General features: G+C 40.2%; 2 protein-coding genes across 2 annotated transcripts in view; both read left to right on the plus strand.

The window, feature by feature from the left end:
• The first annotated feature begins 15,405 nt into the window (after nt 1-15,405).
• Nucleotides 15,406-52,605, plus strand: LOC107190142 (protein slit). The gene is made up of 30 exons (XM_015578896.1): nt 15,406-15,494; nt 24,897-24,968; nt 25,424-25,567; nt 33,450-33,521; nt 34,016-34,087; nt 34,395-34,608; nt 35,690-35,853; nt 36,314-36,385; nt 36,500-36,571; nt 36,645-36,716; nt 36,987-37,130; nt 38,229-38,392; nt 41,506-41,656; nt 42,221-42,367; nt 43,826-43,897; nt 43,974-44,045; nt 44,747-44,910; nt 45,557-45,758; nt 45,838-45,909; nt 46,510-46,581; nt 47,310-47,381; nt 47,465-47,628; nt 48,319-48,538; nt 49,488-49,797; nt 49,870-50,083; nt 50,426-50,887; nt 51,178-51,381; nt 51,591-51,740; nt 52,104-52,243; nt 52,519-52,605. Exons 1-30 carry the CDS (start codon nt 15,406-15,408, stop codon nt 52,603-52,605), a joined length of 4,326 nt encoding a protein of 1,441 aa, XP_015434382.1.
• Nucleotides 52,606-65,460: 12,855 nt separating this feature from the next.
• The window catches only part of LOC107190197, a 15,361-nt gene continuing 8,732 nt past the window's right edge, over nt 65,461-72,089 (plus strand). Inside the window, exons 1-13 of the mRNA XM_015578962.1 lie at nt 65,461-65,779; nt 66,165-66,322; nt 66,812-66,915; nt 67,452-67,804; nt 67,943-68,111; nt 68,193-68,308; nt 68,411-68,517; nt 68,793-69,138; nt 69,258-69,535; nt 69,908-70,148; nt 70,703-70,933; nt 71,028-71,435; nt 71,769-71,972. Coding sequence (XP_015434448.1) covers nt 65,461-65,779; nt 66,165-66,322; nt 66,812-66,915; nt 67,452-67,804; nt 67,943-68,111; nt 68,193-68,308; nt 68,411-68,517; nt 68,793-69,138; nt 69,258-69,535; nt 69,908-70,148; nt 70,703-70,933; nt 71,028-71,435; nt 71,769-71,972 — 3,034 coding nt within the window. The remainder of the gene's footprint in view (nt 65,780-66,164; nt 66,323-66,811; nt 66,916-67,451; nt 67,805-67,942; nt 68,112-68,192; nt 68,309-68,410; nt 68,518-68,792; nt 69,139-69,257; nt 69,536-69,907; nt 70,149-70,702; nt 70,934-71,027; nt 71,436-71,768; nt 71,973-72,089) is intronic.

Consider the following 72,089-nt stretch of genomic DNA (forward strand, 5'->3'; position numbering starts at 1 on the left):
TTTTTATGAGAGGGCAATTTAAAAAAACTATATTATAAATAGATGCAGCTGAAAAAAGAATTATTTCTTCCCCTGTTAATATTGAATTTATGCGAGCCCAGCTATTAATGGATTAAGAAGTATGCAGTTAACGTTTACAGAAAGTATAATCATATTGACAAAATCCACCCGCAGAACTAGTTAATGGGACAGTCTAATATCTTTACAGCTTCGTCATCTTAACCTATCCTTTGAACACTCTGCTCTAAATAATACCATGCCCCGCCCAAAAAAACATCATCACAGAAGTGTCAGTAATACCCCGTGCGTTATGAGAATAACAACCGCGTTTCTCTATAAATGAAGCCGCCATGAGGATTCCTATCACAAAGCCAGGCGACCGTGAAGGATGCCCGTGGCGTCGCCGATTCACGACGGATTCAATCGCCAGACGATCCCAGGGATCGCAATAACGATTACGCCCGACGTTGACAATTATTTATCGCGGCACGGTGAACCGTCTCGCCGTTCCGTGCAAATGACTAGAGAGAAGAGACGCCGCAATTTCAGCGTTCCTCTCTTTCGCCCGTTGCGGTGTCTCCGTGGCCGTCATTAATTAAAGCTTCAAAGTCACCGTCTACGGCACCCTCGCCGCGCGCACGTTCACGAATGCCGCGGATAGTCGAAAGATCAAGAAACAGGCCCGCCGCTGGACGTTATTAACGTGACATAATGCTATAACCGGGGGGGCCCCATCTCTCTCTTCCTTAGTCAGAAGACGCCCGCGAAACGGAAAAGCCACGGCCACGGAGGCGTCTTCTCCTATATTTAGAGCGAAGACACCCTCGCCTCGCCGTCACCGCGAAAAAGATTCCGTCGGTTTCGCACGTGCGGGACCGGGCTTCTGAGAAAATTGAATCGGTGACCGGCTAACGAGGCCAACCAGGCCCACGTCCAGACGCCTCGAGCACCCGCTTTTTACCCAGGTAATTGCCTGAAGATGGCCAAAATCGAAAGCTTAAAGGGGGGGGGGGACCCTTTTAACTGGAAAGTGAAACGTTGTTCGGGATGAGTTACTACTTCCCTCGGTGATACATTTCGGTGAACGGGCTACAATGACTTCACCGTACTGCCTCTTGAATTTATACTCCGGTGTATAATCATTTAACGAATACATTAAGATGTTGCGTGGGACAGTTTATCGAAGCTTTGCTGATTAACGCTGAATTAGCTGCTCGGATGTCGGATGCCCTAGGATCTATGGTTAGTGCCATTTCTGCCTATTTTCGTAACTATTTGAATTTAATTGCTTTATTTTTTTTTTTGTATGTAATGTGATATTTGTGGTTATATGGAACACCTGTGGCAGTAGTAGTCGATCACATTTCTATTCTTACAGAACGGTCCCCTTTTTTTGACAGATTCACAATAATTAAAATTAGTTTCTATATTCTTCACGATAATTGTAAAACCATTGGGAATAGCTCTGGTAATTCCTCTTGAAAATCACAGAGAAAGTACTCGTCGCAGATCTGCGAATATCACATGTCAATATGTCGAAATAACACATATTCTTTTTTCAATTTGGATACCAGGAATTAGTTTGACATAGCGGAATTGACACCAAATTGTTGTTTTAATTTCACTTCAGAAACTATCAGGACAGACCGTGTATGGTGTAGAATATGAAATACACCTGCAACATCATTACTATTTAGTATCCTATACTATCTAGGGCACAATGGAAACTTAATGCTGATATGAGATCATGAAAGCAATGCAAAGCGTGCAATTCATACGAAAGAGGTACAATTCTTCGCGATTAGAATAGGTGTCCTAATACTCGCCAACAATTCACCTTTCGTCGCCGCCACCGAAACGTTTCGAACTCGCAACAAACAGGTGCTAATCTCGATTTACAGAGATTATTCCCGCGTACGGTGCCGAGATTTCCATACAATGTAACGTCAGGTGTTCGACAGCTATCCGAGCGTGCACCGTGTCGGGAATATTAATTGGCCGCGAGGAAGCACCATAAAGACATTACGACGGTGCACCGCGAGCCTGCGGGTAATTATTGCCGGTTTAATGCCCCATCGACCGAGGACCCCATAGAACAACGGCAACACGACGCGAAAGCTTGTTGTTCCCCGCAGCAGGACGGGGTAACGGCGGAAGAATCGGCGGAGGAGACGGAACGGAACGGATGAGGTTTATGGTCGATTTTTATGCACTTTTTATCTCCTCTTCGTCGATGGATTCTTCTTCTCTTTTTTTTTTTTCGTGCACGTTTTAATTATAGCGGCGACGTATTACGATGAAAGCGGTCCATTCGAGGTACAGGGTTTACCGTTTATGAAGATATTTTATGGGGGTATGCGAACGAATGAGTTTGTAACTGCTTCATTTTTGATGGTTCGTGCTGTTAGTGGGATAATGTCATTAATAGATTTTGCCGCAGAAATTACTGTTGGGGGCTTTATTGTAGTGACAATGTGAGTCATCGTGACACACTGAAAACGCTGTAAAAAATATTTGTGATCTCTTTGGAGAAGTTGTTATGTTAATCCTGCCCTATGCTAAACTGTTAATCTTAAAAATTAATATTAAACAGAATTTCCTTTGTCCTATTAAAGATTCTATCAGTTCTCAATACAAAAACCTCATCAAACTTCATTAAACATTTTTACATACTCAGGTTTAAAATACGCTATAAATGCATAAAACCCTCAGTCAAGGTAATAATTGTTTAATGTTCGTCCATGTAGACTATTCAAATTATTTACAAGTGAATATACATGTATTGTACAAATTATACATGTACTCTAATTGAAAACCAGACCAGTTCCATGCTCTACTCTTTCCAAATATCGAGATTATCGATTCGATAACGTAAGCTATATATCTGAACCTCGGTTCAAGTTCCATTAGCAAACCTAAGCTATACCAACTCAAATCACTGGAACGTAATGTCCCCCAGCCATCGATTCGTCGACGATTTTCAGCGCGGCCAGCGAAATATTAATCCTCTCAGCCATAATTACATTTGCATCGAGCCGCGTCATACAAGTTTCACGCGGTCCGACCTGGCCCGATGTCCCTTTTCGCGAATCCACCGCTGGCCTTTTTATCATCGGAGCCGGTAATTGTAACAGACCCAGAGGGCAGTCCATTAGCCGTAATAATTCCATAAAATCCGGTTCGTCGTTCTGGCTGGTAAAACGTGCTCGTTTCGAGCTCTATCACCCTCTCCCGCCTGCTGTCCCCCAAAGCGACGAAAAATTCGCTTTTTACAACGTTGCTCGAGCGGTTATAGTGTCTGCAGCCTTTACCACGGGCGTGTTTGACACCGGCGATGATCCAGGATGATGATTTTACCGTCAATCTGGCGAAGATGGGACGTGTTCCGGGAACGACATTTCCAACCGGGTGCAATCTATCGGACATAAACGTTTAATTTCTTCTTTTGGGAAGAAAGATTGTAGGTAACTCTCCCACTTGTGAACAGTTCCCTTTATCTATCCCATTCTATTGCAAATACAAATTCCAGGGATGCACCATTACCGGCTTGCTGCACCGTAATAATTTACTGTTGGGAACTGGGTCAATACCGCAGAGACAGGTTGATTTTGTGTTCCTCCAGCTGATTGATTTGCATTTTGACGAAAATGATGGGAGATACTCGGGATTTACCCTATTGATCGCGTTTCGTTAAAAGTTTTTTCGGCTTTCATAAGATTCTTTCTTATGCGTCTAAATTAAATGAATTTTGATTGGGCATCGCAATTAGATTGCCCCAAAAAAGAACCGGGGAGCGTCTGAGCGAACTGGAGGTCCCGATTATTAGGCGTGGAAGCGGCGCGGCTACTTAGAATAATTTTCATCAGCAGTTCGGGAAGAATTTCAAGGAAGAAAAGCTTCTCGAGGGCCAGCGAGGGGTCGAAGTTAGAAGGGAATCGGGGCGAGGTGGAAGGTGGAAGTTACCATGATTATGCCAGGGCAATATTGAATCGAGTTCGGACACGCGAGGTCGGACATATTAAGATTATGAATCCATTAGCCAGAAACGAGTAGATGAGGTCGAAAATACTTCTCGGTGGTATTGCTCTCTAATGGAACTCTATTTTTTATTGCCCACCGGCCCGGCACGATTCCGGTATAAAGTTCCTCTGGGCCACTTAACCCCGTCTGAATAATTTCTGGTAGGTAATCGTAAAGAATGATTACAATTCTTGCACTTAGGGAACAATGGGCGCAGGGGTGGGAAGAAACGGGATTCGAGGAATAATGGGCGTCACTGTGGAAACTGTTAACCTGTAGTAGACTCGATATAAACGCGGGAAAGGCATCTGATCGTATTCCATTCTTCGATATACATACTAGAATTGGATATGATGGATCTTGTCATTTTTTATTTCTTCATCTCGTCATCGATTTGATTAACTCGATCTGAAGCTAAAGATTAATATTCTTCTAGAGAGATTGCTTTATTCGCTCTTCAACTACTTCTTGAAAAATTACGCTAGTATGCAATAATAAAAACGGCATTTATCGTAGTTCTATAAACACTCTACCATAACTAGACTGCGGGTGTTTATGCAAATATAAACTTTTATGGACCAAGTTGCAAAGGTTGAAATCGAATAGAAATTGCTTTGTCTAATTAAGGTTTCTATAAGGTTCAACTGAAAATAAAAACCTCGATAGACTTTACTAAAAATTTAACTATACAGAGTTTTACATGATCCTGTATACAATAAATACACAAATTCCAAAATCTAACTACAATACATATAAATTTGAATTGAACAGAGATAAATAATTCTAACATACAATAATTTCAAGGTAAAAGTCACAAATGATCAAGCATTCGCTGAAGGCGAATCGAGGAGCCAGTTTTAATAGAACGAATAATCTCATGCCTTTATCACTGAACCTGAAGCGTCTGGAACAATTAAGTTTGAAAACGGAAGAGATAGCCGCGATATACGAGCTCGTTGTTGCTTTGAGAAATCGCGCCGAGTACGCCTTCAATAAATATCAACGTTTTAATTAACATAATGCGCCGGTTTAATTGCGCCTGCATTTATCGTGAGGAGCTCGCGCGGTTTAATTGCGCCGCGTAATTATAAAAGCGACGCGGTGTAACGAACGGGTAGCATCGGTCGAAACCGTGGAACTGGTCGTCGATCGTAAAAGGGGGGGCCTTTATTTTTTTTTTCTTTTTTTTCGTCGGGGGCCGCCGCCGCACACTGCTTAAATCCGACTTGTTGGTTTAATTACGCGAACCGGCTACCGGGGAACGTTTCTGGAACGAACGGAGGCGTTCGTTTGGTCACATTAGCAGCTGCTCGCAATTATACGTGTAGAACTTGTTCAGGAATAATCCCCACGTAGGTGGCTGGTTGGCTTAACTTGTATTCAAAAGGTACTGGACCAAGGTAATAAAATGTTAACAAAGATGTTAGACTATACTGTGTGTTCTGTACTATCGTATATTTCGCATAAATGCTTCTTCGATCGAAATTGAAACGAAAGGCGGGTTCCAATAACCACAAGGAATCAGTCCTTTGGTCGAGGTTACCATCGCCATTGGATTTGTCTATTCAAAGAAAATTGTCCATACACTCCCACAAGTTTCCCGAAATGGAGAATACATTTCGAGACCACCCACAGTGTCGTGCTTGAATCCCTTTATTCCTCTTTGGATCATCTTTTCTGAATATTTTTTAGAACGTCTTTCTCTAATAACCGATAATCTTTCCAATTGAATGGTTAAATACGTGTAAATATATTCTGGGCATACTCGACTGGATTTAGCGGGCTGACATTTTCTTTATAATTATTGTCCCTAAAATTCTCAAGATTTTGTAGCTTCGAAGTTCTTTTAAATGAAGAAACATATTGCGCTCTTTAGCGATACAAATTTTTTTCCCTCACTTTTACGTCGAATCAACTACTATATACAGTGTGTCACAGAAGTATTTTATCAATTGTCGATTTCTAGCGACTGACATTTTTTTAAAACATTCATTTAAAAACTTTCGGTTGACATAAACTTTATTGTAAAACGGCAATTCATTAGGCAGGTCATTAGCAATGACATTCAGTCTACTACGATATTTTAAGGTAATTACGTTTTAGAGTAAAGGTTTGTGTCATACATATAGAAAATGAATTGTGTTTCTTAAGTGGTCCTGTGAAATGAGAGCTGTGTCCGGGTTTACGTCATTCTTTGGTAGCAGTAATTTCAGTAAAGTACCTGTTGGTAAAAGTCCTTTATGTTATAAATTTTGGTTCTTTCAATTGTAGTCCATATATTTTCTTCTATCCTTTTAAGATTGGGATTGCATACAAATTTTCCGGATAAAACTCTTCACGTTCCAGAAAGAGTTACCAATCCGAACGAAAGCTTCAGAAAATTTTTCCCGTCGACGCAACCAGGTGACAAGGCTACATGTCCGGGCATAAAACAGAGGGATCGTCGTGGCGAACAGCGAAAATATTCGCGTGGTTCATTAAACGCCGTCCTTCCTGGCCAGACGAATCCTTCGTTCATGTATTTGCATTTCATTGCGGCGAACCATTCGGTCCCGAACCTCCGCTGCGAAAAACACGGTCGCGATAACGTCGCTTCGGGTGAATTCGCTTTATTATTCGCTTGTTTTTGCTGGTGGAGAAGGGGGAGGGGGTGGCGATCGCCGCGGCCAGATAGTAAAAACCACCTAGATGAATAATATATTCGCGTGAATTGTCACCGGCCGCGTGCGTCCCATAACACGTTACCTGACGCCGAAACGAGGTCGCGGGATTTTCGACCGACACCAGGCCACCGTCGCCGGACTTTATCGACTGAATTTATCGTCGCTTTGACAACGCTGGGATTGCGGCTTCGCGTGAACTGCGAATTACACGCAAAATAACCGACATATAGAGGCTCTCCCATTAATTCAAGTGGAAGAAAATAGCGGGGGATTGAGTTCAGAACCTTGAATAATCAAATCTTTGTTGTTACTTGTATAATAAGGTAAAATTGATGTAGATCCGAGAGACAGACGAATTTAGTATTTCATTAAATCCTGTTGGCAGATTAATGATGAAAATATATAGTATTTATATTTATAAACAATTCCATAATGTATTGTCTGATTTAGAAAAAGGGGAATCAAACAGAAATATAATTGTTGTATTAAAGGTTCTATTAGGTTCCAGATAAGATAAAAATCTCATAAAATTGTATTATACACTGTAGTATACTACGTTAAATGGGCGTCTTGAAGGCGTCATGTGCTATCTGGGTTCACTTCCATCAAGGTGCACATAACATCAAAACGTGAAATACGACAATCAGTTGACTCGTGTTGTGTAAAATTTGCTTGTAGAACTCCATATGCTTTATTAAGAATCTTGTCACTATTTTGCAAGAGATTTTCTCAGTACCTTGGTACTTGCAACTTGTATAATTTCACTAATAATATTAATTTAATTGCACAGGAGAGTCCAGGAAAGAAATCAGAAATGAGTAGTTGCCTTGATCGGGAACGATGGTTCTCGCTGTAGAACGAAAAGACAGGAAAGAAAACGGGCCTTCAATCTGAAACGTATCGATTTACCACTTCGCTTGCGGCTCACCGAATGGCCGCATAATTTATCAATGACGGCGTTATCGGCCTGAAAGTGAGCCGCAGGCTTTTCCATTCCGCGTATCGCTCCGGTTTACCTGAAGCGTCACGTTGCCAAAACGCCCTAGGTACGCCGCAACACCTGACAAAACGGACGCGAAACCGCTCAGCTTTCCGGCAGATAGCACGATTCAATGCGCTGGATAGTCTGGGAATATCTTTGGAAACGTTCCCGGACTCGCTTTGGCCTTTAACTTTGCTGGAAAAAATGAGCGTTGCTGCTGATACCGGTATCTTAATCGATAAAGAAGGTGTTAAAAATCTTCAATGTTTGATAAGTTCGATATTCTTTACGTGAAGTTTTTGATGGGATAAGTCACAATTCTGAAAGCCTTTAACTATAATAATTACAGTTTACCTTACCAACAAGCAACTAATCGACTAAACATACAATTGGGTTTCTTTGTTAACTATCGTTTATAAACGTAATTTCAGTTCAAAACGTCATCAAACCTTCCGAACATTTCCGACTATACCTATTCGAACTCCTCGTCAGATGTTGGAACACTGATTATCCGCCACAACCACTTAAATTTCAATCACCAGAACGCCACGTACGAAAGCCAAGTATCATTTTTCACTCAGTTATCGGGAAATTACGACAAAGTAATACAAAGAGAGTGAGAAGATATTCACAGCGCATGAAATAGAGTCGTCGACAATAAAATATTATTTCCGCAGGGTCGCGGGCAGCATTTCTAACACGTCGTGGCTCGTTATCATCGCTTCGGAATATACAGCGTTATGAATAACGAGATACTTGAATAAAAGTCGAGCACGAGATCGCACGGGGCGTGAAATATAATTTTTCGGCCGGGACAGATTACGCTTCGCGGTGCCCCGCGTTTTTAACCCTGTGCTGCCGCGGCATCGTTAGCTGGCAATAAAGTGCCATAATGTGAAAAATATTTGTCTAAAGTATCTGACGCGGAATGGAGGGCCGTAATTACGTGGATACAAACAAAAAAAAAAATGGCTTTTAACTAAAACACATTACACCGCGTGGTGGTGTGCACTTTAACTCGTCCCGTTGCCGATGAATAACAGCCTCGATTAACGCGTTATTCACCGGCGGAAGTTCAGCCACGAAGGCCGCCCGGAGAAAATAAAACACAAGGTGATGGGGTGGTCGCGAGAAGAGCGCGAAATACGAAGAGAAGACGGAGAAACGGACGGTGTAATAACTCGCGAAAAGAAAAACCGTTGCCCTCGGTCTTAATCCGCTCGTTTTACGACGCGTAAGACGTTTTTAAGCTTGTATTCTCTCGTTACTCATTGCTGGCAAACGTAATTTATTACCGACGCGTCATTTATGACCACCGTATATTCCGCTGATACGCGTGTGCCGCGTGAACGTCGTAGAGGGGAGCTAGCGAGAACCGTAAATCCTCATTTAGATCATCTTCGAAAACGATTCCGAGATATCCGTCGAGGAGACCGAGCTTTGGATTTTCGTTTACGACATGTGCGTGAATTCTTCGATAATATTCCACATTGGATTTCCTTGGTATCCGTTGAAATTTTAACATTATTACACTATTTATCATTCTTGTGAATAACCAGAGAAGGACTGAAAGAAAATTCCAGTAAAAATCTATTTATATAAATTACTGGATTATGTAGATCATCAGCGAAATGTCTGTTTAGGTGACCGTATATATATTCAGATTACCACCTGTATTATGTTGCACAGCAGCTAGTTAATTAGATTGTATCTAGGCTCGTGCTTTTAGATCGAAACAGATATCTAGACCCTTATGTAGATTACTTTACAGACTTCCGTCTAGGTGGCGTTGTGTAGACACTTGTCGAGATGATTATCTAGATTAGTCTTTCATAGCAATTAACAAGGACGATCTAACAGCGCGAGCAAACACCGTGGACAGGGTGTAATCGACTCGACAAACTTCGCAGGAGTCGCCAGTGTGAACAGAATGACGTGGTACACAGTCGAGGAAAGGTGAATAGGGGAGGTCTGGTGAACGCAAAGAATCGTGTCACGTTTTCGTTCAATTTACCTGAAGGCCACGACGAAATATTAACAGTGACGTTAATTGAGATCACCGAGATCGCAATGTGGTCACGCCATCGGGCGACGAAATTTTATTCGTCACCCTCGCGACCGCCTCCAACCCCCCCTAGTGCGAAATGAATCGCTAATTTCGCTTATGAGAATATTTCTCCCGGGCAGTGTGCCTCCGTACGCGGAAGATTAGGATCGTCACACGAGAGAAGGATATAATTCCCCGTTCGTGTGGCCTAGCTTCTTTCCAGTGCAGTTTTATCGGGTTTTTACGAGAGCTCACTCTCGGAGTAGAATAATCATGTAATTATGGCCGTTTCATCGTACCAACCCCCTTATACGAGGCTATCGAAACAAGAATCTTGTTGCGAGGGGAGTGCTCATCAAAATGGACAAAAATGATCCAAAATGGCGTGCATTAACGCTGGTACTACCGACAATGAATGTCTCACCTATTTCCAGCGGATTGATTAGTTGAATAAATCTGAAAGTTTTGTATGGTATTAGGTTGTTGCATAATAAATGTTGTTTTGCAATGCGCTTCATTTCAGCCATTTTGAAATCGTTACACATGGGGCCAAAAAACTTCTGACCCACTGGCCAGAGTGTATCGGATCTGATAGACCTCATTTCAATCAGAAAAATCCGAATTGAAATATATTAGACTAGTCCCAGAAACTAATTTAAATTTTTCTTTCACTCTCATCACCTAGTAAAAAATTTCAAAAACTCCAGACGTTTAAGTACCTTGAATTATTCATGAATGGCACCCTATTTCCGAAACGATAACAAATATTCACTTTGTTATTAAAAGTTTGACAAGGAAGTGGTCGTTGTCAGATTGTTCATCTCCTAGACGAGACATCCATACTCAAGGATTAACGACGAGAGAACTCAGAGTGTCGGTCCATGTCACCAAATTAACCTCTGCTGACCGAAAATAAAGTTCCCGTCTCGGATCAAAGCGCAACCGCATGGATCGTTTTAAACCGCTGTATCGCCGTTGGCGGAAATCAGAAAGCGATACGTCTGGCTGCAAGACGGGCGCCACGAGGGGAGGTTGGTTTTGCGGCCGGGACATTAAAGTTGCCGTTAATTAAGCGGGTCGCGTTAACGGTAATTAGTCGACGCGCGGCAAGAGGCGTCGTGTCGCGGCGCCGTTTAGATTTAGACGCCTGATTTCCGAGCATGAAAGCACACAGTGTGCCGGTGTACAGCACGCACCCTTTCAACTTACCCGCTTGCCGGTTGCGCGCTTTGCTCGCCCGTTCGCCGCGTGTTCATCACGCGTCACGCGCGCCCCGAACCGTCGCCAGTGATTTATCAACCGCGACGCGGACACCCGCCCGCAAATCATAGCAGCCGTGACAACCGTGAAAAGTTTTGGCGGTAAAGAGGATGCATGGGTTCCTCGCCGGGTAAATTGCTCGATCTTGCTGGTTCGCAAATTTTCGAGCACTTTATGGTAACAATAACAACTGTGTTAAAAGGGTCTTGCTACTGTTAAGTCCTGAAAAAATCATTTTTTGGGATTTACTTTTTCAGTGAACGATGTGTGTAATATAAATGAAATGTTTTCTATTTATTTATACACTTATTGAGAGTATAAACAATATTTTTGGGAGTTTTATTTCAATATAGATTAAAGTTTTAGAAAAAAATTGATTTTGAATATTTGCTGGATACGTGTGCAATTGGGTAGGACTTACTTCCTACTTCTTTTTGTTTCACTTTTCTATTTTTTTACTGCTACTTAAACTTAGAAATTAGTATATTTTTTGTTTCAGCTTTTTCTAAAGACTCACGTGGTGCCTGTTTTTTACACATTATTCGGCCGGACCCTCTAGATCAGATTTACAAACAACACCCATCTGATCTTGAACAATTAATAACTTGGAAACGAAACCTCAAACTCAATTCCGTCATTCTTCATTTTCGTCTTATTGTTAATTTGATACATTGAATCTATCCTGTAAGAGTGTCGCATATTTTTGTTAACATCTCGTATAATGAAGCTATTATTACTGAGAAACTTAAATATTCAGATACTTAGAGATCCATGATAGGATAAGCTATAACTTGTACTCCTTTAGTATCGAATTATCGCCGTATCATTGAGATATTTGTACGTGAAAGTTGTTACGTCGAACACCAATAAGAATTATAGAACGGTTCGTGGCGCGCCGTAAGCTTGTACTCGATTCAGCATTATCGATAGATATACTCGCCGAGTCGCAGGAACTTTGCCCACTTCATAAGTTCACGAGTTAATAGCTCCATTACGGTTTCTAGCCACGCTTCCTTACTTCCTTCTTCTTCTGTATGATTTTCTGATACATTGAAACTCGACTATTTTCTCACAATGTACGCTAGAAACTTCTACTCCAATTTTCTTTGAACCTTCGATATGAATCAGTAAGCGAACGACGTACTTTTAATTAAAAACATTGACTTCTTTATTTTCGTACTCTGTCGGCCAACTTTAGTCACGATGATGTTCGAAACAACATTCGTAAAAGAATCAGAAAATGTTTAGAAGTCCGAACTCTTTGAAAGGTCCGACAATATTTTGAACATTTAGTAGAATGATTCTCAACCCAGAATACGTTTACTTAACTTATAACTTTGATACCTTTCGTTTCACAAGATTCAAGAAATTCTATTCACCTCGACAAATTCTCTTTTTTGAACAACCTCACCACCTCATCCCTCAAGACTAAGATTTAATTATTTCTTTCAGATTTCCTATAGTTCTTCCATTTCTCACATATCTGCATGAGATCAGGTCTGTAAGTTAAAGGGTTAAGCTCACGATCAGTATCTCACAACAACATCCCCAACGAAACCATATCTTCGAGCTAAGGACCGGTCGTCCTCGTCGCGCATTCCTTTCGAAAAGGAAACATCTTATATCCAATGGATACCTCTCTCTGTCCACCCAGCGTTGCGCGGCTAACAGATTCATAAACATTCGCGTCGATAGGTAATTTATACGAGGCTCACTTTATTACGACACGCCATTTCGCCGAGGGAACACTCGGATTCTACGCGTGGGCGTTCGAGCGACGGCATTTGCGCCTTCCACGCGGGCCCTATGCAAATCGGCCGGCTAACATTTATCGAATCGTGACCCCGGCACGAGGCGCGCCACCGACACCACACGTTCATAGAAACTCGACGCGTTGATTAACCAGGGAAAAAAATATATGGCCGACTGCCCGATAACATCGACGAAGCGACGCCTGAGAACACAGCCCGGGACACGCCGATCATTGTCGGCTGATTGTACCTTTCGAATCGCGTTAAACATCGATCTCACCTCCGCGACCTTTTTTCCCTCGACGGAGATTTACGAGCCGCACGAGCAGAATTTTTCCGCGAGCTCGATCGATGAGTGTACCCATACGTTTCGCGGGAACCAGTGAACCGGAAGTGGTCTGGGGTTCACTGTTGGTCACTTTCGTAAATCTACAGTGGAAGTTCGTTTTTTCTGTTATCTTTGGTGGTAAATGTTGCATTTTTTGCGGTGTTCCTGGGGGTGATCGTTCGTGGAAAGATAGATCGAAAGGATAGGATGACATTTGAAAAGCTGAGGCTTTGTTTTGGATATAGGGGACTTTGAGAATAGTTGATCATAGCCTGGGACGAAATTCGTAGTAGATCGGTAAGAACATTAATTGTTGCATGATGAACCGTGAAAGCAGATGGCTAGGTCACTCGTCAGCCACACAAGCGATGATTTATTTACAAGAATTTGTAAAACGTAATATGAAATTTGGATTTGTATAAAAATTGGTCCCTGTTGACCCAGCCACCGCCACGCGAAGATTAATTCCACACCTTAACTCATTGTCAATAGGCTACGAGAAATCTAATTTTCATAGACTGCAAACGAGAAATCTCGCTTTTAAGCGCGTGCATTATTTATTTATTATTTCCTGGAGCACAGTATTTTTCTATTCAAATATTCTTGGGCATTGTTACAGAAGACATGTTCAGTTCGACGTGACACTTCATTAAAAAAATAAGTGCAGCAAAATTGAATGAAATCCAACCGGTTGCCTATCCGTTAAAATTTGAAAGAATAGAAGAAAATATTTGCAAATAAACAAATTAAGGAATTTAATCATTCCGCATACATGGGTCAAGAACACGTAGACGGTAAAATCTGAAGCATTCTGTACTTCCTGGAAAGTGTAAGTACCAGAACACCGTGTGCTCATCCCGAATCAAAAGCAAATCATGGAAGCAACGACCGCACGAAACCGGTCCGCCGCCGATGATCGATTCGTGTCCCGGTCGCATTTTACGCTTTCGGATCCGCAAAGCGTTTGCCCGTTAACGTCTGCCGGCAGGATTGACACGGGGAATTGTTCCGCTGAGCGTATATCCGAAGCAGCGAACAGCATTGTTCCAGCGACAGGCGATTCGTTAGCCAAACGCGCAACCGCTCGAGCAAAGACAAATGCACGGTCGCTGGTTTAACGAGCGACGCACGGGCTCTGTCGAATACCGCGGAAATGATGAAAATACGACTGGAAGGCACCCTTTAGATATCAGATAAACAGCCGACCTCGTTCCGCCGAGCCGGGGGTCTATCAGAAAATTGCTTGTGTCGCGATCACAATTTTTACGCGACCCCTTTCTCGCGCCCGTTCCTACACAAGCAATCCCCTTTGCTATCATGCTCACGATTTTTCCACGTCGTTTCTGGGCTAATTGCTGCTCAAAGTTCACGTTATCCTCGTCCAGGCTGATCGTGGCCCTCATTGTCCAGTGAGATCAAGGAACATGTTTCATTTAACCCTCGGAGCTAACCCGGATCTAATTCAATGTTTAACCCAGATCGTCAAAGCTGGTGGCTGGGTCAATCGTAACCTATTATAACATCTCGCTAACCCAGAACTAGTTAGAGTTAGAATGTCTCGGCTTGCTCGGCAGAGAAGACTATCGGAATCTTCTTTAAGGTGCCAACCGGGTTATCTTAGCTCCCAAGTCTATCCTCGGAAATGTTAGGATGCAAATCTCATCGGGTGTACGTTACCCGAGGGTCAGGTTTCCCATGCGTTTCGGACCAATCCAATTTTATTAGTCCTGGACTGCTTGGATGCACGATCCTCATCTGCTTATAGGTCCCTGGAATTATTAGGCTTCGACCCATGTTCAACCTAACTGTGGAGCGCAACCCAGGCATAACCACAGGCCTAGCCCATACCGTCAAGCCCTATGGCTGAGTCAATCGTGATCCATAGTAACATCTCCTACTATTAGTTTCGTCGATGTATAAACGGTTGGGTGATCGTCGTTACAGGTGGATCGCTGGTGACCCGGCCATAAGAACGCAATGGTTAATTAACCGAAAATGCCGGGTGGCACATGTCAGCGATGTGTCCACGGGACCATTTTTCTCCGGAGAGTTTTTCACCGGTTCCGGATGTCACACGTCCCCGTGCTCTCTATCGCCACCGGCTATTTTTGCGGCATGACGCAAGGATAATACATCATGTGCGGCCGTGTCCTCGCGCGTGTTGTCGTGTTACACGGTGAAACAGCGGTGTCCCCCGAATCCCCGGCCGTCCTGTGGATCGTTAATATTTGATTTTACTGGGTCGACGGCGACTGCCGCGGAGGGAATGAAGAACAGCCGGACGGTTACGGGCGAAAAAGAAACTCTCCATCTGGAGGCGCGCCAGCTCGATAAATTCAGACGCTAGTTTCGCAATGGTGTGCTGCGCATTGCTCGAGCATTCCAGGAGTCACGGTATCCTTGTTGCAGCTGCGTCTTCGTCGCCGAGGCTGACAGGTGAAAGGTATTGCGAACACTCTACGAGCCGCCGCCCGGCCGTGCAATAAAATCCGAATGTTATGATACGGTGAGGAGGAAAGATCAATTTCGAGCCGTGACTACCAAGTCAGGCCTCATGCGATTCGGCTGAATCTCGGATCGCGAACCGGAGGGATCTTTGTAGCTTTGTCGCCGGGAAAGACTGTTTCGCCGTCTGGTATACACATCGCTCCAATGAATCTTGCCGTCGCTAGCCAGCCGCCTTATGGCCCGAGCGGAAGGAATCATTGGAGCGGGTCTTCCGTGGAGTAATAGGTCTCGCTGGGAACGATTTTAATGACTCGTTGGACGATCGTTTACTGTCAGAAGTAAATAGTCGCTCTAAAGGCCGCTTAGCAATCTGAATACTTGCAGGCTTATATAATTGGAGAATAAATTGTTCGACACTGATTTACTGGCTTTTATCCCGGTTCCATTTATTGGCTGGATACGGACGCAAGTAATTGAGCGATCAAGTGTTAAGATTCTAGAGTTGCTCGATCGTTGCGATGTATATTTAGTCGGATCATGGTTGATTGGCCTGTACAAAGTTATTTTCACACGCTGGTTTATTGAAACTTGGCTTCGAGGAAGCTTTCTGTCGTCTTTGTGAAGACTACCACGGTTTGTGGAGTTCTGTGATTATTTATCGAGGATATAATATTCAAGATAATACCGAAACACTCGACAGAGATCCTACTATGTAGGCTATATTCCGAACTCGTTAAAAGAATACTTGGGTCATCAGAGAAGTCCCTAGACAGACCGAAGAAAGAAAGAAGAGATTCAAATTGTCAGTAGCGATTAAATAAGGGCGGGAAGATCGCCCCCAAGTCGTTCATCCCCAAGGAACCCGCGATTCGGCCCGGTATACTTTTTCCCCAGCATTCCATTCGTCCGTTACAACATCCATCGGAAATCCAATCGCGTGCCCAGAGGCACATTTTCACCGTCGTGCCAGCTCTTGACAGGCGGCTCACGTTGCTGCTAACGGAATTACTTTTCGCGTCGTCGGGACATCCGCTTAAATACGTTTCTATGGGTTTCCACGGCCGGAACTGAGCACGGTGGATCCAACTTGTACTGGTCCGGAGAAGGAGGAACTCTGTAGAGGGAGAACGAAGATGAAGAGGGACGACGCTGGGGATGTCCAGGAATAAGGTGTTGGTACGCATCTATATTTGTGCTGGCGTCGCTTAGATAGACCGCTGGCAGATGTAATCAAAGTTTGCAGACAACCACTCCTGAGACTGCTCTTCCGGCAATGACCAACCCAATTCGATCTGCTCGTTTTTCCTACGTCGATATGCGAACACCCGCCATCCACCTATTTCCTCCGAAGCTATGGATAATACGACCGGATATATTGTGCAGGTGAACGAAGGAATTTCACCTATCACAAAGTTTCGTTGTTCCAATAATTGAAGTTAGCTTGATGTAGTCCAAAATAATTGTGTATACGGTATCTACATAAATATAACATAAGCTTTGATAGAGATCCCTATTGAGGGGTTGCGGAACACTGGATTGTTTTGAGAGTGGTTTCGAAATTGGAGATCTCTGACGAGAGATTTTGGGTTGTCGGGCCACGGAGTGCATGTAGGGTAATTGTATACTGTATGAATAATTATGAAACCTTTCTGATGATGACGTATCTTGAACCTTTAAATGTGGATTAATATTACGGACCGCGTGGGGAGTAATTGGAGTACACATGAATAGTCATGAGGCTTTCCTGATTATCTCTTATCTTGAGCATTAAATTTGGATTAAACGTTTAATGTTTGAACAGTCCATAGGCTAGGTCGAGATTATATGAAAAGTTTTAATTCTAGTTACGAATATTTGTGATACTTATGCGTATATTTGTTTAGCCAAGCAAAACCACTATTCCATCTCTTAATCTTTTAATACAGAGAAACTAATTTCACTTCAACGTCCACTACCTCAAAGTAAACGATAAAAGTGAAAGTTTGTATAAACATCCACGATCATGCGATTGCCACACGTTTTCCACCACTTCTTACGGGGGTTGAACGAGCCCCGAAATAAATTAAGCCAACCTCTCAAAGTCTCCACTTTCCTCGGATCAATGCTCACAAGTGGTCCAATTTGCCGTGAGCTAATCCACACGGAGGAATGCGTCCCAGACTTCCCAGGCGAAATTCCCGCGAGTTTGAGATAAAGATATACGGTAAGGTGAAAAGTAGTAAAAGTTTTCGCTCCCAGACGACGCGATGGGGTGTTCCATTTGCCGCGTAACTCGCGAAACAGGGTGTACGCGCGCGCCATCTCCGCTACGAAATGCAAATGGAATCTCTTGATTGAGTTTACCGGCAGGATGCAGTCGACAGTCCGCGTGTCTTCGGGGGTCGGATGGAGGGAAAGAAAAAGGGTGGCCCCGAGCCGATTTGACGTATCGACGGCTTTCCACTCCGCTTGCTACTCACGAATAATCGCGACGTGAGGGACGTAGGAAGGGCTGGAGGAAAGGTAAAGAATGCTAGGCGCGCCGTCCATTTTCCAGCGGGTCGCGTATATAGACGCGTCTCGCGTTCCGTCGCAAATGGAGACAAATTTATACGGGCACAGACCGAAAACCCCCCCCCGGGCACTTTTGATAAATTGAATCGATCGATTGTTTTTTTGCACCCTTCCGCGCGCCACGGACATTTTTCACGCATGAATTATCCGTTTCCCCACTGCTCGGGCCCGGTCGAGTATTTTTTTTGCTTTTTGTTTTATTGTAGTAAACAAAGTGCTGAGCGTGTTCATGAACGACGCTCGATGGTATCGGGAACCGACGCGGCGTTGTGCCGCAAACAACATAAATGACGGAAAAGGTGTTACAAATTGTGTGAATTTTATGGAGGGAAAAAATTGGATAGCACGAAATGTTTTTTTTTTTGCCGAATGGAAAATTCTCGTGGTTTACTGGGGACCTGATAACTCTTGTTCATGTTACTCTGTACACTGTGGATTTTCTTGGATGCTTTTTACATCGCGGTATCGATTACCTATATTTTGCTTGCTAGGGAATTTCGGTAACCCAAATAATCCGTTGCTGTTTTAAAAAGTGTAGGTTTCTAGGGGACCTGCATAGAAGTATTAGATTTTTTTTTTTCTCAGACATAGCCTGAACCAGAAAATTAATTACTCATCTCGCGACGTCAATAAAAGAAAAGTGGATCCCCCGTCTGTCGGGACGAAATCGCTGGTAGCTAGCACAGAAAGTCATTTCGGGTTCCTGTTCCGATTTAATAACCAAAGGAATTCCGCGGTGAGGACGATAACACCGGCCGATAGCGATTATCGCTTCGGCGAGAAGATGGCGAGCCGGTTTAATTGAACACAGCAGCCAGGGACCACCGCGGAAAGCCGCATTACCCGTTCCTGGAAGCACAAATCTGTCGGTGGAACGAAATGGTGTGTCCCGTTCCTACTCTCCGGGCTGATGGCCGGGAACTCGTGGACTCCTATATTTCATCGTGGACGATGCCATCGACGACTATGAATGGCGGCGTAACGACGGCGCGACCACGGATCGGCCTGGTCAGGCCGTTCACTTTACGGGGAATCGGTCCGTGTATCAGTTTTTAGGGATTGATAAATTTAACTGGGACTATCGGGGCTATTCCTGGCCGTGGGGGACGGACGTGACTGGGTTATTAGCGCTCGGTGGATTTATGGGACGCAGCCATCGCGTCCTTTGGTACGTGGAAGTTGAGTGATGGTGATGGACATTGGCTACGTCTTCCTCGTAGTTATTGGCAAGCCTTTGATGCAGCGTATGGATAGATACTGTTACTGATTACACTAGGAAATCATTCTCACTTTTTCTTCACTTTCCCCCTTTTTGTTTTCCTTCTTTTTTACATGTCATATCAGCTACTGTACAGGGTGTTAATCAAAATATGGGACTGTTTCACGGGGTGAATTCTATATGACGAACTAGGGTAAAATAAAGAATGATTTTTATTCCTAAGTAGGTACATATGATTCTTTAGGAACACATATTCCTACTTGGAGGATGAATTATTCATAATTGTATGTAAATATTAATCATTCCTTGTTACCAGTTTTAAAATGGTCAAAGAATTTTGCCATTCCATTAACTATTGAAGCTATTACAAGGTGTCAGTTAACGCCTAATAAGACCCAAACAGATTTTTTAAGGGTCCAGTTATAAGTACTACGAAAAAGTTGAAGCTTGTTAAAAAGTTCGGTCTTCAGTGTTGAAGTTAGTTAACCCGGCTGGGTATAAAAACCCTGTCGGAGAAATTGAATTAGCCTTTACTCTGATACTGTCATAGTATTAAACTAAAATTTTTATGTAAAAATTTCATACGATTCTTCTTTTTCTTCTTAGTGTATAAGTAGTAATATGAGATGTCTATGCGCAGGTACATAGACTCAAAAAATTCCTTTTTATCATTCTCAAAGCAGCGATTCCGCTTTATTAGAAAAGTAACGGGAGACTGAGCTGAAACTTTCAATGACATTAAAGAGCGTGAAAAAGGAGGGGGAATACGGGACTAAAATACGCGAAGCTTGAACGGGTCTGTATTACCACTTCCATAACAGAATTAAAAAACTTTTCTGAGTATATGAAAGAGAAATATGTGAAACACGGCGTTATTAGACGTTACTCGATAAAAGGATGAACAGACTCGAGTAACCTCGTGTGATGAAAAGAAAATAGGTCATCTTGAATGAAATTTCATCCAGAGACTGCTTCATAAAATTAAGAATTGAAGGTAGAAAATATAAAAAGAGTTCAGTGAATTTCTTTTAACCCAGAACAGTTCTTCAGAAGATACCTCAGTATCGTTGTCAGTTATTGCCACGATGTACGATCGTTCCTCTGATGTACAAGGGACACGAAACGATAATCGCTGCCTTCTTCGAAGCACCTGAATGGCGTCGAAGAGAAGGTGGAGGGAAGATAACGTGGTGTCGTCGTATTCTTCGTATTGGCTTCGTTAGCCGCTGCCAACCACGCTCGTTTCATCTTGTTCGACGTTAATCGAATCGACAATAAAGTGGATTATGTGACCAGGCTCGGCTGCCTTCGATTCAGTAACGCGATCGATCGTTCCTCGATCTCTGTATGACTCTGCTGACACTTTCGATGAATTCATTGACATAGACGAAGAAGATACACTCACTGGTTCGACGCATACAATATTTACGAATGGATAAAGAATTTTTCTAAACCTTGTGTATGATGAGATAATGAAAGTTTCCAGAAGTTGCCAACAAAATTTCTATTCTGTCAAAAAAATAACATGAAACAGTTTTTAAATGTTTTATGTTACATTCGAAGCATTTTCTATAGAAGAGAAGAACAATATAGTTACAGTCAAAAAACTTAAAATGTAACATTTAAAAACCATTTCTTGTTATTCTTCTACAGAATAGAAATGATCTATCGTTAAGTTCCATTTAATATTCAATTAGTTACCAGTCGACGTCAAGTATAACACCTAGATTAAACTCCAGAGTCATTACTTCTTCTCGCGAATGAACTATAGAATAATTCTGCAAAACAACAGCGAACGGTTAATTACTTCAACCTAGTATTTGAGAAGCATTAACATATTCATCCGAAAATTTTGTCATATAATGACGTGGTTCCATTTAACCTCTGCCTACTGAACAATCAAGTATGCAGTCTGTGCAATTGAATGAACCCAAACATCAATCTTTCAAATGAAGAGAATCAAATTTATTCTATCACATTAGCCCCGAATATTAATTATTGATTCTACAATCCCTAAAAATATCCTCGTCGCAATGACGTGAGCAACTAATTTATTTATTCCCATCGCGCGTTCCGTTTCAGTTGACTAAATTAAACGCGATATTCCTTCCGATTAATACGAGCGTACATTTCCATGAATACGAAACGTAAATCGAAGGTCGCGCGGTTGCAGCTATTTATTCACCGCGTAAAATCATTCGGAAAGGACTCGAAATTAATTTTACAACCCCTAATGGACACTATTTTTCGTTTGTGTCTCGATTAAGCAATAATTACTGAGTCGAAAGCAATAAAAAGCAAAAAATTCGCGCGAGAAACGACGATTTTTCGAGGTCGGAAAGCGTCCCGGGAAAACGAGAACGGTGGAAGTTTGCGTTGCCCTTTTCCACGTCGATTTTCATCCCACCGTGTTGTCGCGTACGCGATCCTCTTCATACGGAGGGACGAGCGAAAAGTCACGCAGGTTGCCAGGGAGGAACATGTGTTGATCGATGTCGCGTGACCGTGTGCCGGTTTTCACCGACTTTTCTATTTTTTTCTTTTTTTTTTTATGACGCGCTCGTGTTTACCTATCGTGAAAACACGTTTTTCCATTTAACGATTATCAAGAGGATTGGCTATCAGAGCGAGAGAGCCCCCATCGAGATGCTCCGAGGCTGCATTTTAAACACCCGGTCCTCCGGGTCACATTTTTTTTTTTTTGCCAGATTCGAACACCGAGTTCGGTCACTCGAACCGAGTATCCGTGATTCGATCTTTCAATTTGGTCAAGAGCTCCTGGAATATACTCCGCTCTCGATTTTTTTTGTCATTTGCTTTAGTGAACGGTGTTAGAGAAATTTAGTCGGATGCAGTTCCGAAAGGGTCCACCCTCCGATTTACAGAAAACTTGGTAAAATTGTCCCGAATACTCCCAAATGAATATATGTGCAATTGAAAATTTCCTGAGACAACGTTAATTAATGTTAATAAAGAAATGTGGTATAAATTATGTCATGTTTGGCTTCATTGCAATCGGAAAAATCTCACCAACATGTTAAAAATATTTACTGACATCTCAAGAACTGTTCACTTTAGACCCTATATGATAAATACTTTTTTATGCAGTATTTGATACCTTATCAAAATTCAGGATAAGATATTGAGTATTCCATTTTAAAGAACTGAAGGTGACTGTTATATCTTGATAAAAATATAACATAGTAAAAAACATATTATTGCATTACGTGCCCTTCCTGATAAGTACCATGCAACTTTTGCTTAAAACATTTTTTCATATAGCCAGTAATTTCCGAGTAATTGATGTGGTCATGTTAGGTGAACCACCCTGTACATCTCGTGTTCGAATACTTCTGTTACTCCCCATATATAATTAACCGATACTAGTTCACTAGAAATGCTGTCATAAAATCTAACCAATTAACATATCACATAATTAAATCGACTTACATATATTGCACTTATGTGCTTTTATTCCGTAATCATACAACTTTATCTGCAGTGCACAAGTATTGTTATCCAGTTTCAAAGTTTCATTCCAAGCCGACGGTCAAATAATAACATGTGCATATAAAATCACGAAGCATGGCGCAATGCCTCGTTGACCAACAGCAAAAATTGTCTCAAACAACGTTTTTCTTCCACTTCCCGAGTACGGCTTTGCCTTTCGCCGGTTCTCGTCGCGCAATTATTCCAGCACAGGCGGGAAAACGCAACGAACAATATCCAACGACGGGAAAAATAAGGGTGGGTAGGAATAGGAACGATCCAGAACACGGCCGCCACGGTGAAATTAAAATCTCACGCAAGGCTTAAAAGAGCCGCGTAAAAAAACACAGTTCTTTCCGTCTCTCGTTTCGTCGTTGGGCCCCGAGTGTGTGTACGTCAGGCGCCGAAAACGAGGAAATAATTTACGTTCCGCAGTCGTCGTCGGTCCATGAGGAACGCGAGAATCAGAAGAAGAAAAAAAATATGGAGAGAAAGGGGAGGAGCAAAAAAAAAAGAAGGAGAATGGAGAAAGAAGGCAGAGAAAGAATTCGTACGAAGAGGAGTTTGGCGAGTAGGCCTCTGCCTCGTTACTCGTTCCTACGTCTGGCGTTTTTTGTCAGGTGAAAAAAAGTTCCTCGGGAAAAAGGAACCAATTTAATAAGGCCTTAATAACTTGCCTGGACGAGGAGGGAAGTGGGGCAGCAGACGGCTGTGTTTGACGGCTACCCCGTCGCCGTCATCTTTTTCCACGGGAAGAGCAAATTCACGCTTCCTGGTTACCCCAGCCCGCTATTGGAACAATGATATTCGGTTGATGGTCGGCGCAGACTTCGTTCGATGGTTATAATACTCTCTGATATTTCACTGAGAACGTGCCTACTGACAATGGCTCGAAATGTCTTATCGATGGAATGGAATTCATTTTCTTTTGCGTTGATCTACGAATAATCAGTTTTATGAAACCTAGACAAGCGTTTGATGTATAATCAGTGGATTCAGGGAGTGTGAATGCTTCAATGCATTCACTTATTAAAGATACTGGTAATTCAGTATGATTGTTCACATTTAAGATCATTTAGAAAATATATACAGTAAATTCTGGATGAATGTTCGGAAGCTCCTCTGGTCTGAATATTAAATATTTCATAATCTAATAGTCATATGCAGCTGATATCGTAATTAAAAAGCCAGCGTTACACCTGGAGACCTTTCTTTGTCAGTGCCGAGGAGCCTTCGAACCCTCATCGAAATTTACTGTAAAATGTTGTGACCTGATTAATACGGTCGGCAAACTGTTTTTTTTACTGTTTAATTAGAAGGCAATTAAAGTACGACATACCACACTTCACCAGTCACGTAATTAAACTTCCATCTCACTAAGGGATGAAACAACCCTCCAGAAAGTATCCAAAGAATTATTCGATAAAATTTTCCAGTAGTATTCCGTATGAAATTTCATCGAAAACAACTGTACGTGTCGCAAATATTATTATCAGTCCAGCAGAAATAAAGAATTTCTCGTTATAAAAAGTGAAAAACATTCCCAGACATCAACGTGTCTCGTTCGAACCGTCCAGTGTACACGAGTCGCCTTCGAATGAAATACAGGGAATATAGCGCGACAAACCGTTCGATAAACCGTCGCCCGGCGAATTCCGATTCACGGGCCGATGGACTCATTACGCAGTCACGGGGGTTGTTCGGGGGACGCTTTGACCGGGCGCGTAAACGGCGACAACGTTTCGACGACGAGGGAAAAAGGACTCGCGATAAAAATTCTCGGGAGGTCGCTCTTTGTGTCGATGGTCCCATTGTCGGGGCGAGGGGAGGGGGACGAGACAAATATTTGCGCGACTGCGAAACAGAAATACTTATTCGTGGCAAATAAATACGAACTGCCACCGTTGTTGGGGTGGGGGATGGTGGTTGAAATGGAATTAGTTAAGCGTGGCGGACAGGGTTGTGCCTTTTGTGCCGTGAAAACGCCACCCCCCCTCGATAAGTACCTTTTTATGAAATTTTTCGAAAGAAAGAAATTATTACGGGTCTTCTCACTTTGTTTATGTCTTTTTGTCGCGACGCGGATAATATCGAGCCGCCAGAGGATTAATTTGCCTTCTCGCTTTTTTGTTTCAGGGAACTCCAGGAGAACAATATCTCGGTGATATTCAAGACGGACTTCGAGGACATGGCCACGCTTCACATTCTGTGAGTAGACGATCCGTTCTGTTCGTTAAGTAACGAAGCGAGTTACGGGCGAAACTCCGGGGATGGGTTTCGTCCGTCTGGTTCGCAAATACGAATTCAACGGAACTGCCGAGTCTTTTGGGAATGAAATGTTAACCAGTTCGTGGGAAATATTTGATTCTGAAAGCGAGACGAAAGGGACTCGAGTTTCAGCGCGAAATGGAAATTTAGTCGGGACGAATGTTTAATTGTCTGAAACTGGTAACAGTTTAAGAAGTTTGAAAGAATTCCCGATGGATAAGTTGCGTGTGATTTCAGTGGAATCATAATTATTTTCATGGCGCAAAATTTATTATATATCGTTTTTATTAATTGAATAGTACAATGATTGTTGAAGACAAATGCCATTCTTAATATTGTAATTTATTGTTGTTTATATTTTCATATCTGATTGCATGTTTATATCGTTTACGCAGCTGGCTGTCGAGTAATCAGATTCACACCATCGAGAGAGGCGCCTTCCAGGATTTAGTCGGAGTCGAGAAGCTGCGTCTTAACAATAATCAATTACGTCACATCCCCGACCTCCTATTCAGCAACATGATGAACTTGAAGCGCCTGTAAGTGTTACAAAATTGAATAATATTATAGTCCGGCTTCTTCTTTATAATTAAATTCACCGATTTACATTCTAACTATTTATTTTTATGACAGCCTTTTCGATTTAAACAAATTTATGTATCTATTATCTTCTACAGAATAATGATAAATATGAGAATTTTAGGCCAGAAATGAAAAAGTGAAAAAAGAGTTCGATTGATTGAACGAACAAACGATTTGATAAAGATATTACAGAAAAATAGGTATTAATAACAATAGTGTTGGTAACCATTCTGTCAGTAATTTTCAAGTTAAAGCTTTCTCACTTCGGTAGCTGTCGTATCGTATGGAAACCATGAAGAAAATTAATAAAAATTGTAGACAACCTTTTGTAACAAATGAAATGATAAAATAATCTATTGTTCCCATACGGCACCATAGCTCACAGAACGAAGAAAATTGAGTCTCTTTAATCGAAACAAGGAATTCTTTATAACTTTAAAAAATATTAATTTTTCGACCCACATTTATTTGAACCTTTTTTCCCCGTTTGACAAATACTATCTACCCTGGAAGTTCTGATCTCTCTTTTTAATGTCCCTGTATATCATGCAATATGTATAGACAAAGATATAGGGACAATATTTTCTTCGTAATTGTTAAATAATCTGGAAATGAAAGGGTAAAAAAAAAAACGAGAGATCCAAGGTACCATCGCAGCCCGAACCAATACCCCAAGACGACTAGCCTTCTCCCACTGCCCTCAGCCGCCGGGGCATCGACTTATCCACGGCAGATGAAGGATTATCAAGCGTCCGGATGCCCGTGAGAACCTTGCCGAAGCTCGCAACATAATACGTCCTTTTGTAAGCTGGCTGATCCCGGCCTTATCATCAGAAACTGTAGGTTACGTGTCCGAGGGCAGAGTGGAAGGCGGCCAGACTCGAGGAACTTTCGAGTCTCGTCCGGCCACTTCGCCGGATGATAGATGGCCCATCTCCATTTCCCGCCTCTCGTTTCATCTCCCTTTTGTTTCGCCTTTTCGTCTGCCTCTACGAGTCGTTCGCTGTCAGTTCCGTCGCGGGGCGGTAGGAGAAACGGACGTTTTTTACCCCGAGACCCGGCTTTTTGATTCGTCGACTGGCAGAATTATCGACCGAGTATCCTCGACTCGGAAGCCGCGTGTTGCCTCTCGATCGCGATTCAATCTCGATATGCCTTTTGCCTCTATTCGTTTGTTCTTTTTTTTTTTTTTTCTGTTCCTCGTTCTTTTCTACGCGTCCATGCAGACACGGCACTCATTACCGACTGGACGACTCGCTGTCGTGGCCGGACTGGTGATGGTCGGGATCGTTGCGGCCGATTCATATTCATTTTTGAGCATGACGGATTAAGTGTTGCGGGAAAAATGTGCCACCACGGAATTGTTCACATCTTTGATAGTGAACGATCGCAATGGGCGATGAATAGGAAAAATAATGGGATATTGTTTAGACTACAGGAGCTCTGATAACCAGGTGTGTACAAGTTTCGAGGAAATTGCTAGCAATAAAGTTGTCTAAAAAAAGCATAGCCATTCCGCATTTGACTTAGGTGCAAAACCGGAACAAGGTTTGTAGCCATAACTTTATGACAGGCATTGGACAAAATTTGGCTTCACAAGTTTGGCTGACTGGAAGTGTATATTACTTGTCACATTGATGAAACAGAAATATATGGAACTCCATTTTGACCATGGGCGTAGCCAGGGGGGGGGGCAAGTGCTGAACGGAAAAAAGTGGTTTCTACCCCACCCTACAAGAAAAAATTAGCTTTTGCCCCCCCCCCCTCCTTTTCCAGTGTTACAAAATTTTTGCGTGATATGTAATATTGCTGTATAATCTGAAACACGACCAACAGCCCCTATCAACAAAACGCATACAGTTTCAACGATTTATGACTTTAAAAGCAAAATAGAGTGTGTCTGGCTACGTACAGCCTTTTTCACTGTGGCACTCGATGTGTTAATATTTTTACCCCCCCACCCCGACTCATAATCTAGCTACGCCCATGATGTTGCCTAAAGAAAAAAGCTAAAGTTTTGATCTTATCAATGCCTGAGAACCAGGAATCAAAGTGTCGTCAAAGGAGGAACAGGAACACTAATAAACGTCCAGCGTTTCTACCCAGTCGCCATCTTGCCCATGTAAGGCCAACCTCTCTGGCATAATTTCCGCGAAACGAAACAACGCGCATAAATGCATAGCAAACACGATGTTTTTCCATCGGTGGAGTCACGATAATGGATCCTCCGCGGTTCATTTATACAGATGGCGTTGCCGGTCTCGCGCTACGAGATCCTCGGTTCCTCTTCCCGATGCACGAGTTGAACCAGACGTTCGCGATGATAGGTTAGAGGTCTCGGTGCACGGTTCACCGTTGACCATCCATTCGCTCGAGACCCGCAGTCTGTAATTATGCTCGCCAGGGAGACCACGGGCAGAGCATCTAGACGAGACGAAGACGAGAAACAAAAACAGGAAATGGAGGCTCGAGGTGGTTGAGGGACAGAAAGGAGGAAGAAACCCAGCCCTGCTATGATATTCCGAAGTTGCACACCGCGAATATACGAAAGGAATTGGGAAACTTGAGATTCAGTGTAGTTTTCTTTGTGTTAAGAGAATCTCCACACTTGTATTAAGATTATAATAATCTGTCAAAAAAGTTGTAGAAGTTGCATACCATGATAGACTCTTTAACCAGTTATAAGGTTCCTCAAAAGATAACACTTTTAACCCTCCAGAATCTAGTGTAATTTTAAAGTCAAAAAGCAGTTTTACCATTGTTAACCAAACGAAAATTCTTTTTTTGGTGTGCCCTTAAAGTCACGACCCTCTGTTGAAAAAAGGAACTAAAACCTCGAATATTGAAAATTTAAGTTCCATTTGTTCAACTGGTCAATACAGATAAAAAATGTTATTCTGGACACTAAAAATTAATTTCGTCAACACATGGTTATTGATCTTCGATCGCATCGCTATCATTCTCCGTGTATTTGCAAACTTTCTACAGTAAAGAAAGTCAAATGGGCCTAATGTCCCGTTTAAAAATTGGTCAATAATAAGCGCTATTATAACTTCTAATGACTGCATCTCGAAAAGGAAAAAAAAGTTGTTCACATCTGCGAGAAAAGAAGGAGCACGAAACCTGCCACGGTATTCCGAAGCCATGAGCCGTGAACATACGGCAAGAACTGGCAGATTTAGACTCCCTGCTTACCGGAGCCAATCCTGAAAGCAATTACCGAATTTCGACCACGTAGACACGCCAGGAGCAAAAGGAAGAGACGCGCTCTTAGCGCTGCCAGTTTCATTTGGTACTGCTGCTGCGGCTTGATCATGATAAGTTCCTAATTTGAACGGGCAATTTGGTACAACCGCGAGCGGAATGTTTCTATTGGTAGGGATGCAGGTATTGCGGGAGATTGAACCTACTTCTTTTTTTTTCCACAGCGAAAAAGTTTGCTGGAACGAAGCACCGAGCATCTAAATTCTAAGTCCTCCATTTACGGAAGAAATATTACCCTTCATTCGACCGTTCTTACTACTTTTATCTCATTTCCTTCACAATTCTTCTCTAACGTTCCGTCTACACACAAGTAGGACAGTTGAATACTTTCATCGAAAATAGTAGAAATTTCGTGTATTTTTCAAATATTTTACAATAGTAGAAGTTGTCTAGTTTGGAAAGAAAGTGATATTTACGCGAACCCCATTCACGAAACATTTATTAGCATAATCATTCGAGTAAAATGATACACGAAAGATTGAAAGTAATGAAAAACTGCTGTAGAAGAAAAATTGCACTTTATTCCACCGTTCTTACTGCCTTTATTTAATTTTCTGCACTTGACTTCGCGTTTTAATATAATAGTATGGCCATACTGGTTTTTTAATGTTACGAATATAAAGAAGTAACAAAGTTGCATTTTGTAATCCAAAAAAATATGAACTTTCTATGTTTGTGAATATCTTAATAAGTGTTAGATAGCCTGAAAAGGAATAGAATAGTGCGAATTTCATTCGCGAGACTTTTATGCGGATATTCGTTCCAGTAAAATCGTACACTTTTCAATTTTACGAATTCACGGGGATATGACAGATTGAGGGTAATGAAACACGATGCGAAATGGTTTCATTCACTCCTCCATTCGTAAATCTGCCCCCGCAGGGATGTTTTTCAACTTGTCAGACTGGAAGATTGCGGGGGAATAAATTATATTTTCTCGCCTCCTGTAATTCTCGCTTATAAGCGTGTGGCGTTTTTTCCAGAATAAATTCGGTCGAATTTCAATAATTTCGGGCCGCGTGAGACGGACAGATTAAACTCCCATCGCGCTCCAGCCAATCCAGAAAGCAATTACCGAATTTCGACGTAGCCGCTCCTTCGCCGGAACTAACAAAAGGACCTCCTGGACCTCGCCCCTCCCTCTGCTCCGTTCAATCCCGAATGTTGCTGCCGCTGTGCTTTGTGTGAGCGCGATAAGGGTCGGTCTGAAACGAAACCGGATTGATAGCGACGAAATCATAAGAGTTGTTCGTTTGTCGCAGAATTCTTCTGTCTTACCATTATACACGGTTTGTCCCAAAGGTTTCCGAATTGAGGTTGGAACAGTCATCTTTCGTATGATATTAACACTTTTTATCAGCAATTTACGAAAACAGTTTTCTTCTGAAGTGATACATTGTTGGTGATAATTATGAAGACACTTAGATAATTATAAAAATCATTTCGATGGAACATAATCAATTATTAAAATTACGTATCAATACCTAATCGACAATATAATATATTTCAATAATATATTTCACCATAAAGATATCTTACCGACCTTTGGCTCTATAAAAATGTTGTAAGATATTGAGCAACCATTCTAAATACAAATGAAACTCATTCTCGAGCTTCATAAAGACTAATACTAATATCGTCAGGTATTAATGGATTACTTATCGCTAGATGTAATACTATAATCTGGGCTGTCCGGCTTCGACACGGTATTTTCGTAGCCCTGATCACACGGAAATACCGTGTTCACGGGTGAACGGGCGTCGAACCCGCGACTTACGCGACGAAATAATACAGGGCCGTAAATATTCGTGTCCGCGAATCGCAAGACACTCGGCCCCCCGATCCGTTTCGTTGCTTAAATCACCGCGACGCCAGCCTGTCAAACCGACGGAGGGGAACGTTTGTCCCGGTTATTATCGGCTTAAGTGTACAGCGAACAAATGTTATTGCCTCGTAAATACAAGCTTGTACGTTCACCAACCCGGGCCTCTCGAGGTATCGCGTTTCAAACCGGGCGCAATATGCTTACACGGCGTAGTGATACTAATCAGCCCGAGTGTCCGCGCCCCCTTTCCATTGTGTCAAACCATTTATTACAGGCGAGTTTCATCCTCTTGCCACCACGAACGGCTTTCTACGTGTTCAGCCGCGATGGGTTAATCACACGTTTCGTCGGCCGCGACCCGTGCGCGATCGAAGACGGCTCACGAAAAAAGAACGAAACGGATTTCAATGAATCCTGATGGTTAGGCGCGGAGGAACGAACGAGGTGAAACCCACGCTTGGTCGTTTGTGCGTGAAACGAATAGATTCTGAGATATTAACACGTTGACTGTCGTGGAGGTCATCGATGAAACACTTTTGACTTGTCAGCGGCACTATGAGTCATTGGTAGACTGTGGATGTTTATGCTAATGTCGATCTTTAAGTAGTAAGTAGACTGCTATGAAGTATCAGGTGATTTCAAAAGATTTTTCCTATTTCGTAGGATGCAGTTGTGACGCAATTTTTCGCGTTTGTCTTTTACATATTCACACCAGTTCAGCCTTTGTCTTCTTTTTTGTGCAACAGTGTAGTGTCACTATTCTGTCAGGGAACCGTGTTTCGAGCGATTGATTGATAGTTCTGGTTCCATTCGGGAACACTGATAAAATGCACGTATGGCCCAACTACTCCCGAAGTTTTGACACTTAAATTGAGGACACCACGTATACTGTGTATGGCAAAAATTTTGTTTCAGTATTCTGAACAAAAGAGGTAAAATTCACCTGATATTGCACCTTTCTAGTCTTTCTAGTCAGTTTGTAATCACCCTTCGAATTTTTCGAAGTTTTTTAACTGGAATGTTCCATTGAAATTGTACTGTATCATAACATACTCTCTGAAGCTAAATCCATTTTGAATTATACGTACAATAAATTCTCAATGAGTGTTCGAAGGCTCCTCAGTACTGAACATGAAATATTTCATAAATTAATGACCATATGCGGCTGAAACAAATATCTTTGGCTTCAGAAATCTCATTAAAAAGTCAGCGTTACACCTAGGGATCTCTAGGAGGATTTATTATATTCTTTGTTTGCTAGTTATTGTTCTCAATGATAACACGATATTTAATGACAAACATAATGTCAGATAGTAGTATATAAACAGTGTCCAGCAATATACACGTGAAAAATAAATAAATAAAAGACATTCAACGGTTTCGACACGAATTCGTTTAATACAGTTCGTACACGTGAAAGTTCACACTCGGCCTCTGCCCCGTCACCACGACACAGGACGGGGGTTATCGCATAAACTTTTCAGACGATGACCTACATACCACCCACACGTACGTGTACACGCGGAAGTATACGCAGATTCGTTTTATGAAACCCGCCGCGTGAGCTTCGTACGATCGAACTCGCATGTGTCTTTCTCGTCCAGACTTAATCCCCTTTCTGAAGACTCGTGGTATCTCGCGTTTAAAGAAGCACAGTGACACTAATTGTAAGAAGCAGTTTTTCTATATTTTATTGATCGTTTCATCATTGAAACCCAATCGTGATTCTAGACAATTCACCTACAAGCATAATAAAGGGAAAAAGAAGGAGAATTCTCGTTCAACCTCCTGTGCGGTATGTCTCCGATCAAATAAAATGTTAAAGGCACCATGAATTAAACGATACCTGAAGATCGATGCAGATATAGGATTCCACCCAACGTCCGTTGAATATTCATCAGGAACACCTCCACGGCCTGGAAAACGCGGGAAAAACGAGGGAAACGGGTCTACGGTTTCGTGGTAACCGTGTTGTCACGTGACGTCCTAGGAAATGGTCACTCGTTACCGGTGTAACGACCCCACGAGACCTTAAAGGAATCCATAGCCGCCCACGTGATCGCGGCGCACGTGTACATGGTCACACGTGAGCCGTCCACAATTTCCCGTAGTCGCATCCAACGGATCGCAGCAAGTTTTTGAATAATTTATCACGAATGTAGAGCGAACTCGAGACGAACTGCCGGCGAAGTAGGCTACGCTACGGCGTGGCGCTGTTACCCGTTGTAAACCGACCTTTATCCCCGGGCAAGAAGAGAGTTCGAAAGGTCGACGCACCGAACCATTACCGTGGAACTTCGCGGGGTAATTGATCGATGCCGATGTCTTCGAGGGTTTCTTCGTGCCTTGCGCTCGATTACGTAATCGACTTTGTTGTTGCACACGCTTGAACGACGGAAGAAGAAGTTTGTTTCCTTTTCCTTTCCGTCTGCTCGGAGAGAATTCGACTCGATATTGTAGGAGACGCTTGTTCGAGACACATTTGATCGGCGAAGCGTTTAATTTTAATGAATGTATTACAGGGTGGCTGGAGAATAGCTTGGGTGTCTGTTAAGTTACGTTTGTTTCGTAACATTTCTTCAACAATTATTATAAAATAGTAGGACCGTGAGAAGGAAAATTGCTGATTCATAAAATTTTGGAAGTTAAAGTTTAGTTTTCCGAATGAAAAATTTTAGCCAATTTTCTTTTGTCTCTGCCAAGTGAAAGTAAATTATTTTACTAAACAGGCCGGTTTGTATTTGTTTCAGGGACCTGAGCCACAATCAAATTGCTACGATCGGACCAAAGACACTGAGAGGAATTTCATCCCTGAAACATCTGTAAGTATTTCCAAGATGATCGTAGTGATATTAAATAACTGTCTATGAATTCTAATTAACGAGATGGGTAACAAAAAATTTCAAGCTAGTAGTAGAGGTCGACGATACATCTCCCGGTTAAGTAGTATCATCCGACCTGGTCAGACATGTTATGGAAGCTGAGCTAATTCCACTTTAATTTGAAAATTCCTCGCCGACGTAAAAAAGATAGTTCGAAGGAATATAAAATGGACATTTCGAAGGTCGTTTCTACGGCACCCATTTCTTACTTTACTGCCTTCTTGACCCCAGTCTTTAATTAATTACCGTTCTTGTTCTTTTACGGTTTCCATGGTACGCTGATTCTTGATAAAATTTTTCGTCAATTTTATCGTGATATTAAAATATAAGACTTTATTGTTCCGTGAATCTTAACACGGATAATTTACTAAAATAAAATATATTCCGGAAGTTTTGAAGATACTACAGTCGACTCGTCAATTATTCGTTTGCAGGGTGCTCGACAACAACGTGTTGACCTGCATCGATGAAGCGTCGATGCAAGAACTTAAGGATTTAGAAGTACTGTGAGTAGATCAAATTTCTTTTTTCTAGTAAGTAATTCACTATTCTTTAAATTCTGAGACGAGATACTTTAAGTGAAAGGAATCTTTTTGATCTTGAATTGAGTAACAATGGTATAGCCTGCGAGAAGATCACCATGAGTATAAATTAAACAGTACAGGTCCTTGACTTCTACAGAAACGAATACCGATTTCGTCAAAAAATAGTGGATTATTTATTGATACTCTTAATAGTTAGGGAACAATTTTTAATTCGTCACTATTAAAGCTTACGTAGTCTAAGGTCTAATTTATTGCGACTTCGTTGCAGAATGTTGAGTAATAATAAACTAACAACGTTGGGAAAGGAAATGTTGAACGGTCTGTCGCATTTGCGAACGCTGAAGCTGGTCGACAATGCACTTTCTTGCGACTGCCATTTAGCCTGGTTGTCGCGATATTTGAAAACGCGCCCGAGGCTTGGCCAACACACGCGCTGCGCCTCGCCGATACACCTGAAGGATCGAAATATCGGCGATCTACAGGTTTGTAAACTATACTTCTTGGTTTTAGATAACAAATAAAATTAATACTAAATTCTTACATCCTTTCAAAGATGTTTCGTAACCGTTGTGTATTGTTTGGTGCAATTTTACCCATATTCAGACTTCAATTTTTAATTAGATTCTTTATCAGAGAATCTTTTAAATTATTTTGACACCAGTCGTTTAAATATGTAACAATGAAGCGACATGTATGTATATTTCCTTACCTCGAGTTTAGATTGAATCAAGTTTATTTTAAGGAATAGTAATGCAACAATTTATTAAACAGTGCACAAAAGTTAAAGAAAGGATTTTAACCTTGTTAAATGCGGTCTTCAGTTCAACTGTATATTCGAAAAAATAACGAAAAATGAGAAACACACAAATGAGTAACAATATTCATACGTATACACTATCGCTCATAAGTATTGGGACAGTTGGCCTGTATGAAGAAAACACGATGTTTCGTATAAATTGTATATTCTAAGACACTTTTATTATTTCATCGAGATTTAATATCCCTTAAACAATATTTGTACTTTCAGCGATTTCGTAGTGCTCTGTAATCTTTATTGCATACTCGATAAGTGGTCTAATACTTATGAGCAGTAGTGTACCTAAGAACATTTCTGTAAAAACGAGATTAAGATCAAAATGTGTGTAAAATCGTAACAGCCATAAAGAAACGAAAACGTGATAGAATCGAAATAGGTCCAAAGACCGTGGCAAGGTTAAAGATAAATTGCCGCAGAACTGAATTTAGTATCCACTAGTTATCATCCAGTGTATCGCCTTGTTAAAACAGATCTCATAAAGTAACCGTAGTTAGAAAGTTCTAAACCACTATCAGAGTTCCCCCTCTCACGAAAAGACCTTAAAATATCAACCACTATTTTATCAGCGTCCAATTAATTAAATACGAGCCAACCGTCATATCTCGAGTGTTCCAAAATGGCACTCGTTACATTTACAGCCTTCGCCTCGAATCGTTTCCTTCGCTTTATTATCACTTCCATGGAGTTCCACACTGCCGTCGCCGGTTCTTTGACTAAAAATTCTTCGGTTCCCTTTTTCCATGCAGGAGCACGAGTTCAAGTGTTCGGGGCTGGTTGAGCGCACAGGATCCGAGTGCAGCGCGGAACCGCAGTGCCCGCATCCGTGCAAATGCGCGGACGGTATCGTCGACTGCAGAGAGAATTCTTTGACGAAAGTGCCCACCCACCTTCCCGAGGACACCACTGAACTGTTCGTAAACGAGATACCTTGTCCTACCTACCGCCGGACAGTTGCCAAATCCCTGTCCCGTGTAATTTCAGACCTGATATTGACGTAAAGTTCGCAATTAAACTCTGTACACTGCACTGCTCTGGTGGCGTATCATTCTTGAATTACCAGGAAACTACTGTTATTAGGTCGTCAACTAAGTTCTGCGAGTTTTTTTACCGTACCATCTTCATTAAAATAATACTGTTACAATTTCTTTCTCAATTTAAGTAATGGCCACCATCTTAACTGATCTTGAGGTAAATTTGTAAATAATTAAAATTGTAAGTGAATAATAGCTTATTTAATATATCAGGAAACTGTTTGATTTATTTTATCAACTTTCGAAACTATTCAATGAATCTGTTGGCAACTGTTTAGCGGAAAATGAAACGATCAGAGCGACGGAACTTTGTTAATTTCTGTGTTCGATCGTCCACAGGCGGTTGGAGCAGAACAGAATCACTGAAATCCCGCCGAAGGCTTTCTCGCCGTACAGAAAATTGCGCAGAATGTGAGTGACGTATTCGTGATTAAGCCGCGTTGCATATTAAAACAGTAGGTATGTACATATTCCGACAGCGTTTAACGTTTGGTTATTCTTTCTTTTCCGGCCGTCCACCCACAGTGACCTCAGCAACAATCAGATTAAAAAGATAGCGGCGGATGCATTTCATGGATTGAAATCGCTCGAATCGCTGTACGTATAAACCATGCACTACGGAAACCACGCAATTGCGATGATCGATAAACAGATTTTTTTGTGCTTTCAGTGTCCTCTACGGAAACAAAATCGCTGATTTGCCGAGCGGTTTGTTCCAAAGCTTGAACAATTTACAATTGCTGTAAGTTAATACATCTAGAAACATTTCACTTTGATCAAGTTGTTCTGAATATTATTATTAGCCTTTGTGTTCGTTGCATTTATGATTGAGTTATATATATATATTGAGAATGTAGTTTAATTTAACATAGAAGGAGTGATCATTACTGTCGTTCATAAAATTATAATTAACTGTACCAATTAATGGTCTCTTAACAGTATATTTCTTGTGAGAGCGCTGTCGCTTCCATTACAAAGAACCAAAATTCACAAAGCAAAATCAATTTTTCAGATTGCTGAACGCGAACGAAATATCCTGTATACGAACCGATCTGTTCCGAGATCTGACCAGCCTGACACTGTTGTCTCTGTACGATAACAACATCAGATCCCTAGCCAATGGAACTTTCGCCAATCTGCGAAGCATTGAAACGCTGTTTGTATCCCACCATTGAACCATTAATTTATACAAATTACCACGGCTTTAACGCTACTGCGCGGTCCCCCGCCATCCCTCGTCCCTACTGCAGGATCGAATTGCGAATGCATGTCACTGCGCATTTTGTCAATTGTTCCCCGTGTTTTCTGCGAACTCGTATTCCATCGCTCGACCAACACTATTTCACCGTTCTCTAGAATTCTCATCAACCGAATACCAATTCATCCTGTGAAATTGTGCGAAAACTATGGGCTATTTTTTTTGTCGAAAGTTTCGCGTTCGATTATTTCTGTGATACAGAGAATGGGCCGGGATTCGCGGTATAATTAACAAAAAGTTGATTCTATATCATGAAACAAATGAAAAACTAAACAAATTTCAGGGAAGCGAAGATTAATCCTTCTGCAGTTTAGCTGGGCACCAAAAAACCTAAACCAACTATATTGAATTCATTACGATTAATTAGTTAATTGTTAATATCACGATTGAACGGTTCGAAACTGCGGCTTTAGAATTTTCGTGCAGAAAAGAAGCTACTTCAATATGCAAAGAATATATAATTGAATCCTTTTTTATGTATCAAGGTCACGAAAATGGGGGTATGTTTTTTATGGCATGACTTTACGTTGTCTTCCCGTAGACCTTGCCTCATCTTTCCGCAGATAGGATAACACACAACGGTGCTAATTTTAGATTATGTTCAGAAATGTTGCCAGTATTAAAAAACCAACAGCAAGTAAAACAAAGAAAAAATTATTAAAATATATGTGAATAATTATGCACACGGTGTTTGATGGAATTAAATTCAATTTACATCGACATCTAAGAATTTTGTCAGAATTTCGGTTTTCTACCGGTTCTTAAAGATACCGATCTTTCACAGATACCACGTGACCGTTTCTGCACGAAAACTTCACGTGTCCGGTTAAGGGTTAAGCTGCGGAAGGGTTGAACCGACCTAACATTTTTCCGAAAGAATAGATCGCGAGAATTTGTATAATATCCGCGCAAATATGGAGGGAAAAGAACATTCTCCGAACGGCGGGAGATCGCAAGTACACGGGCTTGAACGAAACGTTCCTCGATTTCTCGCAGACATTTGGCAGAGAATCCGTTCATCTGCGATTGCAATCTGCGATGGCTGAGGGCGTACCTTGACGCGCACCCCATCGAGACGTCGGGAGCTAAGTGCGACTCGCCGAAGAGAGCGCAGAAGCGGAAGATCAATTCGATGCGGGACGACAAGTTCAAATGTAAGGGTAAGCACGACTCGATTTTTCCGATATTTTTCTCTTCTAAATGCTACGCCGGAACACGGACACAGGTCGGTAGCTCATCAACATATTTTCACATTATCACGAACGAAATCATCTCTTCATTACATCTAACATGCTCGCCCTATGCACTGTTCCGTTTGTTCAAGGGAAAGTTTCATTCAATTTTCCAACCGATCTATAATCACTAGACTGCGGATGTTTATGCACAATTACAATTTTGGGCAAATATATATAAAAAAAACAGAGTTGCACAGAAGTTGCTTCTTAATACTAGGAGTTTTAAAATGTTAACAATAATTACTAAATACTATTGAACTTTAGTAGAATCTTTATTTTGCTATGCTTTGCAAGTCAGAGGACGTTATAAATGCCTAAACATCCTCAGTCTAATAATCGCCTCCTTAACCTATGATATCGATCAATAGTATTTCTCATTCTCTTTGAACAATTGTTGTGTTTCAATTTGTATGTTTATTAAGTCTTCGGAACTTTCCCTTGAATAATCACCGTACATAGGATCATTCTAATAACACCTTTGACTTTTCTTCTTCGCGGAAACTTAGTTTCTCTACCGAACAGTTTGGTAGACCTTTGGTGTGTTTGATCACCGGATAATTTTATATAGTCACTAAGGTATATATATAATTTTTCACTCAAGGTTCAACTTTTTGCAAATCAAATTCACCCTTGTGCAAATCAAATTCACCCTTTTACAAACAAATTTACCCTTTTGCAAATTAAATTCACCCTTTTGATGATGAAAGATGCATATTTTCATTTGGAAAAGGGTGAATTTCATCTTCAAAAAGGTGAATTTGATTTGCAAAAACTCGAATTTCGAGTGCTAAAACTGTAAACCGTGTAAAGAGGTTAGTTAGACAGAAAATCGGTCATATGAACCAGGTGAACGAAGCCGATCGTGACTATAGTAACACACGTGGCAACGAAGCTCGCGGAGAAAGTGGCCACGCGACGCGCGTACCCCGGTATTATTAAACGCAGAACGCAAATTACCGATATAATTACGCGCATGTACCGCGGCGGACAATTTGTAACGCGGCGTATAATGCGATGATAAATCACCTGTGTGCCCGTACTCATACATAAACATATTCGCCTCTCGGAGCACATGACATTCAACACTCAATTAACGTGCGAGAGAGAGAGAGAGAGGGGGAGAGCACGGTATTGCGCCGATGCTTAATTTAATGATATCGCCGCTACTACTGTTCATTATCAAAATTTATCGTCGCGACGTTAACATGGTAACCCGGTGCGCGAGCGCGCGTTAGCCCACCCGCTTCGCTTTCGATTAATCAACCGGGGCTTTTTAGGGAAGATCATTCGCCAGTCAAGAAATCTCTTAAGGGTACATTCTGGTGTCAACGCTGTAAAAAATTTGTTTTTCAGGATGTTGGTAAAAGGAAACTATAACATACAGAGTAAACCATCAGTCTAGAGATTATTAATATATATTTGAAGATATAAAAAAATTTTGTATCATTTTGTTTAATATACTGATTAATTAAGAAGATTTAATCAATCTCGAGGGAGTGGAAGTATAGGGATGAGGAGTAAAACTATAAGAATGATTTACGAAAATTGTGCATACATCTTTTTTTATTAACTCATTCTTATTTACAATCTGTCTTAGTGACAATAACGAAATACACGTATTATGTGCAAACTTGAATATATTATAGTTGAACTTTATTCTAACACAATTGCTTGTAAAGTTCATTGAATGTCTTTCGCGGCGACACTTATATGGGACACCCTGTAAAGTCTGAAATGGCCGAGGCAAGCATAGAGCAATTCTCGAGGCACGAAATCGAGTGACTATTAAGAATTAACAGTCGACGACCCGAAAACGGTGCAGAGGAGTCGGCTGACGTGCATGCGAACCGCGCGGGAATCTTGAACGTGCGCGTGTTCAAGAATAACAACGGGAACTTCGTGTTTCTCCTTTTCACGGTTGTATATTTCCCCCCCTAATTGCGCCCGACCGCACAGAATATAATCGCGTTCCCCCGCCCGTCCTGGCTGCTGCTTCCGTGCGCACGCCAACTTCTGCTGAGTAAATGACACCGGAAAATAAACACTTCGCCGGCACGTATGTGGCCGCACATTATCGTTACGCCGCGTTCCCACAAACGAGAACTTACCGTCCGAACCCGCGTAAAACTTGCCGGGAACTTTCGTGACCTCCGCCTTTCCCGGAGAAAAAAATTCTGGCGAAACTCGGGCAAGGTGTTCCTCGAGAAATTTCACAGAAACCATCGACGATCCTTGCCGGCGCCACGTGACCTAATCGACGCGATGGATTTCGAGCTTTTCGAACGTTGGGTGGTTCGATATCGTAAAGTAGAAATAGAATATTTAAGTAGCTTCTGAAAACAATATTCAAAATGTTTTCTATTGGTTTTAAGAGTAATGTTGGATCTATTGCTTTGGCATTGTATATTCTGATATTGGAAGTATCAAGAACTTTTTTTAGGAGATTTTAAATACCTTTTTTAGAAGTCTGAGAAAATTCCGATTCTTTTTTTAACTGTGTAGGTTTTTAAGGGACCTTTATAAAAGAATCAGGAAATTTTGTTTGCTGACTTTGGCTTTTTATGCTTTATAAGACTGTGCAATGAAATTATCAAAAATTTGTTTATGTATTTATTTGTTTGAACAACTAATTTTGTACAACTCCATTACACAGTTGTAAATAACATAAATGCCTATTAAATTTTCATTGTAACAATTTTTTATATCTAGAATAGTTTTCAGGATGTACGGAAAAATAGGAAAACACATATTAACATTTAAGTGGTGTTTTCACCCCGACGAAGTAAAAAGTGGCAAAAAAAGTCACTTACGAACCTGCAAAGATATCATAAATTGAAATTCCCTTGCGAGTTTCATGCTCATTATCGTATCCATTCATCATATTCAAATTACTTCATCAGAGAGTGAATTAAATTGATTCTTCTCAATCGCTTTAATCATCGATTCATTCAAGAAATTGCGTTCCTGTGGTCGTAACAAGGAAAGGCAAACTGGGCAGGATTGTTTGAAATAGAATACATCCGGCTGTATGTTCCTAGGCGACGAGGAGCTCTTGACGAAGAGAGCTGGTGATTGTATCCTGCCCGGAGAGTGTCCAGATCCGTGTACCTGCAACGGTGCTACCGTCGATTGCTCTAACAGGACACTAACTTCGATACCAAAGAAGCTGCCAATCTATACATCCACCTTGTGAGTAACATTATACATTCAACGTGATAATTCCAACAAAATAATACAAACATAAAAAAAACGCACATTATATTGAACTCGTAAAGTCCCAATAAAACTTCTCTTTTAATATATTTCGTATATTTCAACTTTCGATAGAAAAGAATCAATTTTCTCATCCCGCAAGATAAAATAACATAGATACTTTCTGGTACAGAAAAAAAAAACACTGAATGTCTGATATGATTTGCTCTATTCTACATCCAAGATAAAATCTTGTGCACTGAATTGTATATACATATAAGATAGAAGAGGATGGATCGGGGCAATCGATCGAGACGAATCGTTCTCTTCCGCGCGAGAAAATTAATTCAATCGACCGACAAGATAATTATCTGATTAAAATCCGGCCCCGAGGGGGGCGGCGTCGGGCACGATGAACGGCGAGCTATTATTCGAAATAAATTATTCGAACTCGTTTAATGGATCGACGCCCCGGAGCGCGATTAATTGCTCGCCGTATCGGACGCTGACGATAGACACTAACTTTCACGTCTCTCGGTTGTCTTTGTCCCCCGCGAGCAGACTGTTGGCCAACAACGAGCTGGATAAGATCAAAGCGGACGGTTTGTTCGAGAAGCTGCCCGAGCTGCAGCATTTGGACCTCAGGAACAATAAAATCTCACGCATCGAGGCGTCCGCCTTTCAGGGGGCGCACAAGCTCACCGACCTGTAAGTTTTTCTACGACCATCCCTCGTTTCCCCCACTTTTTACCCGGTTTTGCGCCCCTTTATTTCGCTTTTTGTTTTTCTATTTTGCCTTCGCGACAGAACGGGCGCCGCTGCGTTTAATCGCACGTATTCCGTGAATCTCGCTGGTTGGCCACCATCAATTAAAATATAGTCGGAAAATTTTTAAACACTCGAAATCTATTGTGATGGTGTCAAAGAAATTCCATGCGTTTTTTTTTTAATGACTGGAAGGCATAAAAATTGTGCGATTGTTGGTAAACGATAAGTGTTGTAGAACCAATGTATACTAAATTAAATTGTATAACATAGCAAAACACATAATAATTTAGTATAATTTAGTAACACACAAAATGCACTGTTATAATTTCAATAATCATAAAATAAGGAATCTGCAATCTGCCATTCTGACGGCTTTGGAAGTTCTAATGTTAATACAAGAATAGAGAAACAACTATTTGTTTCATAGACTAGCAAAGAATCTATTTCATTTCCGAGTGTGCAAAAAATTTACATTGTACATAATAAGAATTTCTAGAAATCGTCGTCTTTTTTTAATGAAATGCTTCCCGCTGAGAAAGTTTGAAATAACACCAGCTGTGTTCACTGACCCGAGATTACCGGCGTTATTTGTGTCTAACTCGATCGGGATTTTGAAACGAGCTTTAACGAAGCAGAATAGGATTTAATTTCCAATGGCAATTAACGGGACAATGTGTCGATTAATTTGATAGTCGCCGTAGCAGGGCTTGGCGATGTTTCACGAGTATTTTGGCGCTGACGAGTGCGGGAAGTGAATACAGAATGTCACGAGTCGTCAAAGAAAAGCAAATTACAGTTGACTAATTCCGATCGAGAGCAAAATTCAACGACAAAAATTCCTTCCATCGAAAAAGTTCAAATCTAAAACAGAAATGCGTATACTTATAACGCAATCCTGATATTTCCACAGCGAATCACCAAATTATTAGAGCCACCTACATAAACTGACGATTTAATTAATTGACACTTTTTTGTATATTCGTACTAGACAAATATTAATTAATAATTAACCATCGTAAATACATTGATATTGTCAGTTTGTTTTTACACAAACACAAAGGAATATATTTTTCAAACTATGGCTCTAATAATTTGATCACCTATCGTAGCTCAAAAGAATTTCGCCCTTCGCCACTTTCCTGTGCAATAATTTTCGTTTATTCGATCTCCAGCCGCGATTTATCGAAAATACATCGGGTCACGTTAAATAACGATAATTCCACCGAGATTTTTCCCTCGATTTAACGAGCCAACGGCACACCAGCCCCGGACGATTCCCAACGACGCGTGAACAGAGCCCCTAAACCACGGCCATCGTTCTTTTTGCCTCTAATAATTCCGAAACTTTATATACGCCACGACCCTGCCCCCGTGGAATAACGACCCGTCGTTTCGCAGACTCTTGTCGGAGAACAGGCTGAGGGAAGTTCACAACAAGATGTTCACCGGCCTGACGAATCTTAAGACTCTGTGAGTAGAAACTTTTATGGACGTCCGTAAAACGGTATCACTGGAAAACTATATCCTTCGAACTTCATTTTCGCAGGAACCTTCATGGGAACGCCATTACCTGTGTTATGCAAGGAGCGTTCGAGGGATTGACACACGTACGAAGCATGTAAGTAACATTGCAACGATGACCCACCGTTTAAAATTGACACAACTTATTTCCCATTTTTACATCCTCATTCTACGATCTGAATCCAAATATCATACATCATTCACTGTTCTCAAAAGGAAAGAAAAGAAACGTTGAGTTGTTTAGTGTTTTATACTTAACTTTTACAGTTTCTCTTCGTGTACATGTGTATGTATATACTGTTACACAGAAATGTTTACAAAATTGTAAATAAACACTTTTGATAGGTTTATACAAGAATCGATGATTACTAGATCGCTGGAACCTTCTGTAACATAAAAACATTTCAAGAACAAAATCTATCTAGAAGCAGGTTGAAGAATTTTGCTGGCTAGAACAATCGACGTTGTCAAAAAAGTAGTGAATAAAAATGGGATATAAACGGAAAAATACAGACTGCAACTCAGCCCTCGGGAACGCTACAAACAATCCGTGCAACCCAGTATCATGGTATACCCATCATAATTTGACATATTAATATTATGACAGTTGCAATATTACAGAATGTATATTTAATTACTGTAATATTATACAGAGGTTGTACAGGACGGTGGCTCGTTAATATTTATCTTCGTGTTAATACACAGCTGCACTAACTCCCCTAACACACTCGACTAAAATATTTCCGGCTTCCGTGCGCATAATTAATAGCAGTTTAATAAATTGCCTCGCATTTGCAGCAACATGCAAGGCAATCCTTTGTCGTGTAATTGTCATCTCGCGTGGTTCGCCGGATGGCTGAGGAAACGCGACATATCTGGTGTGGTTGGCCACTGTCACGATCCACCGCGATTGAAGGACGCTGTCATCAAGGATATTCCTCATCATGAATTCAAATGCAACAGTAAGATGCTATTATTTTACCTTTGAAAATCACCTCAACGAAAGTTAAGAAAATATTACATCGAAAACTCACGGGTGTAGACCAAACGATTCAGTTGTTAAAATCGTTTAAAGTAGACGTGACGAATGAACATTTTTTTTTATACAAATATAACTGTAGTCCATCCAACGAGACTGGGTAATAGAAATAACCAAAACATTTGTCCCTATCCCACCTAAATAGTTATCACCTCCATTTGTTCACAGTTACTGCTTCGTCTCGTTGGATAGATTATAGACATTAGCATTGTAGAAAAAAAGATGTCAATTTAGCAACCCTGTAGCACTTATTTCGCTTCTTTCACTTGATGAGTGCAACAGGGCCTGTCCACATTATCGATCCCCTAACTCTTGTGAACAGTGTATTAATCGTTAATTACTGACAAGAAGTTGTTTATTCTCATAAAAGTATCTACACATCGAAAACATTATATTACTTATGAGATGACCTAACAAAATTGTAGAAAGTCCGCCGTTGGTATAGATTTATTTGTAAAAACAAAAATGAAATATTGAAGAATATTTCGTCGATGTTCCCCGGCCATTCCTTTGATCCTTCGAATCGATCCGGTGATTAACAATCGTACGGTAAATTTTACGAATCGCAGACGACAGCGTAGTTTGCCTAGGAGACGATTACTGTCCACCCCAATGTAATTGCGCCGGGTCAGTGGTAAGGTGTTCGAGGTCTCAGCTTACGGAGATTCCGCGCGGGATTCCGCCGGAAACCACCGAGCTGTATTTGGACGTGAACGACATCAAGACGATCAGGCCGGAGCGATTGAACCACCTGAGGATTCTGACTAGACTGTAAATAACATACACGTGCCATTTCGTTCGTAGAAGTAGCCCGACGTGAAAACAGTGTTGAAATTCTCTTGTTTCGCAGGGACCTGAGCAACAATCAGATCGGAATGCTGTCCAACGACACCTTCAGGAACCTCACCAAGCTGTCTCACCTGTACGTATCTAACGCTTTTAGTTTTTCAGCTGAACTATATTAACACATTTCGCGCTCAAACTGCCATCTACAAACTTATGCTTAATCGCCGGCGAAAATTCTCGTACACTTTAGTAAAATTGCTATAACTGAAACACTGCTGTACACTTTTGAATGAAATTTAAAATATAATGTGTCAAGACAGGTTACGAGAAATATTAATATATTTGTTTAAATAATTTTACTAGTGGCGTTTATTGTAATGTCGAGATAAAAGGTATCAGTGTTTGTGAAGATCTGTATGTCACATTTTACAAAATTAAAGATTATTCAGATTAAAAGATTTACAATTATGCCATTTAATTTAATAATAAAATATTCTATTGTACATCGATACATATGGTAATTATGTTTTTATCTCTTTCATTAATAATAATTTTCGTAATGTGGATTTGCTGTACGAATATGTGAATTATGAAGCGGGTTCGGAAGAAGATTTTAATGGTGGCTACCAATGGCCAATATGGCAACGAACGTGTTTATTTTTACATTAGACATAATCGTTAATGCTGTATAAAATTTAAAATAACCGAATATTATTTGTTTTTCTGTGATTTACAGTATCATCAGCTACAATAAGCTGCAGTGTGTCCAACGCAATGCCCTCGCTGGCTTAAAATCGTTAAGGATAATGTAAGTTTTGATTACCAATTATTTTACTAACAAGATAATTCGTGAATTTATGTTATTGTATCGCGTTCGACACTTAAATGGACATTACAAATTAGGAGAAAAAAATTAGTCATATATTCGAATAGTCGATGCCATTTTTCATCTGAAAGTACCATGTCTGAATGTACCTTGAAAAAAGTAGTACATGAGAACCGACCAACTGATAACGGAACGTGCATTAAAGTTCGATAATAGAACAAATTGGATCGCTGATGTCGAAGAACCAATCTGTGCCGAATTAACGAGAGGAATCACGCTGGTTTATCGGTTCGCAGTGGTCGGCGATGCATTACCACTACGTTTGTTCTGATGATTGCGTTATTAATTCCATTTGCACTGATAATTTCGAAAACAATTGTATGATTATATAAAATATAAAATCACATCAAATATAAAAATATATTTCGACCAGTTCCCACAGAAAATTTCTGTATCTAACGACATTTCTCTAACCCTGGGAGTATCTCAAACCAGAATAGGAAAATTCAGATAAACAGTATTTTAAGAAATTAATAAATAGAACGTCCAGAATTTGTTTAGAAGTGATTGAAAAGTGGTAAATTTATTTTAATTAACTTCTAAATTAATCTTGACATACAGAATATGTATATACAGGGTGTAACAGAAGAAAAAAACCTTCGCTACTTGATCGTTCACTACCAATCGTATAAATTTCCGATTTCCATCAGGTCTCTGCACGGGAACGACATATCGGTGATCCCCGAGGGCGCGTTCGATGATCTGAAATCTATAACCCACCTGTGAGTATCTCACACATTTCCGTGAAGCACACCCGCCACCGTCCGCGACGTCGATAATAATTCACCAACCGGTGTGTTTACAGCGCTCTAGGGTCCAACCCACTTTACTGCGACTGCAGTATGCGGTGGTTGGCCGAGTGGGTGAAGAGGGATTTCTTGGAGGCAGGTATCGCCAGGTGTATGGAGCCCCCAGCGATGAGGGACAAGTTGCTGTTGACGACATCTCCGACTGCGTTCCAATGCAAAAGTAAGTACTCCAATGACGAACATCGTGATCGTGGCAAAAGTGGCTGGTTGTAATAGTCGAAGTCAAAGAATATATCTCGTCGAGACTTTCTATCCTAATCCCATCTGAGAATGGACTCTATACCAGAGTTGGGCAGACTTTTATTCGAATAATACACAGTGAAAAGCAGCAAAAATTGAAATTTCCACGTTTAAACAATTAAAAATGACGAAATACTTTTTTTTATCTTTTATCCGTTATTCGAAACTTTTTATCTAGATAATGGGTTTGCCCATCTCTGCTCTATACTGTACTCAAATAAGTTGTTTATCTTCTTCAGTCGGAATTTTCCTTAGCTCGATCTTTCTTCAGACGTTGTTTCTCTTTGATAATTTATACGTTCGACAGTGGTTATATGGTTACGTGGTTATAAGTTGTTTATCTTCTTCAGTTGGAATTTTCCTTAGCTCGATCTTTCTTCAGACGTTGTTTCTCTTTGATAATTTATACGTTCGACACGATGATTGAAAGATAAAGTCCTGTCAACTAGCCTCTGTTGCTCACCGATCGTCATTCCTCTCCGCACGCGGACATGTTTTTGATTTTCTCACTGGCCCGTGACGCAGTCTGGTTTAGTTCATGGTTTTTTGTCCCGTCGTCACAATCGGGTACTAAAATTGCTCATTAATCGTAGACCTTTCTTCCGCGCAGCCAGTCAACAGCCAGCCGAAGTCCTGGCCAAGTGCGACTTGTGCTACACCTCGCCATGCCAGAACGGAGGATTTTGCGAGACGCTCCCGAACCGGAAGTTCCGTTGCAAGTGCGCGCCAGGATATCATGGGGACCGGTGTGAATATAAAATTGACGCGTGCTATGGAAATCCTTGCCGGAACACCGGAACTTGCAAAGTACTGGAAGAAGGAAGATTCAGGTACCAAAACGTTCTCGAACAAGTGCATCTATTTTCGGCCAGCTCGTTCGGGCCTGATATACAATTGCTCGTTCAGTGGTGCCCGTAGTAGGGATGTCTGCGACAGGAACTCGTCGATCGTTTGAATTTTATCCTTTACTATTCTTTGATATTCCAAGTTTTCATAGTAGTTAAATTGAATATATTGAAATTGGCAAATAGAGGTTTTCAATCGGATTAAAGACCTGTTGCAGACATAAAATCACGAGTTTGCATTCACTGTAGAATCTACCGTGCGTGTGAGACACAGTAGTATTGGTCGATAATTCAGTAGACGTGCACGAGTAATGCAATCATTCTCGGTTGTAATTAAATATCGATGGTAAAAGGGTAACGTTGCATTGTACATCTTTAAGAAAATTGAAATTGAATTGGCCGATTCCATGTTCGATTCGAAAGTAAATATACACAGTAGTATGAGTCAACGATTGTAGATACATTGATGCCGAATGCGAGACGCAAGGACTCGCGGATTGCACTTGCACTGTAAGAAAACGATTTAAAGAGTTGATTAGTAGATTATAGATTGTAGTATCAGTAGCAGTGAGTCTTTTGAATGAACAAACGAAACGGGACCCCTGCACGTGAGGCCCGAAGAGTAGCAGCTATACGTAACGATCTATCGATGACAAGACATATAATTAAATACTAAAAGCCTATAGTTTAACGACACATATCTGGTGATAATTGAGAAAACTTTACATCAACGTTACGGGAAACTAGTTAGTTATTAACAATCCACCAGCAAAATTCGCAATTAATTGAAAAATCGTGAGTTAACTTCTGTTTAATATAATTAAAACTAACGTCGTTGATCGGTCGATTACGTCTGGCGATATCGATTAGCGGATGCATCGCGATCGAAGCTGGTGGTCAATGTCTCGATTGACGATCAGTCGGTGTGTGACAGTTGCGACTGCGCCCCCGGGTACAAGGGACTTCGATGCGAGAACAACGTCGACGACTGCGAGGACAACAAGTGTGCAAATAACGCAACCTGCGTCGACCTCGTCCAGGCCTATAGATGCGACTGCGCCCCAGGATTCATGGGCGAGTACTGCGAGAAGAAAATACCCTTTTGCACAAAAGGGCACGACCCCTGCGAGAACGGGGGCCGATGCGTCGATCACGGGACCCACTATAGCTGTGAATGCCCAATCGGCTTCACCGGGCTTAATTGTTCCACCAACCTGGATGACTGCGTTGATCATATGTGCCAGGTACGGTGCCCTTCGCCCTATCTCGCGAGATTTTATACTGAATGCATAATCGATCATTGTCATGCTTTTCAGAACGGTGCTACTTGCATCGACGGCATAAACAATTACGTGTGTAAGTGCGCGGCGGAATATACAGGGAGATATTGCGAGGCCGCACCCTCGACAGCCATGCTCTATCCACAGACTAGTCCATGTGCCCACCATGACTGTCAACACGGTGCTTGCTTCCAGCCAGCTCCCGCTTCCGCCGCGGACTACCTTTGCCAGTGCCACCCCGGCTATACCGGTGAGTAATGAATTATATTCTTCAATTCCTTTTATATAATTTCTCTCTTAGACCTAGATCTGGTAGCTTAATCATGGATATTGGGGGCTAAGGAATTAGCAATGAACTGAACCCAACAATATGATTACAATTTTCTTTTTGATATTTTCACCGAAGTTCTCTGATTAACACAGGGTGGAAACTTAGAATTCATGTAGCCCCATGTGATATGCTACCATGATTAACCAATGTTCTTAACGCGAAGTTTTTGTCGGGTGACTGTAGTCATCTTTAGTAATTAAAGGGTTAATAGAATGAAGAGATTCCGTCTGTACAAGGTATGACAAACGATCAATTTACCAGGAAAACGATGCGAGTACCTGACGAGTTTGAGTTTCGTGGACAACAGCTCGCTGGTCGAGCTGGAGCCGCTACGCACGAGGCCCGAAGCGAATGTGACCATCGTCTTCACGACCACGCAGGAAAACGGGGTTCTCCTCTACAATGGCCAGAACGGCGACCACATCGCTGTCGAGCTGTTCAGTGGCCGTGTACGTGTCTCATACGACGTGGGCAACTACCCGACCTCGACTATGTACAGTTACGAAATGGTGGCCGACGGCAAACCACATGTGGCTGAACTTCTCGCGATCAAGAAGAACTTCACAATGAGGGTCGACCGCGGTCTCGCTAGGAGCATTATCAATGAAGGTCCCAAGGAGTACCTAAAGCTCAACACGCCGATGTACGTCGGCGGCGTAGCGCCGGAAGTCGCCAACATTGCGTTCACGGAATTCCACCTGAGGAATATAACGAGCTTCCAAGGTCAGTCTTACTTGAACAAATAGTTGAAGAACGTGACATTGAAAATGTTGAGGGACTCATTGATAGATCAGTGACTTAAGAAAGTGACCTGAAATTTAGATTTAAATGTATACAGGTAACCCCCTTATAACAGGGTATTCCCATAACACGGTTTCGTTCTAGCACGGGTAGAGAATTGTCTGGAATAGGGTAGTTTTGGTAGTTTTGTATGTACATACTATTTGTTAATAGGCAAGTATGTGTGCTTTATTTATATTTGTCCTAATTTGTCGACTTTTTTCACTTGCAAGGTTGTTTCACCGAAATGTGGATCAACCATAAATTAGTGGACTTCAGTAACGCTGCGAAAATGCATCGAGTTAGTCCTGGATGTATGTCGAACGAGGAAGAGGCTGACGAGGCGCGAGACGTCGTCGAACCGGAAGGCTTTATGGGCAACAGCGGCAGCAACGAGGAACCTATAGCAGAAGAGAACATGGCTCACGAACATTCCGGTGAGAGTCTACTAATTCCAAATCCTGAATCTAGAGAATTAAATATATAGTGGGTGTTCAAATTATTAGAGCCAACTACGAACACTAACGATTTTACGTTTTTAACAGTATTTTTTATAATTTCAAATTACTTGCAAATGGTCGATATTAAAATTTTGTAAGTTACATGTTCCAAAATAAAAACTTAATTTAAATTTCTTCGATTACAGACATGGTCATGACAGTACCCGGCACGATAATATCCGATCCCTGCGCGGGACACGAGTGCAAGAAGGGCTCGCAGTGCGTGCCTTCGCCGATCGGGAGCGGATACACCTGCCGGTGTCAGACTGGATGGCAGGGACGATACTGCGAAAGAGGTATTTTGAACATCAAAATTAATTGTCGATGTACTGAAAGAATTATATGTTTCGTGGTTCGGAAAGTTCGTAGCGTTATAAATACAGTGCCTTCGTTATCTTTTTACTGGACGAAAGAGAAATCGTTCGATCCGGTGAACAGATCTTATTTTCCAGGTGTGGAATGAATGTATTTGCTATACAAGTTATTCGTCATTTGTTTTGTTTTCTTGAATACCAAAGTCTAGTTCCATTATGTTCTATCAAACTTGTAAAAAAATTACACCACTTGGACTGGAAAATTTCATAGTCATAGTATAAGATTTAAATTGAAAAATACCAAATGAAATGAAACCAGCTGTATTAAAAATCTCTGAATTTCAGCGCCGACGTGTCGCAAAGAGCACACTAGAGAGTTCTATAGCGAGAACGGATGTCGGAGTAGACGACCAGTGAAGCTTGCCAAGTGTTGGGGTAGTTGTGGCAACTCCTGCTGCCTGCCACGGAAAACAAAACGACGCAAGGTACGATCTAATTCTCTGAATATATACATGTCTATCTTAATATGTACCTGGTAAACTACTCATCGCTATATTCCATCGCATAACTTCTGTTAGCTTACATTTTATCTTTAACGTTTCTAACTTAACGCTATCATTTAAATTTGCAACAATATCACACGTCGTTTTACGAAAAATTTTCTTTGTACGAAATATACAGCGTATTCAATCTAAGAAGTCTCATCATCTCCAAACCGGGTCGAAGAAATAATGGATTCAGAATCATAAATTTTTTGCAGGTTCGACTAATCTGCGTCGACGGGATGCGGTACACAAGAGACGTCGATCTGGTGCGCAAGTGTACGTGCACAAGGAAATGCTACTAGCGAGGGCCGAGGGACAGCCACAGGTGTTCCATAAATATTCGTCGAAACGTATCGAGACCGAGAGGAAGAAACCCCCCTAGAATCGAACAAAGTGACCCAATTCGAACTTTCAACGGTAAACACCGGTGATGTGCCGAGTATCGATCGGATAGATCCGTGACGAAGGGGCCACACATTGACACACAAACAAACACGTGGGTCCTCGACGCATCATCGTGGAAAGACTTGGAGTCACGGTGCACCTGCTGGCCGAAATCAAAGATGGACACACACTCGCGAACACACAGCCGGCTCAGTGTGATTGTATATGTTCGGACGAGGAGAAAGAATTATTATTATAATCGTGCGTACGTGGACTTACTCGGTATTGGAAACAGTTTCACGCATACTAGGTATTATTAATCGTGTATGTTTCACGGGGAGACGAGTGAAGGGGGAGGGGGCAAGTGGGAACCGTGCAAAAAAACTACATATTTCTCGTGCACGATAACCAACGGCAGGATTCCTTCGCTCAGTGTGAAATAAATCTAATGAATGACGGTGCTGGTGGATGGAGTATGATCGAATGTAAAGAGTTCACGCTTGATATCGCGATCTCTCAGACGTCCTTTCTGTTTGGTAACCTCCATCGTAAGGGAACGATGGAACGAGAGAGCTTCAAGACACTAAATAGATGAAATGAGAATTTTTCAACCAATTACGATGGGCTTTTCTAAATCAGGAAAACGAATCTACTTCTTTTGTTGATTGTGCTGATGAACAAACGTTTTTTGTGGTACTGAATTAATGGATGTGTTATACTGTAGAATGAACTAAACAGATCTAGAGAAGAACGATTCTGAAATCAATTGAAAAATTCGAAGTATGGTATATGTTTTTATTCGAGTCATCTAAATTTTTAGTGTATCAAGTAATTAAAATTTTATAAGTATATTTAAATATTAGAGTGTATGGTTACCGATGGCGGCCATATATGGCCTATTAGTTAGCCTTTAAATTGAGTACAGTTTTCAATAATATTAAATAATAATTTCGTACTTTGTCTGAAACAATTTTTAAAATTCATTATGAAAACGTTTCTTCGTCAGTGTAATTAGTAAACACCACTGGTCGAGTTCAGCCCAGAGATTTAGGAATGCCCCACACGAAAGAATTCGCGTAACTCATATCACATTCTTTGTTGAGTGTTCAGTGTTGAAAGTTTCAGCTTGAGTTGTGGGAAAACACATCATCTGAGAGGTCGAAAACCATTTGCATTAAGAATTTACCATCGGATATAATAAACGCTTGATTAGTAAGCCGAGCTTCGTGCAACTATTTTCCGAATCCGTTGCATGTACGCGACACGTAAACGCCTGACGATTCGTAATTGTAAACTTAAATGCAACGCAAGTAAACGAGTCGTAAACGATTTATCACGTAAGTATTAAAGGTGTGTATAGGGAGTTTCACGTTTCTCCAAGAAATACTTTTCCAGTTAATCGTGGATTTCAGCGGACTGTTAGGTCTATTGTCTCATTAACTAAAACGAAAAGACGATCGATATCTCACTGGAAGAGAAATTCATCCAATCCGTTTCGTTACTGCATTATCTTTATGATCCTTCGAGGAACGTTCCTTTCTCGTTTGTTCAACCTGTCGGCTATTACTGAAATTAATTTAATTATTAACAGCGCGGAGGGAAGCGTCTATTTAAAAGACACACAATGTTTCTTGTCTTTTTCACGCGTTTCGTTGGAACACTGAATCAAAGAACACTATTCTATGAATAACCAATGCTTCTACGTTAATGGAAAGCTTCAAACTTCGAAAAAATCGTGAAAGGCAAAACGAGACTTTGAAAACGGAATTCGTCTTGTGCGACAAGATGATTGAAAACGGCGAAAATCTGAGTGCACACTGAGACTAAAGGACTCCTCCCAGAGCCTTGGTTCGTTTCATTCCACGGCCTAAGAACGCGTTGCTTTGAGGCTCGTGCGAATTGCACGCTGGGAGCAGTCAGGGTTTAGTGAAACAAGGGTTGTATAACGGGCGGTGCGAGCGTAATTAATGTAATTCGGGCCAGAGGACCGCGTAATTATTTTTGTATGAGCACATTATTTATAATATCGAGCGTCGGCGATGATTTTTGCGATTCTTTTCAGGCGGGAGAGGCGTGATCATTCGTTCGGAACTACTTAAGTCCCTCTTAACGTTTCGCGTACCTATTTAAAAACGTGTACCTACTCTGCGGATAACTGCATTGCATCTTCCACTGCCAGTATTTAAGTCGTATTTATTCGTCATGAACGACCAGAAACGAGAAACTTTCGCTAGATTTTATTGTTATCGATCGATCGTTCTTTGAGCACTTTTAACACACACAGACATTAGGAATCGGTTTCTTGTAGGTGAGGGAACACAAGGAGAGCGTGATTGAGCCCTTTGTACTCTGGATCCTCCAACAGGATGAACTGCCATCTTGAATTTTAACCTTCTCTTGAGTGACTTTAATACGTAAGTTTTTCTTGAATTTTTTGTTCCCTTTGCATTATTCGAAGGACATATCGATGATATTTCTGAATATGATTTAGAGATTCAAATATCTTTTCTGGGGGATAGTCTGAGAGTGCAAGGGGTTAAATCAGTAGGAAAAATACTCAATAATACATGCACAGTGTTCAGCATTTTCCTTCCCCTTCGGTACGAGGAATTTTTAAACAATTTTATATGAAAAGTTTTACTAACATAAGTCACTCATGAGATGAATTGCAATGCAAAATAAATAATTAAAATGTTTACTTTTCAGGTATCCATTCAATCGAATTTAATTATTAACTTTTCAGTTGTGTTATCTTACAACATTTCTATCATTTTTACACTTTAAAGAGCTATTCGAAGTTAACAATTTCTTCTGTTTTCTTCAGCTAATTTTTCCTGTATTATTCAGCATTACTAAACGAATCTTTACAGAAAACAAATATTTGTCGAGATAGTGTGCATCCAATTCCGACTAACGTACCGTAAGGGGACAAAACGATTTCTCTTACTATATCTTTAGATTACGTTAGGTAATATAGTCATTCGTATATTTTACGCACGAGAAACTAATACTTTTTATTTTACGTTACTACTATCGTATTAGCATCCTCGATGTAGGATTTTATAACGAGCGTTTTATAGAATTCTTTACTATAAAAGTTACTCTTATCATTTGTGTATTCGTTCCCATCAATTTTATTAAGAGAAAGTATCGAACCGAGATATGAAACAGACGACGGACACACAGCATATAAAAGTAGCACGTCGATTGTATCGCTTATCGTTACTGATTTTTTCCTTGTATGCCATAGTGAAGTAATAGGTGTACCATAGCGACGTATTTCACAGTTTCATAGTATTAATAGTAACGTAAGTTGCCTACACCGTTGCGTTTCAGAAAATTCGTTACTTTCGATTCGAGTTTGGTTCGACAGCTACGAATCACTGGACACTGTTATCGTTGCTAACACACTGCTCACTGCCCTTAAACATTCGCGAACCACTTACACTCGCAAATGTTCACTTAATTTGTGTAATGTGAGTAAGTTTCGAAAGACTATGAATTAAGCGAAATATGGGTGGTAAGGAGTGTATTACACTGAATACTTATTCGTCAAACAGAGAAAAGCAAGAATAGACATAATCGAAAGCTTTCAGAACTTTGGTATTAATTTTGGAATAGAAAGATTATGGACATTATGAATATTTATTTTCTCTTAATCATATTTTCATAAACTTCGAAATTTTTGTAACAGGAATCTTATTATATAATCAACAAGAGATTGATTAATTACAGTATACATTCGTTTATTGTATCTATTGTATCACTTTTTGATCACCTTACGATCTTTGTTATTTCTAAAGATATCGAAAAAGTTTATTCACAAAAGTTATTTAGTAGTAAAACATTTTACTAAAACAATATTATTCTGTTCCTTTCTTGCTGGGCGACAGAGTGGGGTGCGCTTACGTTTGAGCGAGAGGCGTTCCTAAGGTACAATAAACTGGCCTACGTTAAACGAATGTCTACTGTATTAAATTCGATCTACTTTACCGACTCAGAAAACTATCTGGTGGCACCATCTTTAATGATGAAATACTAAACATGAGATGCAGAAGATAAAATAGTTTCTGACCGATTCAGTGCGCAGTGTCGCACCCGCTATACCATTCAAACAAAAGATTTCAATGATAAAAGTATATATCTACAGTTACATAACACAAGAATTTTTTAGTGGCATTCATATAAATGATAAGGATGGAAGATCCGAGTATCCTGTATCAGAATTAAAATTTAATTTACAATTAGCACGGACTTCAATTCATTACAGTTATTATGAAATCTTGATCACTGTCCAATCTGAAGTAGTATCAAATTTCATTCACCGTGGAAATTAATCGATAGAGGATATTGATCAATTGTTGACCTTGAATATATTTAAAATAATATACGTTAAATATACAAAACGCAATTCATCTTAGGATTTGGACCAATGAAATCAAAACGAATAGAACGCAGAATGACTTGAAAACATTATTAATTAAGATCATACATTTGATTCACCTTTAAGCAATTCCAAATGAAGAATAATCCACAATTAATCGTTAAAGTAGAAATAATATCGTCAGAAAAATGATTTGTTGTTTCTTCACTGAGTAATTTAAGGATGTCCAATCGAAGTTCTGAGAGCATGTCGATCCCGCGAAAACCAAGGACACAGAGTTCCGGCTAAGACATCTTAGAACCTGCAAGAACGCTGCGAGTCATACGAAGGAAATTGCGAGGGCCGTAGTCATTAATGAATTCCGTATTCGACCAAACATACGCGCGAATAATTCTCCTTGTAACGAGATTAACGTCGCGCGGTACGTTTAAACGAGGATGAAGGAAAACGAATAATACGAAAATGCGTACGAGAGCGAAAAAGAAGAGATAGGATTTTCTACGAAGTTTACGTCTGTATTGGACAATAATGAGGGAAGAGATATGTGGGATTCGGTGGATAATGAAGAAGAGCGTTCGAGACTTGTGATTGCTCGAAATTCCTACGAGTTATATTTGTACATTTACTTTACGAGAAACCTTAATATATTTCACGGATCGGTGGACTAATAGCGCATGCGACTGAAGTATACCAGTTTTAAGAGTCTTACGCTTAAAGTATAGCAAATGCTCCCGTTCTCGGACCAGCCGAACTATTGCCCCCTGGCTTATGGAGGTTCGAGCACTTCCGGTCGACTCGCCTCGCTGCGGGGAAAGCGAAAGCATTTGTTTCATCATGACTCACCTACCTAAATAACTGTAAACTGCGTAATAAATATAATTATTATTGTTCCTTCTCGATACTCCCGTCGTGGTTATTTTACTTCCTTCAATTCCGAAACAAAATGGCGACGAATCCATGTAAGTTGAGCAAACTAATTTTCATCCGGTCAGAATTTGAAATCTCGGTCAATTGTTACTTTTATTGAGAAAGATTTAGAAGTACGAATATAATTGAACGATATTGATTTTCATTGTTTCCTTAAATACTCGGTAAAAATTGTTAGTTTGTGTCTGACGTCAACACTAACGTTGACAACTTGTTAACAACATTTCAGTTCGAAGTGGATAATCGAGAATCTGCAACGATACTTAATTGATATTTTTCGCGTATACTTTAGGGATGTATGTACGTGAAAATCAACTGGAGAAAATTTCTTAATTTTTTTACAAGAGCATGCGTTAAACACTCTAAAGAGGAAACGGAAGGAAAGAAAAAAGGAAATGAATCACTGCATGCCTAGAAGTATTATAATTATACACGCGTAGGTACATCGAGCCTAGGTACTAGTGTGAAAACGAAATGTCTATGTTTATATAATGTAACAAATTCTCGGATTATGGACGTTATAAAATAAATATACGTGAATTATAACAAAACGTTGGTATTTGTCCCATTTGCTCACACACGTTAGCAAAGCGCTAATTAAGAACGAGTTCTATAAGTTTCGAACTACCGCAAGATATGATTGGATTTCTTCGGGGTAAGAAAAATAAAAATTGCTATCATTAGACAATACATTATTCAAAAATTCGTCAATAATGTTCATTACTTGTTTGTTTATTACCTTATTTACTGAACAGAATTAATAACTCTTGCAGCATGGTTGAAATGCGACGTCCTAATACTTGATTAACAATGTGTCGGATGCGTGTAGGACCAATTTGTCCATTATCTTATTATCAGATTTATTTCTTACACTTCGGGTGACTCACACAGAGACTCGTGTAAGACCTTTCCGTTCGAGGTTCTAGGAATTTGTCAATTCTATCACGAAAATTAGGATTGAATTTAATTTAATTGAAGTTAATAAAACGACAATGACATAATAATAATAGTAGGATAATCAGAGAATAACATTTATTATTTTATACATTTTATGGTGCAGAAGCAGGACTAATTTATTAGTATTGCGGTGTTTTAACATTAGCAGTTAAATTTAGTCATTTAACGATTCGCTGAACAATACTATTAAATGCAATTGCGTAATGTGTTCCACTAATAATGAACGGCGTTCATTGAGCGTAATTTGTTGACACGTTTAAGTAAAAAATGACACGGCTCTGTTAATCGTTCCCCGCCGTTTATTGATCGCTAAATTCGACGATTTAACGTGCTTAGCGAACGCTTAACAAATGATGCGTGATCATTGCACGATAATTGCGGCTAAAACGCTTGACCTACATGCTGCTTACATTTCACTTAGCAGCCAGACGCGAATTTCTTATTCGAATCTCAGTGTCGAAATTGTTTAACAATTGGTCCCGGCGAAATTAACTGTGTTTGATGGCTGTCGTGAAGCCTAACACGTTCACTTTCAATAATCATTTGTCGAATGAAAACACATGGACACTACATTATTAAACATTTTTTCACTTCTTCTGTTAATATAAATGTTTCGTGCTTGAGAAAATGTGTCAGAAGATAAATAAATGAACTTGTCAATTGTTAGCAATAATATACGCTATTAAAGTTACGAGAAGAGTTTAAAGTAACGTTAGAATATCATATGAAAAATTATGTTTTTTTATTACGCGAGTAATTACTATCAGAAAAGTTTTAAATGTACATAAAAGTTTTTAATGACTTAAAAAGCATAAAACAAGCTTGTCAGCGTTCAATAATTCTTTTAAATAGAGTAAAATACAAAACATTAAAATCTCGAAATTAGAAAAAGTGGACTTATACAACTTTAGAAAAAAAGTAGCTTAATAGAAGTTGTAGTTCAGGAAAAATTTCAAACTTAAATCAGTGGATACTTCCCACTAGTACAGACGACAATTTCGAGGAGTCCACGAGATACGAGACGAATTAAAACAATGGACATCCAGATGACGGACGATCAACGAAAATTGTTGGTGCCCAATTGACCGTAGTTTCGCGAAGGAACTCACGAGTTAACCGAACACTTCCGAGACACCTTTTACAAAACTAGACCTCGTGATAGTACCCTCAATTGATACGCGGTTGGCTACGTGGGTGGAGGAAAAGCTCTGTGGCACGACGACGGCTCGGAGAATGAGTTAATGTATCAGTCGTAAGCGCGATTCCGTCGCGGACGGTCGCCTCGAGAGACGATCACCTTCGCTAGCCTTTACGACCGTTTTTTTCTAAACAGTTCTTATCCGAAGAAGAAGAATTACCCTCGAGTGAAACATTTATTCAAACGCTATACCTGAATCGAGGTTTTGGATTTTATTTTATTTGTTTGTTTTTCGCTGTGTGTTTAGTTAGTTGTAACCGGAACGAAGAAACCTTTGTTTGTTTGTTTAACAGTGAAGTGAACGGTATCGAAAGATGTAGTTTCCAAATTTGTCATTGAATAATTATACAGACTGTTTCGACAAGGGGGAGAATATTTTTTTAAACATTAGGGGAAGTATCGATAGAAGAGGGGACTATTTGTGGTGTTTTGACAGAACCGGACGCTGGAGTTTGTAAACTTTAATCGTGAAATTAACCAATACTTAAACGGTAGAAATGATCAAAAAAATATATTTTAAGTTACCAATGGTTTTTTCACACTACTGCTCGGATTAAATACTTTTGAATTAATTAGTCTTCAATTATGTATTTTGTGATTGTTTACACAAGTGTTACTGACTTCTGCTGACGATTTATGGCTACGTTCGGAAAGTGTAAGTAACTTCTTATTATAAAAGTTATACCATAGAACAGTTCAAGCATAAAGTACAACAAATTTAAATGAATAATCGTTATGCATTCTAATGAATGTCACAAACCATTAAAGTTGAAAGTAAAGTTAAGTTAAAGCAATCAGTCGAAATGAAATGTTTATTAAACCAAATTTTGAAAATAGAAATTATTGTATTTAATTTAATAAATGAGAGAGCATTTCAGAATTAATTTACAGAATAAATCTAAAAATCAAGCCGAACAAAATTCCGCATATAACATAATTTTGAAATTTATTTCATGATCCAGTGTTTAAGAAAGGTAAAGCAAAGATGGAGAACATTTTTAATGCATGACGCACTTAGACCCAAGTGACTCCTCGCAGGGCGATTATTAATCGCGGCAATTAGGAGCTCATCCTTAAAGATTCAATTATCAAAATAAGCCGGTCATTAAAAATTAAAAAAAAACGTCCCTTGATACGAGATTCTTCGTCAGTATACCAATAATCTTTAAACTTTCAGTAACACTACATACGTTTATGTATTTATATTAAATTTTAGCATTCAAATAACAGGAAACCAATGATTAATAAAACTTACTGATATTCACATATTATTATCAATATATAATAAGACATCTAGAACAAAAACTGAATTGCTATCTTATTTCCATGTTTACAAACTCATGTTTAAAATTGTGAATTTACATAAATATCTACAGCCTATTCATAATCAACAAACTACACGCTTTAATCTAATATATGTTTTTTCTTTATAATCTTTCTACATGAAAGTGAATAGATATATCGATAAATGAAATCTGCTACATCCCGCGCAACAACTCAAGTACCCAAGTCAGGGAACAGATGATCCTTCAGATGATTCATCGACTAATTCCTTCTTTTCTATTAACATGCGAGCCCAACGGTCAGGTTCTAGGAGACAAACTTCCTTTATGGAGATTGAATCGTCTCCCTTCAAAGGATAACATCGATGTAGGCGCCCTACGTGACTTCCGGTCAATGCAGCAGCCTTTCTTCTTATCGTTAGATGAAACCGCGGTGTCAGGAGAGAAAGACTATGAGTAATGGATTACTTTTCATCCGAGGGATCAAGATTCAAACCCTGTCCTTGGTTTCGGTAGCTGCTACTATCCCTTCGTGACCTGGATAAATTATCGTCTTTTTTTTGTTCGTGACAAAATTGTACCATTTCATCCTGTCTTCCCAATATTTAACAGTTTCACAACCGGCGACTTTTGCGCGCGCAATTTAAAATTGGAGCCGCGTGCAATTCACAAAAATTTAACGATACGAATGAAAAAATTTAATAATAATTGCTTCACAATATCATGCTTGTAACCAGTTGTTGTTTAAAATCGAAAGAACTTACGTTAACGACAACCAGTTATAGACTTTAAAGTATTAATACAAACCCTAAAAAACGTAATACTTTATTTTATTGGAGACTTCATTGTTTAACGATGACAAAAAATGTTCGACAAGTGCCTTAATTCCATTGCGAAATATAAAGAAATTATGCATAAACATATGGGATCCATAAACATTTAAAGAAGCTATCAGGTTTCGTGATCTTTATTTTAATGAATAAAGTTTAGTATCAGAAAAGTGATTGTTCTATTATTCGAACATTCGTGTCTTCCTATTAATTGGGATACTGGAAGCACTATTGTATTAAGGTAATTATTGTGTTCTGTAGATAAAGGATAGACACGAAGTTTGATTGCTCATTAGGTAAATGGGGAACAGGTATTCTCCCGTTCTCGTTCCTCTCTTTAAACTGCAGCTGCTAGAATGACCCAGTCGCCCGTTTTGCTCGATATATCGATTTTCCGAGGACAACAGGAGTGCCCGTGAAGAGTGTTCCACCTTCCTGCTTCAAAATAAGAAACTGCGTCCGCTGCAACTCGGATAAAAAATATTCCCGTCTTCCATCTGCGATTAAAAACATACATTGTACTACAATATTCTTATATTAGGTGTACCAATAATTAATTCACTGTAGTTCCAATATAGTAGCAATACATTTCACACAAATAGATTTTAGAGATTCAGAATAGACTTGCAATTTTTTGTTTGATCAAAATGGCAGAGAAGGGATGGAGAATATATAACGGATACTGATAAAATTCGATAGGTACTTAAGGTATTTCGAGACGAACACAGACTTTCGAAAACAATAGTGCATTACTTTCTCGTAAACATAATAGTTTCGCTAAAATCTAAAAACAATTGCTGATTTTCAGATCTTTTTAGTAAAACAAACATGAACAATATGAAACTACAGATCCTCCCATACAGACTCCACTCGATTATCGTCTGACTTGTCCTCCACGATTATTGTCCAGGCGTTATCGCTACTATTGGGGGGGGGGGGGGAAGGGGGTGAAACCTGTCAAGTGCATAACAAATGAAACTTATTACAAAAACAAGATCCCCTCTTAAAAAGTAATAAAAACGTAGTCTCTCTCCTGCTAATGTTTCTTAATTACTTTGCTTCCAGCGTTATCTCCATACTTGATATGACGCTATCTCTGAAACTTTATAGAGGAGAAATGGGAGAAAGTACAAATTAAAGAGTTGTGCGAAAAAGCGTTGGCGGTGGCGGGATCGCAATGATAGCCAATAAACGGTGATGAGTAACAGACAGCAGCAGTCGGAGTGGTATTAATAAATTAGTGTCTAGTTGCCATAAGCAGCGGCAGCAGGAGCATCAATAGGAGGCGGTGAAACGACAGACAGAAGTGAAAGACGAATATGAAGAGGTGGCGATGACGGGGATAATAATGATGGACATTGATCAGTATTCGATGACGTTGAAAGTTAAGAAAGTAAGCTTCCTATCTAAATATGTTAACAGTTACTCTCACAAATCACGTGTATCACGTAAATCTGATCACATTAACTATCAATCTTTCGCCTCGAAAAACACGATGAAAGTTTCCAATACTGTTTTAGAGCATAAAAGGAGAAATGTTTCATACTTATATCTAATCACCTACCCGGGGCCATATAAATAATACACCTTCCTCTTCCTCAACCAATTATTAAAAAAAAAGAAAAATTCGATTTTCTAAAACTGTCACACATAGCCCCTTAAATTCACGGCCGTCATTGTACTCTTCAATTCACGTTCTGTCCAGCGAAATCGTGAACGAAAACGATCGAATCGATTCACAAGCTTTCCCCCCTCGTGTTCCCAGTGATTCGAATCATCTCGGGCCGGTGGTCACGAGGATGACGAAGGTGGCAGCGTAAGGGGTCGTCGAGGACGGAGGAGAGAAGGTGGCGAAGGCAGCGGAGCGGACAAGGAGGAATAGACGCTGATCGCGCGGCGTGCGTGCACACACGCGTGTCCGTCGTCGTGTCCGTGTGGGATCGGATTGTATCGGTGTGTGTCACTGCGAAAGAAGACAATTGACTCGCAGCCACCGCCGCCGCCGTGCTTGCCGGGGGCCTTCTGACGTCACATCCTGTCCTCTTGGCTAGTCGCGATCTCGTTTGGACCACGGCACATCAAGGTACGCAGATTCGTGCGTCCTCAATGTTTGGACGCAGAAAACTGTCACTCGCGACAGCTTCAGATCCCGTCCGTCGCGGTTCGCCGGTTACGTTCGTCGATCGATCACGGTTCGATCATCACGCGGATTTCTTTATCGTTTCGAGCCTCGATCTACGGTGGTGATGAGAAAGAATCAGGGGGAACGTGGAACGGGAGGTAACGCGTGGGAATTTCAAGGGTGATTTCTGAGGTTCGTACGGAGTTCGGGGAGTTAATTGTAAGAGGAAGCTCGATGTTTGAGACTGGTGTCGGGAGTGAGTTGAATTATGGGACGAATTGAATGATACGGAAGATGTTTCATTGTGTATGGGTGGAATTATTTAGTGGAGGTTTTCTTGGTAGCTTGTATTCGCTTTGACATTCGGTCGGATGGATTTGAAGAGAATTGGGTAATGAAATTTTTTAGGCGGAGTGCTGGGCAGTTTGTAGCGTGTGGTTTTGTAATTAATCAATTGAACGTTTGCTTAAGATTTGAGAGACTTTATTGTTATTTAAAGCCGTTGCGTATACAATACTGGAAATATTTACTGGATCAGTCGAATCGTAAACATGTTATCACTTATATCCCTCTTATTATTAGTACTAGGAAAATTAATTAGGATACGTATCATTTTATTAATCGTTTGCCATAAAAATTGTGCGTACTAAGTAAATTTGAGAGTGATGGAATAAATATTTCCAGTGCTGTAGATTATATTATTTAATTGAGACACACTGGTATCATAATATTTCATTATTTATTGTGCAATTATTGAACAGTATGTTTCCAAAACAAATTAGCGGTTTGCGATTGTATGACTGAAGAATTCAGCGAGAATAAAATGAAATAAGGAATACTTTATCATATAATATCTCCAATTGTCAAATGAACTCTGTCTTGATGTATACTAAATTAATATAACAAGGTATAGAATAAATTTGATACTGTTTGAGGTCGTTTGAACAACTTGAACTAACTCCAAAGATTATCTAGTAAATTGTTTGATGGGAAGCAATGGCCCTTCAGGGTCATAGCTCCAAGATTGAAACACATCAGAACATTATTGTTCATTTTCAGGTAAAAGATAGCAATGGCGGACCATATCAGGCGGATCTTGATGATCGTCGTTTGGGCGAACGTTTACGCGATGATCCTAGCAAATCTAACAGATTCATCGGAAATAGATCTGTCCGACGAAGTGGAGGGGTTCACCACGACTAAAAGAACGTTTCCAGACAGGTGTCTCGTCAAAACCGAGCCTGGTCCTTGCAAACAGTATGTACACAAGTGGACGTTCAACAAGACTGAAGGAAAATGCAGGATGTTCCCTTACGGCGGCTGCCTGGGAAACGAGAATCGTTTCAACTCCGAAGCCGAGTGTCTCTATCATTGCGTGGGTGGTCCTGATCGTAAGTACTCTAGTTTTCATGTTTAACAACTATTTACAAAGCTACCTTTAATTTGCAAACATTCAGAAAGGCATCATAGAATACAAATAAAAATTTTCTATCATCTTACCTAATCAGAAACACGAATATGACATAACTTAACATTATAATCCAACCATTATGCATTGTTTAATAAATTATTCAATTTCCATTACTTGAATTATACTTGGTCTAAGCTAAAGTCGAATTAATATATGTAAATTATTGGTGTCGAATTAATTTACAATTTCCCCTCATAAAGAATATAATTAAAAATTAATGCCTGAGTGCACGAGGGTTAAACTGTTTCTTTCGAGACTGCTTTGATAATACAACAAACAGAAAGTGAAATTTAAGGCATTTTCAGATACGTTGCCACCATATTTGGTGACAAAGGGTAGCGTGTTTGTGACAAGCACCACGACTACGAACACATTTCCTTCCACCACCGCTATCACTCCACGACCAACGTTCGCGCCTCCCGCGCCTACGAGACCACCTGTACCGAAGTACAAAAGGGGAAAGGTAATCTTCCCGAATTTGCATGCAAAAGACGTTTCTGACGATATCACGAGTTCAAAGGTAGTTTAACCGGTTTCGTGAGATTAGATTAAGGATCGTAGCTCTTTGGTAAAAGGAAAGTAATGATAGGTGTAGAAGTACCTGTTTGATGGGAAATAAATGACCGGAAAATTTTCATATCTTTAAGTCCTACAAGTTTGTACAACGCTTTTAAAAATCTACATGAAAGTTACCATGAAATTTCCCTGCAAATATTTATAAATTAATTTGAACTATAAATTGTAAATAAATTAAAATAACATTCGAAATGTTAGCAATTTTCTTCGAGAATTGTTTCAATCTCAAAATTTGTACCCATGTTACGGTTTTCGAACTACAAACAATAAGGATCGATTACTGTACAATGGATGATCAGATAAATCCAGAATTCAATTTGAGAGAATCGGACACAAATAGAAGTATTAGAAATTGAAGATTGAAAATATTTTATAGGAGCTAACTTTCATGGAGTCAGGATACGAGAAGACCTTCATGTTTGCGCAAAGTAACACGTTTATTCAGCTCGATGGCCCTGGCATCAAACCATTTCAATTACGGTGAGTGCTTACAAGTAGAGGGCCACAACTTCGGGTCCCCGATTTTAATGATACTTCCAGGACATGTAGCTGGTTTCTTCGTCGGAAATCACTCCTTATGTAGGGACAAATACTCAACAGTTTTAGTAGTTTCCCGAGTGACTTAAAAACAAATTATGTTGTTCGGTTATTCGCTGCTCGGTGGTGTAAAAATTGCGATAAAATCTGAATTTCCAAATTTGTTTCTTAACTATTCTGTTAATAAACTTAGGAAATTATTATTGCATATATGAATTCGCAAGGAGGGAATACACAAAGTCACATGCAATTATTTCATCCTAGGGTTAAATCACACGGAAAACGTCAAAAGTAATTAATTAAAAAACTTTCGAGTATCTGTCCGCATTTGGAAGAGTGATTTTTAAGGACGTAGAAGCCTACTACGTGTCCTAAAAGCTTCATCAAAATCGATGACCCGAAGTTAGGGCACTCGACTTGTTACAGGATGTTCAAATTGACACGCTACGACATTAAACCATTTTAATCCCAATTTTCAGATTGTGTCGCGAAATATCCTTCAAGTTCCGAACAAAATTACCCCACGGTCTCCTAGTCTACCACAGCGTGAAGGACCGACCAGAGAGTCTAGATCCGTACGCTCTGTACGTGATCGTCGAGAAGGGTCAGCTAAAAGTTGTCCACGTGTTCGGTAAACGATCAACCAGTCTGACGGTCGGCGAAGGGTTGAACAGAGACCAATGGCACAGCGTTCTTGTGAGGATCGACGTCCATGGGGCGAAACTGATCGCTAGAGTGGACGACAAACAAGAAGAGACGACGCTCGAGGTTTTGGAGCATGTGATCAATTACGGAGTGTCGGAGGAATTGGCGTCCGTCGTTCTTATTGGAGGTAGAATAGAGATTCTAGAGATGTCTGGAGAGTAGAATAAACTTTCATTCACCCTTTTTAATCGCTACAATTAATATAGAGTCTAGAACGATAAAAATGGTATTGAGTTTTCTATAAGTTATCTATATTTTCCATCAGGGTTGAGTTCTGAAGAGCGATTACATGGCGTGAAGTACATAATAGAATCCTTCGTTGGTTGCATAAGGGACATGGTTCTCAGTTCTGGCAAGTCGGCTAGCGATTTATTGCCGATTCAACCTCTGATTGCCACAAAACATGAGAACGTGCAGGAGGGTTGCACGGACAAGTGAGATACTCGATGATATCCAATATTTTATGGCGTTATTTATTTCAGTGTACAATTCTAGTATATCATGGTGATTTTTAGGTGTAGGACACGGGAGAATCTTTGTTTCATCCCTAACCAGTGCGTGAATCACTATAACAGTTTGACTTGTGATTGCTTTGGGACCAAATATGAGGGAGAACGTTGTGATGTGTACAGTATGTATACTAATAAATATTAATAAGTTATTGTTTTAAAAGAGTGTAGCATAGAAAATGGGATAAGGTAATTATTAAAGAATTTCAATTAAATTCTTTTAGCGGCGACGATTTTAACATTGAGAGGATCTTCGTACGTCTCCTTCCGCGTTTACGATTGGAAAGACAGGGTTCATTCATCCGTCAACAGAATAAGTCTGGCATTTAAGGTATTGAAGCCCATAAATTTGAACAGACGAATATTTATAACCAGACTAATGACATTTTACAAAGTAATTTATAAAAATTAGAACAAATTAGGAATTCCTTTCTTACAGATTACGAATAAAATTGAAAACTCCTTACAAACGATTAAAGCTTTTTCTTTTATTGTATGTCACAGAATCCTATAAGCTATAAATGTACGAAATCCGTGATCAAATAATTTCCAACGAACTCAAATAAACGAAATAAATTAGCTCTAATATGTTCTCTCCTTGTTTAGACAAAATGGGACGATTCGGCATTATTCTATGCATCCGGTGAAATCGACGGGACTCCTCACTACGTAGCAGCCTCCATCATGAACGGATCGGTGCACGTTGAGCTAGATTTCGGACACAATTCGAAAATTGCTACGGTCCTCGGTGATTATATCACTGCGAACCATTGGAACAATCTGACGATATTTCACAATGGATCTCTAGTGTTTGTCAGTTTAGACGATGAAATAAAGGTGCTCGAAGTCCCCGGAGAGAATTACAATATGATTATAGATCCTGAGATTTACATTGGCGGTGGACCTGAGTTGCAGAAGAAAAAAGGACTGCTATCGTACAATAATTTTGCGGGTACAAAATACAGTTTTTATTATATTAAATATTCAACATGGAAATACATCAAATCAATCATATCTTCAATATTAAAAACGCCTGTCACGAGCGAAGGTATTATTTTAAATTATTTTCAGGTTCGTTGAAGTACGTTTTCTTTAACGACAAGTCCATCATCTACGAATTGAAACGATCGAATCCAATGGTACATTACATCGGTGTGTTAGAGCCTGAATACTACGAGGCAGATGTCGATGTGATCCCAATAACATATCCGTTCGCTGGTAGCCATATTTGGTGGCCCATAGCACGAACGGACTCCCTCAAACTGAATTTCGATTTCAAAAGTTCGAAACCCATTGCGGTGGTCGCTTCAGGAGACGTGAAAAGTAATCGTGGGCTTGGTTATTGGGAGGTAATATCACTTTATAAGTTCACTACGGGTTTTATGGAGGATGTATAATACAAACTAATCTTTTTAGTTTACTTTGAAACTTAAAACCCTTGAACTGTATTCAATCGTTGCATCGAGGATATAATTTTTCGCACAGAAGAACGGAATAGAGTTCACATAAAAATAATGTATATCTAAAATTAAATTTTATAAGGGTTAACCTTACGAACCTTTATTAATGAGAAGAAGTTCTCCTTGGATTCTAATTTCGATGAACTATTCCACAAATATCTATATTTGCATAAAAATTCGCAGACTATTTATAAGACATTAATATTAGTTCATGAATGTTTCCTTCACATTAACTGATTCGCTTGCCTCCTGTGTCTATAGCTTCGTCTCGTCAACGATGAAATTCGCTTCCAACTAATTCCCGTGGTGACCGAGAACGTCACGGTCACAGCGGCTGTCAAATTTCCTCCGTACAATACATCCTGGCACGCGGTTGAACTGAACTACACCAAGGGGGAACTTAGTATTCTTGTCGACTATAGAAACAAGCAGAGCAAACTGTTCTCCATGACCTTTGAATTGGGCGACAAAGTGATCATCGGAAGTGGAAAGAGCAATGCAGGTACAGAAATCTTTTAAAACTCACTTATTCAATATACTCTTTATTTTTCAAAATTAACCCCTTGCACTTCAAATCTATTTTATTAGAAACGATTAGAAACCTAAAGATATCTTTGTGGTATCAGTTCTGTAATGTTTAATTATTAAATTCTTAATAATGATTTCTAAGGTTTACAAAATTTTTATGTTATTCGATAGTTTAGTTTGCATTGTTATAAACACAATTTACGGTGTATATATTACGGTGTCAAAATTTGTGTAAATTAATATACAAAAAGTTATCACTATGACGACCGATGTCATGATAGTGATTGGAATGATAACAAACTAACACTACCGATTCCAGCCCGAAAATTATTTTACCGTATCAAATAGTATTGAACGTGTAGATATCGAACATATATGATATCCGTTTGATACTTCACAAATTAATTTAAATAAATTAAAGAAAAAAAATGTGGAAATGAGTACCGCAGGAAGAATTTTTGTTGGTTTCACAATTTCATTTGCATAATTGTTTTAACTAGTACAACGATTATATCTACTCTGGGCTAGGTCTAGTTGGTTGCATGAGGGAGATACGAGTGAACAATGAAAGAATAGAACCTAGGTACGTGGTGAACACCGAAAGAGTAATCGGAGAAGTTGCTTTGGACAATTGTCAGTTCGTGGATCCTTGTACTAGACCGAACACTTGCGAACATGGCGGCAAGTGTTCAGTGAAAGAGGACAGGATCACCTGTGACTGTACTGATACCGGTTACATTGGTAAAAATTGTCATTTTGGTAAGTGAACGCTTGAAGTTTACGAGAAAACGATAAATAAGGTATTTTGCACGAATTTTAGTAGCAATATAAAGTCACATTTGATTTATTTTAGCTCAATACAGAAAAACATGCGAGGAATTAGCTTTGTTGGGTTACACACAAGACGATGTCTACAAAATTGATATCGACGGAAACGGGAGATTTCCACCTGCCCTCGTCAAATGCGAATTTCAGTCAATCGAAGATTCAACGAAGACCATTGTGGAGCATAATTTGCCCTCACAGGTTGACGTAAGATCCATCGTTGAATCAGATTTCTCCTTCAACATCAAGTACAGACAATTCACCGGGGAGATGCTCCAGGAGTTGATCTCACATTCGCTGTACTGCAGTCAGTACGTTAAATACGATTGTTATAAGGCGCCTCTGGAGCTGCACAGCGCTACCTGGTTTTTGAGCTCGAAGGGAACAACCGTGGATTACATTGGGAACGTAAACAGAGGCTCTTGTCCTTGTGGAAGTGAGTAAAGTTTCAGATGATACAATTATATCAAGATATTCATCGTGATATCTACCTAAAAATAGTATCTTTGAAATTTTCTGAACAGACAGAATTGATGAGAAAAAATTTCGAACCTTCTCTTTAACTAATGCTACGTTACTTCGATTTTTAACTTCAGTAACACCAGAAAAAATTTTAATTTGTAAATACAAAGCTTCAAAATCTGATTGATTATGTCAGGATGAATTCGGTCACAAACACAACCACCCCTCGTTACTTGTTCACAATCAGTCCTAGTTAAAGTACACTATTTGTTAATTAGTCGAAATGTTAAATATTTGATTCGTTCAGTGAACAGGACCTGCGTCGATCAGAATCTAAGTTGCAACTGCGATGTTGTCGCTGGCAATGCCGGAAAGTGGCTCTCCGACGAAGGCTACTACGAAACTCCAGACTCCCTAGGTATCACAGGAATGGTATTTTTGCAACAAAGAGACCTCGAAGAGGATGCCCAAGGTCGAATTACATTGGGACCACTGGAATGCGTTGAAACGAGTGAGTGATCCATATAAAAAAACGCCATTGTGTATAAGAATTCCTTTCACGTGTTGACTGCAAGACCAATTTTTTGTTCTCACCGCGTCGGTGTGAAATATTAACTATTATGTTAAA

The sequence above is a fragment of the Dufourea novaeangliae genome, unplaced genomic scaffold (assembly GCF_001272555.1).
Source record: "Dufourea novaeangliae isolate 0120121106 unplaced genomic scaffold, ASM127255v1 scaffold168, whole genome shotgun sequence".
NCBI lineage: Eukaryota > Metazoa > Arthropoda > Insecta > Hymenoptera > Halictidae > Dufourea > Dufourea novaeangliae.

Excerpts from the sequence above, each read along its gene's own strand:
- LOC107190142 (XM_015578896.1), top strand. The coding sequence starts at position 15,406 with ATGGTGTGCTGCGCATTGCTCGAGCATTCCAGGAGTCACGGTATCCTT. Across the intron at positions 45,910-46,509 it reads CTCACCAAGCTGTCTCACCT|TATCATCAGCTACAATAAGC; the intron begins GTACGTATCTAA and ends TGTGATTTACAG. Across the intron at positions 47,382-47,464 it reads CTGAAATCTATAACCCACCT|CGCTCTAGGGTCCAACCCAC; the intron begins GTGAGTATCTCA and ends GTGTGTTTACAG.